This window comes from Brassica napus, chromosome C1 (assembly GCF_020379485.1).
Source record: "Brassica napus cultivar Da-Ae chromosome C1, Da-Ae, whole genome shotgun sequence".
Taxonomy (NCBI): domain Eukaryota; kingdom Viridiplantae; phylum Streptophyta; class Magnoliopsida; order Brassicales; family Brassicaceae; genus Brassica; species Brassica napus.
Window position 1 is genome coordinate 41,319,752 of NC_063444.1, and position 62,505 is coordinate 41,382,256.

Below are 62,505 nucleotides of genomic sequence, written 5' to 3' on the forward strand. Positions count from 1 at the left end.
TCTAACAAATTCGGTGTAGTTGATGTCAACGGTGGACGAAGGTACAACAAATTCGAGCCTTTCATCTTAGCTTCACAAGAAGACCAAGTTAGCTTCCTTCCATACCCTCGGATGAGAGATTCAGGTATAAATTGGTTAGCAGTGATCAAAGTTACACCTCGAGGACGAATTATCAGTGGAGAAGAACCACCATTGCAAGAAGAACAAATAAATGAAGTCGAGGAACCTGAACAAGAAATTGATGACATCCTTCTCATTGATCCGCATAATCACGAGTACGAATATCTTACCGATGATGCCACAGACAAAGCTGTTGAAGACGAGTTTAATGAAAATGATGATGTTTCTAGTGATGACGAGAATGTCGATGTATCCGATTGATGTATTTGATTTTGTGTAGTGAGTTTTATGAATAAGATGTGGGAGTTTGTTTTATGAATAAGGTAATGTGGGGTTTGTTTTATGAATAAGGTAATGTGGGAGTTTGTTTTATGAATAAGCAAATGTGGGAATTGTGGTTTGGAATGGAAATAAAGATGGGGTTTGGAATATATGAAGTAGAAAATAAGGAATATGGGGTTTGGGGTTTGGGGTTTCGGATTCTAGGGATTTAAACATAACACTCGTTAATTCCACGTAAGTAAATATCGTCGTAAAGGACTCGTAAGCCAACGAGGAAATAACGACGAAATATAAAAATAAAGAACGCGGGCTCGTTAATTCCACGTACGCGCAAATCGTCGTAAACACCACGTAGGATGAAATCGTCGTAAATACCACGTATGCGAAATCGTCGTAAACACCACGTAAGCCAACAAGGAAATAACGATGAAATTTAAAAATAAAGATGGGGTTTGGAATATATGAAGTAGAAAATAAGGAATATGGGGTTTGGGGTTTGGGGTCTCGGATTTGGGGTTTGGGGTTTGGGGTTTGGGGTTTGGGGTTTGGGGTTTCGGATTTGGGGTTTGGGGTTTTGGGTTTGGGGTTTGGGATTTTAGGGATTTAAACATATTACTCGTTAATTCCACGTAAGCAGAAATCGTCGTAAACACCACGTAAAAGGATTTAAACAAAACACTCGTTAATTCCACGTAAGCAGAAATCGTCGTAAACACCACGTAAGCAGAAATCGTCGTAAATACCTTGTATTGTAAAAACTAGAAAAAAAGGAAAAGGAGAAAAATACCAGATTAACATGTGGCAAGACTTCCAGCAATTATAATACGTAAGTCTCGCCCACATGAATTCTAGTATCTTCTCATTTTCCTTTTTTTCAAATATTTATAATTTGAATAGGATTTTGCTGAGGAATGTGATTTGAGATAGGGTGTGATTTGGGAGTTTGTGTGTGGTTTGAAAATGAGAGTTGTGGGTATATTTATATGAAAGCAAGGCTCGTTATTTCCACGTAAGCAAAATCGTCGTTAATACCTCGTATATAAAAACAAGGGCCTTTGTAATTCCTCGCAATTTCCTCGTACAAAAAAACACGGGCCTTTGTAACTGCTCGCTATTTCGTCGTAACCTTACGAGGAATTTGCGGCGATATGTAATCTTATATATACTCCCGAGCGCTCACTCTTTCTTTCCTCTCCACTTCCTCTCCATTTCGTAGCAATGGTAAGCCTCTCTAATTCCTCTCTAATTTGGTTAGTTTAGGATAGATTAGGTGGTTAGTATAGGGAATTTAGATAGGTTTACGGATTTTATGTTATTTAGTGTTGATTAGGGGGATAATGTTGAGAAATATACTGTTGATGTTAATTTTAAAAATTAAATTTATTTCCCAGGTTCGAAAAGGAAGACTTACTGCCCATTACAGAGAGATGTTCGGTGAGCCGGGTAGTCGTTTAGACCCGGCCTTTTCTTCAGCTCCCGGTTCTTCGGGTCAGGAGACTGTCCCCGAGACTCAGTACACTCAGAGAGTCTCTGGGTCTACTTCTTCTAGTGCACCATCGGCTCCTCATGTGCCTTCCCCGATGGCTCATCCGACAATACCTGCTCCTGTGCCTCCTCCGATGGCACCTCTGATGGCCGCCGATATTCATCCCGATTTGATGGTGCCTCCGAGTGCTCCTTACTCGTAGTACACTGTAGAGGCATTCTCCGTCTGCCAGGCAGAGAAGGTTTACCAGTCATCGACCCCGACCGACCGGACAGAACTTTGTGGTATGTTGCATTAATTTTTTTTTAATTCGTTTAAAATTTTTTTATAACATTAAAAAATAATTTATATTTTAAATTTTTATTTTCCAGGTGGGGGTTTGACAACTGTCTTGCATCGGACGTAACCGACACGATCAAAGGTTACTTCTCCATGGCACATCCGAACTGGAGTAAGACGCTTCACTACGTCAGAAAGACGTGGTTCAAAATTTACGCTGTAAGTTTTTATTAATTAATTATATATACTTTAATTTTTTCATGATTTATATATATACTTTCTAAAAAACTAATTGCTAATTTATTTTTTCCAACAGCAAAAATATAATTGGGCATTGGGGATCACTGAGAGGGTGAGGAAGAGGTTTAACGCGAAGGCGAAAGTTCGCTTGTTGGACACGGTCTCCAACTGGAAGGGTGACTGGATCGTGAAGGGGTATGAGCGTGGCAAACCCGCTGAACTCACCACGGATGTGTGGGATGGCCTCATCCGTTATTGGCGTCTTCCTGATTCCATTAGAATCGCTCAGTCTTGCTCTAACTCCCGTAACACGGTCGATGAGCACGGAAACGGGCCGATGCTTCACACTACGGGCCAAAAACCCCACACCGGTGTCCGTTTGGAAATGGTAATTAAATATTTTATTAAATAAATTTTTTAATATATACATTTTTATTCTAACTTTCTTAAATGTTTTTTAGACCAAAGAGACGGGACATCTCCCGTCTCTTATGGAACTTTACGAGAGGACCCACAAGAACAAGGCGGGCGTATTTGTAGATGGCAAGTCCGAGCAAATCTACAACTACGTGGTTGCTCGGGTTGAAGATCGCCAGACCCAGCTGACCCAGCAGTCTACCGACGGATTACCCGTCACCTTATCCACACTTGAAGTGGATAAGATTTACGAGTAGGTAAATTTTCAAAAATTTTAATTTTTTATTATTCATTTAATATAACTTTAAATTTTTACTAAGAATATTTATTTTTTGTTTTTAAGGTTGTCCCTAAAAAAAGGGACGGACGTTGGGGATTGGTTCCGTCAACGATGTTCCGAGAGCGACATCGTCTTATGGTCAGCGACGGGATGATGAAGTCACTGAGCTGCGTAACGAGTTGGCCGCGACAAAATCTCGTATGGGTGGAGTCGAGGGCTTCTTGGACGTTATAGCGGCCACAAATCTGGAATGGGAGTCCATGTTGAGGAACATGCGACAACAACATCCCATTCGAGGCGAGTCATCCGACGTACATAACGAGGCGGATGTTACGAGGATGAGTGATGAATTCTACCAGGCGATGAACGACCCTTAGTTTTTTTTCCGGTTGTTGTATTATAAATTCAAAACTTATTTATATATAAAATATTTTCGTATTGATTTATTTTTATTTTAAATTATAATTTTATTAATAAATTAAATAATTTTAATTATTTTTTAATTATATTTTTAAATTCTGTAAAATAATAAAAACAAAGTAAATTCGTAGCTAATGTACGACCTATTTACGTGGAAACCTTATGAGGAAATGACGAGAAATTATAAACGAGTATTTTACAAGGAAATACTTTCGTGGTAGTTACGTTTATTTTGCGAGGATACACTTTCAAGGTATTTACATGTAGTTTACGAGGAACTCGTTTCGAGGTATTTACGAGGAAATATAGCGACCTCCTTACGTGGAATATTTACGTGGTCTTTACGACGAAATGATGTGCTTCGTCTTTACGATGAAATATTGTCCTCGATAAGTTACGACGAATTGGCGAGGAAATATCTGTTACGACGGATGAGTAACGAGCAAACGTGTTTCCTCGCTAATTCGTCATAAAGCCTCTTTTACGACGAAGTCACGAGGAAAACCGCTCTCGTTAAGATTATGTTTTCTTGTAGTGTGTTAATTGTTACTTCGTATATGTGGCATGCATTAACATTAACATCGTGTAGTTGTTCACACATTCTTGTACTTTGGATGGTTTTCACCATATTATCGTAAACATCGTGTAACTGGCAAACTTTTTTCCTATTTTTTTTGTTATATCAATGGTTTACTTTTTAAATGTCACCGGTTTAAATTGATGGTTCACCTTAAAATGTTAACCGGTTTAAATTGATTGATTTTCTTCTATAGATGTCAGTCCTCAGACTTTTTTTTATGGTGGGAACTGAATAAACGTGCCCCACAATCACTGGTTGTACGCAAAACCAAACACTTAGGTTTCTTGGCTGGTTTTAATTTCTTGTCCCCGACTGGTTTTTGTTTGGACCGGTTTAAACTGATCAGTTCACAAATCCCACAGACCAGGAAGAAAATTGTTAATTTGATTCAGTTAACAATATCAGCTAAAGAGAAATCAATCATTTTGATTTCAAATCAGACAGTAAAATGAAGAAATGTGACAAAACATGAATGATAAATAAACAAAACTGTGCTTTTATTCTTTCTTAATATATGCCTCCAATCCCAATAGAAGAACATAGAAACCCCTCCAGCGGGTTATCTGTTCTGTCTGAAAAGGAAATAAAACGGCAATGGATTTGGTCTCTATTGAATGATAAAAGCCAAAAAAAAAAGTAAAATGATGATGAAATTCAAAACTGGAGATGGCAGAGACTGGCTGGCATCTCTGAGACATGATGAGTAATCCAGAGTCGACCAGCCTCTACTAGATAAGCCTCTCTACTCATGCTTCAAGGACTGGAACTCATGAAGAAATCAGGAAGCAACTTTTGTGGAATATTGCTTCTCAAAGTTTGCTCTTTTAAAATCTCATCTCTGTGAAAGTCATCCATATTGTCATCATCTTCATCTTCTGCCTTTGCAGCTTCTGTTATACATGTTCATAGAGGAATATCAGCGAAGTTCTGTAACAAGAAAAATTATAGACAGTGAAAAATGCACTGACCAGCATCATTGTATTGTAAGCCAAATGTCAAAGGGAGGGTTGGCATTGTAGTAAAAAGGCATTGGCAATCTGCCAAAAGGGTGTCAGAGCAATACATTTAGCGGTTATTGCCAATCAGGAAATAAAACAAACATTTACTCTATGAAGCACAACTTTAACTACGGCTACTCTGCTTACCACGTCAACCAGAAAACATTTGAAGGACCAGCATAAAAAAGGTTCTTGGGTAGCTAAGTAATCGATCCTGTAATATCATCAGGGCCGGTTTACAAGGGGGGACAAGCGGTGAGACCGACTTGGTCTCAAGCTCGTGTCCCCTCCGTATAATAATAAAAAGGATCCAATTTTTTATAAATCTATATTTTTATATAAATATAATTATAAATATAATAAATAAAATTGAAAAGGATCCAAAATTATTTGATATATCTATAGTTTTATTTTCATTACAAAATATACAAAATATTACTAATTAAAATTTTAAAATATTTTAAACATTATCTTCACGTAAAGCTAATAGTATTGAGCGGGCCCGGATATCAGAGACTTCTTTCTCCAAGTCACATTCCACTAGGGCTGTTCAATATGGCAAAACTGAACCGTACCGAACCGAACCGAACCGAAATAGATAATATGGTTTGGATTTGGTATATACCATACAGACCGAATGGATATGATTTTAAAAAAACCATAGGATTTGGATATGGTTCGGTATATAACCGATAAAACCGAATAAACCGAATAAAACCGATCAAAAAATAGAAACATGTAAATATGTATATATTTTATAACAACGTATGAAAATCATAAGTTAATTTTTTTGCTAATAACTATTACCATATTTTTTACAGTAATAAAATAGTACTGATTTGTAAAACACTTGAACTATAATTAAATAACAATTCATCGCAAACATGCTTCTTATTTTCTTAGTCTTCTTTTGATTTTTTTGCTTTAATTTAGCATTGACTAAATTGAAATAAAGATTATAAATTTGATGATAACAATTAGTGGAAATTCTTCACAATTTTTTTATTATCTATAGACGAATAGAGTTTCGTGTTTAATAGAAGAAACATGACTTTGATGAACGCTAAATATGAAAGAATATAATAACTTATTTTTTGTGCTTCGTGTTTCTATTTTATTTTTTGTTTTTTATTTTTATTATCAAAATTTTGAGATTTGATTTTAATTATAGATTTGATTATTTTATTAGATGATAGAAACATTTTTTATTTTTGTTCTTTTATTTAAACTTATAATATTTTTTAATAAATGAATGTGTTGACAACAAGACTCTAAAATTCATATAATATGATCCCAAAATAAAGAATTATGTTTTTTTGGTATAAAACCGAATAAACCGAAAACCGACGGTATATAAACCGAACTGAACCGAAGTAAATATGGATTTAGAATGGTAGTTATATTTTACTAACCGAAATACCGAAAAACCGAAAAAACCGAACCGAAACCGAACCGATATCCGGATTGAACACCCCTACATTCCACAGTTTCAAGCGTTTCTACAGCTCAACTAAAGACACAGACTGCACACTAGACATTAGCTTATAACTGGTGCACACTACCCGAAGCTCTGAGGCTAAAATCGAAGAAAATGCTGAAACATTACAGAATTCGATTGGTTCTTGAAACCTGACGAAACTATAGTTATTACATTTAGAGGTTGTCCTCAGAAACTAGTTCCTTCCATTGTTACAGAAGAAGGTGATTTTTTTTTTATCTTGGAAGAAAAACGAAACAGAATTTCATCAGTCAAATTAACAAGACACAAACTACAAACCCACTGCACTCAGCACACCTGATACAGACAAGGATTATCTAATAGCTTCCTATTTTCCATTTTTCCTCATCCTCTTTCCCCTCACTTGTCCTCTTTCTCTTCCCCCACCTGTCCTTTTCCAGGCACCCACGGAACCACAACCTCTTCATCGACCCCTTGCCCCTTCCACTCACCCGGCCGCACCTTGTACAACTTACCACCTCCACACAGCATAAGCTCCCAGTTAAACGTGACACTCACCCCTGATGCCGCAAAGCTCTTGGGAAAAATGGTCCCATCCAAATTTGGTTTCTTAGCCACAAACACTGTGAAACCACCACCGTCTCCTAAACACTGAGTCGCCATGTTGAGATCCGAGTTACCTGAAAGCAAAAGGACTCTCCTCGGGAAATCCTGAAACCTCGTCTCAGTCAACATCAGCTCGATCAACCTCGCAGCGGCAAGGTCAGACTTCCTCTCGTAAGGAATGTCTTCTCTGGGCGGGACAGCTGTGTGGATGCGGACACCGCAGACCTTCCCGTTCTCGTCGACAAAGCTGCAGTCTTGGTTCCTCTCCTCGGTGTCGAAGAAACGGAAGCCGTTTTCCTCGAGGAAGGCTCGATCAGACGCCGTGAACAGATCCGGAGGGCCGCAGACGTACATGTAATTAGCGGAGAGCTGGTTGTCAGGATGCTCCTGCTTCAAGGCTTGGTTGATACGACCAACCAAATCCTGGATCGGGTAAGGACGGCTCGGGTGGTGACTGAAAGTGGCGGCGACATTACTCATTCCAGTCACAGCACAAACCATAAAGAATTTAGAACTAGGCCTCAGACTCCGGATTTGATCCGAAAATCCGGATATATATATACGGAAGGGCCGAATCCGGATATCCGGAGGGGCCGAATCCGGATCCGAATAGTAAAATGTTGGATTCGTCAAAGTCGGATCCGGATCCGGATATCTTAATTTTTTAGTCCGGATATCCGGATCCGTAAGTTTTATTAATAACTATTTCAAAAATATTAATATCTATATATAAAAATTAAATTTATTTAATATGTTTTTATTTTATAATAGTATATATAAATTTTATGTAAATTTTGTAACATTATACATAAAAATAATTAAAAACATTAGATATATTTTTATTTTTAAATTATTGTTAATATTTTATATATATTAATATTATTATATATTTATTTTAAGGATCCAAATCCGGATCCGGATATCCGCCGGATAATACAATTTTTAGAAGGATATCCGACATCCAGATATCCGAGAACCCCGGATCCGGATAAGGATAGTAATATTATGGATCCGCCGGATAAGAATCCGGATCTGGATACCTTAAAATTGTCCGGATACCCGATCTGTCTCAGGCCTACTTAGAACAACTTGGACAACATTTAAAAAAAAAAACGAGACTCTTAATATTTTAAAAATATATAAGTAACCAATCAATAACCACTCTCTCATTTAACAAATCAATAACCATTTTCTGTCTCATTCTGTAAACTGAAGTTAGATAAACCAAAACGCTTCAGTAAAACAAAGAGTGCGCAGAGACATACCACAGAGACCGGTGATCTTCTTGGCGACCTCCTTGATTTCTTTCTCTAACGCCCAAAACCCTGCAAAGGACGAAACATCAAACCTCAAGCTCGAGACAATACTACTACTCTCATCAAGACATGAACTTGAACTAAATATCTAAGCACGAAACATCAAACATCAAGCTAAGCTCGAGACCCTAGATGACTAGAACCCTAAATACGCGCCAAATCAGCTGAAATCGAAACTGGATGGGTAAAGGATGAAACATGTCACTTACCTTGCAGCAAAGCAAAAGAAACCGAACTGGGACTGTGATTTTGGCGGAGGAGAGCGATAACAACGACAGACTTGTCTGAATTAGGGGAGGGTATAGAGAGTGTGTCCGTCTGTTTGTGGGCATTTAATATTGGGCTGGGCCGGTAAGTTATCAGACAAGCTTAGTTGTGTTTGTCGACTAACAATGGGCTTTTATTTAGCCCAAAATACTCTGGTTCATGGATATGTGAAAGCAGAGACTTTACGGAGGTAAAGAGGTAAAACTTTCTTATTTCATAAACTCTCTTTCATTGTTCTTTGTTTACAATTGCTTATATAGAGAATTCTACTAGGGTTTAGGAGGTGAAGAGGTAAAACTTTCTTATTTCATAAACTCTCTTTCATTGTTCTTTGTTTACAATTGCTTATATAGAGAATTCTACTAGGGTTTAGGAGGTCTCTGCCAGCTCATCACATAGAGCTTCGAATCTATTAGCCGTTGCAATCACATGAGCTGTCTGTGAGCTTGTGTTTGCTTTTACGGACGCCGCCTTGGAGCTTTAATGTCTTCTTTGTCTTGTTTGCAGGTACGGCTTGTGGCAGAGACTGATGCTGCAGCGTTGTTTTGTTTAGTCGCGCTCTTGGGCTTCAGCTTCCACACTTGCTGTGGTTTTGGAGTGGGCTTCCGCCTGTCACTAATAGGCCCCCTCAAACTTTGTGTGGGGGAAGACACACGCCAAGTTTGCCTCGAAGGCGTCGAAACGGTTCCAGAGCAAGCGACTTCGTGAAGATGTCGGCGACCTGAAGTTTGTTTGAGATGTGCCGGACTTCAACAGCTTTCAGAGCCACACGTTCTATGATGTAATGATGGTCCCTAATGAAGTGTTTGGTTTTGGAGTGGAACGAAGGATTTGCGGCAAGCATCACGGCGGAGAGATTGTCGCAGAGCATCCGAGGGGTAGAAGGAAGAGGAATTCTGAGGTCCTTGAGCACGAGACACAGCCAGGTAACCTCTGATGCTGTCTCTGATAGAGATCTATATTCAGCTTCTGTAGAGCTCTTAGAGATCGTAGATTACTTCTTAGATGACCACGAAACAATATTAGATCCTAAGTAAGTAGAGAATCCTCCAGTTGATCGGCTCGTAGAGGGACAGCCTCCCCAATCACTGTCGCTGAAGGCGGTGACGCTGAAATCAGTGTGTCGTGAGAAGGACACACCCATCGTGACAGTCCCCTTTATATACCTTAGGATCCTCTTAAGGTGATTGAAGTCAGTGATCGAAGGAGAGTGCATCTTCTGACATACATAATTCACCGCGAATTGTATGTCTGGTCTGGTCTGGTCAAGGTTAAGTATTGTAACTTACCAGCCAGACTACGAAAGTAGGTGGGATTTGAGAAGAGTTCCTCTTTTTGAGTTCCTCGATTTAGATCAATAGGTAGAGGCTTAGGCATAGGGCTGCAGTCTGCCATTTGGGCCACTGCTAGTAGGTCTTCGGCATATTTTTGCTGAGACATGAACAACCCATCTGAATGGTGTTGAATTTGAATTCCTAGAAAGTAGCTTAGCTGACCCAGATCTTTCATTTTGAACTGAGTGTTGAGAGCATCGTGTAGATCTTGAAGTAGCTTAGAGTTGTTGCATGTCACTAACATGTCATCCACATAAAGCAAGAGAATAATGATGTTCTTGTCTTTGATGCAGATGAACATGGAAGGGTCAGAGAAGCTGCAAGTGAAGCCAAACTCCAGGAGAAACGTGCTAAATTTATCAAACCAGGCCCGAAGAGCCTGTTTCAGACCATAGATAGCTTTGCGAAGGAGGCACACATGATCTGGATTATCCTTGTCCACAAAACCTGCAGACTGCCTCATGTAGACTGTCTCACTCAATTCACTGTGGAGGAATGCGTGCTGAACATCAAACTGGCGAATCTCCCATTGCATCACTGTGGCAGTGTGAAGAACCAGTCGTATCGTTGCAGTTCTCACCACCGGACTATAAGTATCAAGGTAATCTATTCACTCAGATTGTTCATAGCCTTTTGCAACTAGTCTAGATCTCCTCTTCTTTAAAGTTCCGTCTGCATTGAGTTGAGTTCTAAACACCCAACGACAGTCGAGGACATGCATTCCTTCTTTGTAAGGAACAAGAACCCAAGTTCATGTTTCATGACAATTGTTGATCTCATCAGACATAGGATCATGCCACCGTTTGTATTTCAATGCTTCTATGACTGTCTTAGGCTTTGGATAGGTAACTTTAGAAGTCATGAGGCATAGTGTGGATTTAGATCGTGTAGTCATAGGATGGCATGAAGTAGATGCAGCTTGATCACTAACTGTTGGTGGTTGAACTGGAACAGGTGGCACAGGAGCTGGGACTGGCTGTGGGAGAGGAGCTGGAGCACTAGAAGCTGAAGCTTCACCACTTGGTTGAAGAGGAGGAAAATCTCTCTCATTAAACAGAGGTATGATTTGCTCTGTTGTAACTGTAGGTTCAGGAGTTGATGGTGACTGACTTTGATTGTTTTCGTTGCTTGCAGGCTGGGGCTGGCTTGCTGGAGGAAAGCTTCGATGCCAAGCAGACATGAGTGGAGTTGACAGTTGAAGTTGAAGATGCTTGTACTTCTCAGCAAACGGATAGCTTCCTTCGTCAAATACTACATGTCTTGAGATGTATACTCTCCCAGTGGGAGGGTAGAGGCATCGATAGCCCTTAGCAAGCATTGTAGCCCAAGAAAACATAAGGTAAGGATCTTGGGTCAAATTTGTTTGTTGTGTAGTCACGTAGAGTTGGGAAACACGCACAGCCAAAGATGCGTAAGGCTGAGTACTCTGGTGTTTTCCCGTGCAGCTTCTGGTGAGGACTCTTGTCTGTTGCATCAAGAGAGGAGCTTGGCAGCAGATTGATGAGATAATTGGCAGTGAAGTAGGCTTCAATCCAGTACTTATGAGGGAGTTTGCTTTCAAACAGCATCGAGAGAGCTAGTTCTGTGACATGTATGTGCTTTCTCTCAGCCATACCGTTTTGTTGAGGCGTGTGAGGGCAACATGCTGAGCAATGCCATGTTGTTGAAGATGAGTAAGAAATGTCGAGCTCATGAACTCTCCTCCTCCATCACATTGAAAGGTACCTATCTTGCAACTTAGTTGATTTTCGACAAGAGTTTGAAATTTGCAGAAGATAGGAAAAAAGTCTGATTTATTCTTTAGAGGGTAAAGCCAACTGTATCTAGACCAGTAATCTATGAAGATTACATAATATTTGAAACCCTGACCAGACATAATTGGTGCATGACCCCACAGATCACAGTGGACACGCTCTAAAGGTCTTGAAGCAGAGAAACTAGAAGCTAAAAAAGGTAATCTACTGCTTTTCCCAAGTTGACAACTCTCACAAATCTTCTTGGTACTTCGACTTATTGAAATTGACTTTGATGCAGAAAGCTGTTGGAGCACTTGATGATTTGGATGCTCCAGCCTCCTATGCCAAACCTCATCAGAAACTGAATGCTGTCTAGAGGAGATCAAGGTGTAAGCGGCTACAGACGGCTCCAACAGGTAAAGACCTTTAATGTTTCTTCCCTTTATCAACAACCTCTTTGTGCGCTTGTCCTTAAAGACGTACCCCATTGTCATCAAATTTAAAAGAGCAAGGATAATCTGCTGTAGCTTTTGAAACAGAAAGCAAGGATTTTGCAATACCAGGACAGACAAGCACATCAGTAAGTGAAAGGTTACCTGAGGTTGTGGCAATAGAAGCTGATCCGGTATGTGTAATGGGGAGGAAGTTTCTGTCTCCTACCATCACTGTGTCTGAGCCGTAGTATGGTTGAGACTGTTGAAGATGCTGAGGAGAGCTGGTGACATGAGCTGTGGCTCCACTGTCTGAGTACCAGTCTGCTCCTTCAGATTCGGTGACATGTGTGATTCGCATCACAGCCATGGCTTGAGGAACTTTCTCCTGGTAGCTGAAGTCAAAACGATGATAGCAGCGAAGAGCAGGATGGCCAGGCTTACCACAAATCTGACAAATTGGACGAGAGTCTGAGTCTGAGTTACGAGAGGAAGAGATCTGCTGGTGAAAGCCACGACCACGCGTGGAAAAGGAGGAGACCATTCCACGATAACCTCCGCGACGGCCTCTGTAGTTTCTCCCACAAGATGAGTAAAAGGCTTTTTCTTGACTCATTTGAACAGAAGAGAAGGCAAGATGAGGAAAGACTTCAGAGTTTGAAGCATAGCTCTGAAGACGTTCATCGAAGCTGACAAGCTTAGGAGTAATGTCTTCAAACGTAGAAGAAGGAACATTATCCATAGTATTCTCAATGGTCGTCTTGATAGGCTCATACTCTCTCCTGAGACCTCGTAGGGCTGAAAAGATCTTCATGGTCTCCGAGATAGGGTTTTCAATGGACGCCAGTTGGTCGCTGAGATTATTTATCTATGTGAGATAATCTACCATCTTCTTGGTGGACTTGTTTAAAGTTTGGATCTTGAGTTGCAGTTCGAACATCCGAGAGTTAGATGGTCTGTTGAAGTGCTTCTCAAGAGCTTGCCAGATCTCACAAGAAGTTAAGCAGTTCAGAACGACCCCTTGCAGCTGTTCAGACAGGGAACCAAGCAGCCAAGATTGAACAACTTGGTCTGTCTAAACCCAGAGTTCGTGGTCCGGGTTTGGAACGGGAGTAGCAAAGCCTGTGATGGAAGGAGCCATGATGGTGGGAACAGGTTGAGCCATAGATCCAGTGATGAAGCCATAGAGACGCTGTCCGCTCAGAAAAGATTGAAACTGTCGTTTCCAAAAGATGAAGTTTGTTCGGTGAGTTTAACCGTGACACAGTGTATCACGTTAAGAGAAGATGGTGTGTAAGGCTCAATAATCATGGTGCTTTGATACCATGAAAGTAGATGCTTTACAGAGGTGAAGAGGTAAAACTTTCTTATTTCATAAACTCTCTTTCATTATTCTTTGTTTACAATTGCTTATATAGAGAATTCTACTAGGTTTAGGATGTCTCTGCCAGCTCATCACATAGAGTTTGGAATCTATTAGCCGTTGCAATCACATGAGCTGTCTGTGAGCTTGTGTTTGCTTTTATAGACGCCGCCTTCAGTCCTTTAGCATTGGGAGCTTTAATGTCTTCTTTGTCATGTTTGCAGGTACGGCTTGTGGCAGAGACTGATGCTGTAGCGTCGTTTTGTTTAGTTGCGCTCTTGGGCTTCGGCTTCCACACTTGGTGTGGTTTTGGAGTGGGCTTGGCCTGTCACTAATAATATGAACCGGTTTCAAACTGAATCGGTTCAAAACTAATTTCTATAACTGAATCGGTTCAAAACTAATTTCTATTTAAAATTCGTACCGGGATGAGGATATAAAGAGGCGATTTCCGAAACCTGTGCTTCACTTCATCTTCAACCTCTATCTTCATCCTTCTTCTCCTACTCCTCCAAGTTCTCAAGTTCCGTGAAAGCTTAAGACTTTCCTCGCCTCGTCTATCTCTGCCCCCATCTCTTCTCTCCAGCTTTCAACATCTCCAAAACCGACCCCGTCTTCCACTTTTTCACTGCCGAGGCTGAAGCTTCCCCGGAGGAGTCCAAATGATTGATCTTGAACTGCCCAAACATACTACTCTCCTACGCTGGCTGGTTGCAGAATCTGAACAGAGGGAGCAAGAAGAACGCGCACGAGGGCTCAACACGAGTGTTGAGAAGCTGAGCGCTAAGATGAGAGATTCTTAGAGAGCATAGGGTTTGAACACGAGGAATCGGCTTGGGTTTTAATTTGGGAGAGTCCCGGCAATATTCGGGTCAAGCTTGGAGGATAACTTGAGGCCCAAGTTTGAGTTACTGGTTTACGATATGGAAAGAGAGTTGAAGAAGTTTCAACAGTATTTTGGGTTTAGCTTGGCGAAGAGGATAAAGCCAAGGATCACAAGTTCTATTCAAAGTGGAAACCTTGAAAACAGAGTAATTAGGGTTTCTCCTTTAGGTTTTCCATGTCTCCTTAGTTCCCAACTTGTTGATATTTTCAATCTGACTTGCGTTTCGAGTAAAACAAATCAGTCGTCTATCCCATACATTTTAACTTGTGATCTCTGATTGTTTGTTAAGGTTTTGTTTCATTATGTGATACATACTAATTAAATAAATGAAATTATATGTTATAGTAGAGTAGTAGTAGTAGTAGTGGAAGGAGAGAAGAACGCTTGTCTTGATCGCTCTAAGGTACCTCTTCATGCTATTCAACACAACATCACGACTCACGAGTCATGATCAAGATAACTTTCTTACCCTTTTCTCTGGTCGCTTTCACAACCCCTCCCCTTGATAGCTAGGTGTGTACGGTCTTCTCTTGTGTGGATCATTGTCTGTGTGTGTGTGTATGCGTGTGTTTTCTGTATGTGTCTGTTGGTTCATTTTTGCAGCTTTGTTTTTTCAAAAGATGAACATAAAATCTAAAGATGAACATGATTCAATTTAAACCAATATATGTAGTCACGGAATATTGGACGTACTTTCAAAGATACCTATAAGGTACCTCCTAGTGGCGCCTTTCTTTCATCTCATACAAGTTCAAGGAGAAAGAACAAGATTAAATAGTCATCAACATCGGGTCATTTCAAATACATTGACTTATACATATCACCACCGACTGGTGGTGAGAACGACCCTAATTATAAGCTCTACCTAATAGCCTTACACTAAATGTTATTTATACTTGGCAAAGCAAAAGATAAATGGAGGAAAAAACAAAATGAATCTCAAGTTCTTTTTATTAATAGCTTCACTTTTACTTGTATGCATTGCATCTTCATGTTCGGCAGTCATTCCTGTTTTCAGAAACCGGAAACTTAGTAAGTCATTTGCTTAATGTATACCCATATATATAGTATTATTATGTTGTTAGAATCTGCTCTACCTCTCTATATTTTTGTTGTTGTATGCGATTTATGTGAAAGTTAATTAGTTTTGAGTGTTTTACAAGTCAATGAAGGAGAAGATGGAGAGATTCACACTCGCAAGGAAAAACAGATCAGTGTAAACTTCAGCCGTTCACCTCCTGCCAAAGGCTGGATTTGTTGCGATGATTGAAGAAGCTCTGAAAAAATTTACTAAGATCACATCATCCCAACATTATCATTATCAGAGAGCGATTGAATATGTAAGAGCATTAATTTGCAAATTTGTAAATTTCGGGGTTAAAGTGTTATTTTTTGAGACTTCAGCTTGTTTTCAACCTTCCAGTTTCCACTTTTTGTTTTACTAGTCAATTGTTGGTAACGTTTCTGCTGCATGTACGTGTGTATTGTATGTTCATTTTGTTTATAACAAATTTAATTTGAATTTACTTCAAATAATATCATTTGTATTGATTTTTTTTTGAAGTAACATACTTCTGATTTTAACAAAGTTAATTAAAAAGATATAAAAAATTAGTATAGTAATATATAGAAGTAATATATTCATAATAGGTTTGCAGTCTCAAACTCGTATGTTATTCGTAAATTCTACAGGATGCCTACAAGGTCTCTCTCTTCGACTAATGAGTTTTCAGCTGAGTTAAGATAATATACACTGCTAACAAAGTATCCTTCTCCGTTTGCTGGCGTGTTGCGTGGTGAAAATTCACTTCCAAATTCCAACACATTCTAATAAGGTTGGTCTTAATTATGAAAGTTAGTTGATTCAACGAACAAATGCTCTTAATTAAGAAAATGGTGGTTTACTTTCTTTTGAAAGACCGACAAACAAATTTCCATGTGATAAATGAGCATCATGTTTATATATTGAACATGACACGCTATCAGTCTTATCTGACGTATAATTAAATCAAACAAATCTCAATTACAAGTTCATCATCAAAAGACAAAAGTCAAAATGATTACTAAAATTTCTCGTATAGTGCTATTATCCCTAGTTTTTAATAATTTTTCAATAATAATTATAACCTAAAAACTTTTGTTAAGAAACTTCTATTTTTGAGTGGTCCAATGAGAATTTTTTAATTAAGGATTCTTAAAAAAAATATTAAATAATTTTTTAAGATAAAATTTATTTATTAAATAAAACATATTACAAGATAACATTTAAAACAAAGATTTAAAAAAAGAACATAAAAACAATAATCGAGAATAATTCGAAAAAAACATCCGAGCTCAGTAATCTCCATCACGTCCAAATTTACCCAATATATGTTCAATCAAATCATCATTCAGTTGTAGATGCATTTGTCTATTATCACGAATTCTAGTTCAAACACCCATCATATTGGCGATATTTGTAGGGATATCTGTAGAATACGTGAGATCAACATGTGAACTTCCGGTGTCTTCTCCTTGTTGGAACTCTGAAACATCAAATTGAGTGTATCCATCTCGTTCGTCTTCTACTATCATATTATGGAGTATGATACATGCTCTCATAATCTTCCCAATTTTGACTTTATCCTAAAAAAAGTGCTGGATTTTTAACAATGACAAAGCGAGCTTGCAAGACTCCAAAAGCACGCTCGACATCTTTTCGGACAGCCTCTTGACGTTGAGCAAATAAAACTGCTTTCGGCCCTTGTGGTATTGGAATAGATTGGATAAAAATTGCTCATTTCGGATAAATATCATCGGTGAAATAGTAAGCCAAATTATACTCTATTCCATTGACAGAGTAAGTGACTTGCGGAGTTTGACCATTTATTATGTCATCAAAAACAGGTGGGCGATCAAGAACATTGATATCATTTAATGTACCTGGAGGTCCAAAAAATGCATGCCATATCCAGAGATCATATGAAGTAACCGCCTCTAAAACGATTGTTGGTTTACCCGAACCACGAGAATATTGTCCTTTCCAAGCGGTGGGACAATTCTTCCACTCCCAATGCATACAATCGATGCTTCTTATCATCCCAGAAAATCCACGATGCTCTCCAATATCAAGTAGACGTTGAAGATCAGCCGGTGTTGGTCTTCTTAGGTACTCATCGCTGAACAAATAAATTATGCCTTCCACAAAATTCTCCAAACATTTACGAGTTGTCGTTTCACCGAGCCGGAAGTATTCGTCGACCGCATCAGCCGCAGAACCATATGCCAAGACACGAATGGCTGCTGTACACTTTTGAAGTGGAGAGAGACCAAGCCTTCCAAGACTATCTTTCTTTTGGCAAAAGAATTGAACTTCGTTGGAGAGTCGATCAATAATGTGCATGAACAATGGCTTGTTCATTCTAAAACGTCGTTGGAATAAATTTTCAGGATACGTTGGAGTTTCACTGAAATATTCATTCCATAAACGTACATGGCATTCTTCGTGATTTCTTTCGATATAAATTCTTTTTTTTCCTTTCCTTCCTCTCATCTTCTTCACCACCGTAATGAATGGAAAAAATTTCAAAGGTTTGATCAAAATGTTGATCAAAATTTTCATCAAGTGATCCCTCAAAAGTGTTTTGAGAAGAATAAGCCATAATGAAATTTTTTTATAAAACTTGTTTACAAGTCGAAGGAAACTTGTTTTTGGAACTTGCTTACAAACTTGTTTATAATACTTAGTTACAAACTTGTTTTCAAGAAAGAACTTGAGAAGGAACTTGAGAAAGAAGAAAGAAATTGAGAAGGAAGAAGTAAACGAGAAGAAAGAAGTAACTTGACAAAGAAGAAAGAAGTTAAGATGTAAGAATTAATAACATGAGATGGAATGTGTGATGAAGTGAATACACTGAACTTGAGATGTAAGAAAGAACGTGAGATGGAATGTGTGATGAAGTGAATACACTTTCATTTATACAAGTTTCTCAATACCATCGGTGAGACTAAAACATACAAAGTCCGTGCCATTACACAAACATACAAAGTCTATGACATGAGCATACAAGAGAGTACAACACATGTGATATGAGAATACAAGAGAGTACAAGAGAGCACAAGAGAGTCCGTGACATTAGAATACAAGAGAGTACATTGTCTTGTGACATTAGAATACAAGTGACTCCAATGCTCCACTCTTTAACGACTACACGAGAGTACAGAGCCGCCTGAAACAAACAAGAACCCCTGGAAACAAAGAACAACCACCTGAAACAAAGAAGAACATGAGTCAATAAGCAGAATCAATAACACGACATTGACATAGAACAACAAACAAGAACATGAAACAGAACATATCATTCTCATTACTGAACAAGAACATGAACATGAAACAGACAACAAACAAGAACATGAAACAACAACAGAACTAGCACAAGAACATCCGAGAGAGAAACAGAAACATACAACTCGAAGCATTGAAAATAAGTAACAAGAAACAGAGAGCTACACTTACACTTAAACTAATTAAACATTAAGTCACTGATGAGCTTCTTCTTGAGGGCTTCTTCATACTCCGCTAGAGGTTCTTTTTTTGCAATAAGAGAGTCAAGTAGACTCATCTCCGACAACATTTCCTTCATTGCCAAGTCCTGCTGTTTAATGTCCCACATTCTCTGAAACTCATTCAGCACATTCTCCTCTGCCATAGTCTTCTTACCACGGCCTTAGCTGCCTTCACACCCGCGGGACGCTTGGCTTCAGTTGCTTGAGAGCTTGGAGAATCTGCACCATCATCACACTTCCTCTTCTTAGAGCCTCCATCGTTTTTAGCACTGTAAGGGTCACACCACTTCTGGTCGTTCCGCAACTCCTTCCAAGCATGCTCAAGAGTGAATTTATTCTTATGGTTGTTGTAGAATATTTCATGAGCTCTTTTGAGGACATCATTCTCATTGCAACCGCTACTTTTCTCCTTAGTTGTAGTTGCAATGGTGGTGGTGGAAACCAGCTACCTATTACCCTAACTTATGATTGACAGTGGAAGGCATTATGAAGGGCGTTAGTTTAAGTGTTCAGAAATGTAAAGGTCTGCTAGAAATATTTGCATTGCGATCGCAAGGAAGAGCGAATGCAAATTATTCGGCATAATCATGAATACTCTCGCGATTTAGCAGACCAATTTAATTATTTAATTATTTTTAAATTAAAGATAAATTATATTATAGAAATTTGAATACTGATTCAATTTTTGGTTTGATTTAGTTTGGTTCTAAATCTATCAATATTAATTAAACTATATTAAATATTAATTTTGTCAATTGTCGTTTAGTGATCGTCACTGACTACTGTTAATGGTTCTATGGCATGTTCGTTTACGTATCGCGCGACCTCCGACTTACGATCCGCGACTAAGATTACGTTCGTTTACATGTCGTGCGACCTGCGATTTGCGACGTACGACTAAACCTGCGACATACAATTAAAATTATGCATGTTGACGTGTCGCGCGACCTGCAATCTGCGACCAGTCACGCGATCAAAATTTTCTTAATTTTTAGTCGCTGTTTTTTCGGGCGACTTGAATGAGAACCTGCAACTACGCGCGATCAGTCGCGCAGTATCAAAACGAATAACAAAACCTGCGACATGCGACCAATTGCATATTGCATGTTATACACCAGCAAAACGAACAACAACCTGCGATCTACGATCAGTCGTAGGTCGCAAGATAGGTAAACAAACATGCCCATGTGTTTTGGAAACATGGAAAATACATAAAACATTAAAACCTTCAAATTTAAAATCTAAATCCCTAATCCACCAAAAGTTCCTACGAAGAGATTCTACTCTGCATTTAAACTTATGGGCTTTATAAGCCCGGCCTAATGTAGAATCTGATCTGTTTACTTTTTAGTTTCTTAAAAATATTTAATGAGGGTGAACAAATAATAGTGACATGAAGCCAATTTAATATTTAACGAAAAAGGAGGAGAGGGGACAGTGGTTTAAATTTCCGCACCATCCATGTTGAGTACTTTCTACGAGAACCGGTGGCATAAACCGTGATTACCAACCACCTCCGAGCCCTTTTTCGAACAAGTCGTAGTCCTTTTGACTTGCTTGGTGATCTTTTTTTCTCGGCCATTAAGTCTTTCTTTCTGCACTGTTTATAATAAGCACGGTAAGCTGTCTTCTTCTTCTATCTTATTTCCAGAACTAAATAAAACAAAAAAAATCTGATAGTACATCTGCATTGTATTCTGATTCTTTCTGTAAGTTTGCAATGCTCTTTTTTCTTATTGTATTATTTGGATTCCTTACTCAGATTTGACCTTGAATCTTGATTATTATGGTCGGCTGTTCATTTTTTCTTGACAATGTATATGTCTGCGAACAAAGGTTATTCTTTATTTTAAATCCAAATATTAGTCAGATCCTTAGATTCTTAGTTTGATTTTTTTCTATTTAAAAACCTGTTTATCTTTGAACATGTGCAGTGTTTAGTAATTAAATATGAAAGCTTTCACATGAACCTTTTATGATTTTCTCATCTTCTTCAATTTTTTTTAATTAAATTCCAGACATTTGTTTTCATTATTAGTTTTCTATATTCTGTTGATTAATATATTTTAGGTTATGTCAGGTTCTTTAAGTCTTTGATCATATCAAAGCAGGTGAAGTTAAGAACTCTTATGATGATGTTGAACCATACGAACCTCTGATGGTACCAATTCTTGAATCAAGAGCAGACACAACATAGGAGGGTAAATAGATTATCTTAAGGTGTTCACAACATGGAAAATAAAGTTACAAAGAGTGAAGGAAACATACCGAACTCTAACAACAAGTTGTCTCTGATAAGAGTGTTGAGAGGTATAACATGTCTGATGGTGTTGGTTTCAACAGCTTTTATGATGTTGATATTCTGGGGGTTCCTATCAGGTGTAGTGTTGAGACTCTTCAGCATACACTATAGCCGTAAATGTGTTTCTTTCTTCTTCGGCTCCTGGCTCGCCTTGTGGCCTTTCCTCTTTGAGAAGATAAACGGAACCAAAGTTGTCTTCTCTGGGGATAAAGTTCCTTGCGAGGAACGAGTATTGCTCATTGCGAATCACCGAACAGAAGTTGATTGGATGTACTTCTGGGATCTTGCACTGCGCAAAGGCCAGATTGGGAACATGAAGTATGTGCTTAAGAGCAGCTTGATGAAACTACCTCTGTTTGGTTGGGCGTTTCACCTCTTTGAGTTTATTCCCGTTGAGCGGAGATGGGAAGTGGATGAAGCGAACTTGAGGCAGATAGTTTCAAGTTTTAAGGATCCTAGAGACGCTTTATGGCTTGCTCTTTTCCCTGAAGGCACAGATTACACGTAAGTTGCCGCTTATCATTCTTGTTTAAAAAACCCTTTTGGTTTAAAGCATTTTCACCATGCAGAGAGGCTAAATGCGAAAGGAGCAAGAAGTTTGCAGCCGAACATGGCTTACCAGTACTGAGCAACGTGCTGCTTCCAAGGACTAAAGGTTTCGTCTCTTGCTTGCAAGAACTGAGTTCCTCACTTGATGCAGTTTATGACGTGACCATCGGCTATAAAACCCGTTGTCCGTCTTTCTTAGACAACGTCTATGGTATCGAACCATCAGAAGTTCACATCCACATCCGTCGAATCAACCAAAGCAAAATCCCAAATCAAGAAAAGGAGATCAATGATTGGTTAATGAACGCGTTTCAGCTCAAAGACCAGCTTCTCAGTGACTTCTACTCCAGTGGCCATTTCCCTAACGAAGGAACAGAAAAAGAGTTCAACACACTGAAGCACCTCATAAACTGCATGGCAGTGATTTTCTTCACGACCATCTGCACGTATCTCACCTTCTTTTCGTCAATGATCTGGTTCAAGGTCTCTGTCTCTTTGGTCTGTGCCTACTTGGCCTCCGCTACACATTTCAATCTTCGTTCTGTTCCACTTGTTGGGACTGCAAAAAAAGCCTTCAAATGATTAAACAAATAAACTTTCATATTTTACGTTTACAATTATATATTTTTGAGGTTAAGACTCAATCCAAATTCTATTTATGAAATGTGAGCTCAAGCTCAATAAATGATGACCGCTTATATAATTATATGGTTTCATACATTCATCTACACATGTAAACTCATAGTAAATGCCAATGTGCCACACGGGTCTTCTACTCTTCTTACATTATAGTTTCAAGAAAAGAATATAAATTAAACAACTTGCATAGTGTAGACCATATCAGACATTGGAGATACGCCTACACATGCTCTTCAATGAATATGGATATTGATGAATAATATGCACATGGGATTAGCTGAGACTAATCACAAAATTATTGTGTTATATGATGCTAGGGGGCACCCATGTTTTCATTTTAATATCATAAAATTTGTAGATCTAAGCTCAGCGGTAATGTGCCCATCCTCTCTATATAAACCCTATGAAGCTGGTAGCCTAGCCTATCCTAAGCTAAGAGGAGAGAAAACCCATCAAGTAGTTGCAAAAACAATTAGTGAAAAACTCTCTTAAAGTAATCAAAGCCATGGAGCCAAACAAGCTTGTTGTTATTACCTTGGTTCTTGCCTTGACACTCACGGCAGCAAGCGGACAGCCAGGTCTCTGCGGCATGTCTTTAAATGGTTTGAACGCTTGCAAGCGGTATGTGGAGACTACGAACCCATCGCTCATCGCGACTGATCTCAAAGGCCCTTGCTGTGCTGCCCTGTCTAAGGCGAACTTACAGTGTCTCTGCACGCAGAAAACCAATCCCTTTCTCGGTGGGATCTACCTTGACCTCGCTACTAAACTCCCGGACAAGTGTGGCTTATTTAAGGAAACTTGCTAAGAGAGGTTTTCTTTTGGAAGGTTGCGCTTTGCGCTTTGATTTTCTTCATGAGTCCATTGTTCTTGTGCTGGTTTCTGTTACTGTTTTGTGTTGATATGATGTTGTTGTCTTGACTGCATTGTACTTGTGTTGCTTGGTTTCTTCAACAGAATAAAACAAAAATAAATATTAGTAAGAGTGACTGCAGAATGGAAACATACAGTGAACAGTTCACTTCAACTCTAAAACATGTTAAAGACACCATGAAAGAATGAAATGAATAGTTGTCCAAAAAAAAAAGAGAGAATGAAATGAATAAAGACCAGAGATTCCATTGGTACTCACATGACTTTGTCGTCTGGTTTGACCAAAGTTAAAACGTAAGAGGCCCTTCCATCAATGGAGGACGTTTTATAAACAACTGTGTCTCTCTCAAAGCTACTATTAAAGACCTTTTCAGCATACACAACAACGTTCCCACATTTTGAATACATGTCAACAAATGCAGTAGCAAGTTTCTTATTCATTTAGTACAGCCGCGATAGTGTGCTCGTCCCATTTCAATTCACACCAGCAACAAAGTCAACACACGACCCGTTAAAGACATTACAAACTTCTTTAACAACTCCCACATTTTGAAAACATGTGAATGAGAGAACTCACGGCAAACCTAGTTGCATCATTCACTGTTTTCACCGTGAACCACATTGGATAAGCACTGCAGTGATTCTCACCAAACATCTCAAGGGCTTCACTCTCACATCCATCAGTTTTGGCAAAACCCTGAAAGCAAAGTGTTATACTTCAATCAAATCTCCTTCAGTCTAGGGATGTCAACTGGTTGGGTGCTCATGGGTGTGGCCCAGTCCAGACTGTTTTGGGCGGATTATAATTAAGTCCGAATATTTTATGGTCCAGTTGGGCTAAAAACCCAGTTTATCTATGGACAATTTGGTCCAATCCAATTGGACATTGGGTTAGCCTAATTAGATTTTCTAATTTTAGGGAAAAATTAGATCTACGTTCTTTTGCGATGAAAAATGGTTCTCTCCTTGTGATTCATCTTCTCCAGCATTGATACTCTAAACCCTAACAAAATTTCTCCATTTTTCTACTTGTGACTTTTTCTTCTCGCGATTTTAGGTATGATTCTTGATTTTTAGCTTCTGTAACTTTGAGTTTAAGCTTTGATCTTATTCTCGACGCCGTGAGTTTGTGGGTTTTGTGTGTTCATGTTTCTGGGTTTCATATTTTCGTAATAAGAGGATTGACCGATGAGTGTGATCGTTTTAAGTTTGTGGGTTTAGCAAAAATCTAATTGATAACAATCGAAGATTCTACAAATTGTATGCGTGTGTTTGATAGTTGACGTGAACGTTAGGCCCTCCTGAGTAAAATGTGCGCTTGATTACTAATAGAATTGAATCCATATAAACTGTTATTCTCTTGTTTCAGAAAAGGTTGGGTTTATTACGGTTTGATCTAGCTTTGATTTTCTCGTGAACGTTTATATTTATTCTCGTGATTTGCTTAGTTAAAATCGTGATGAACCAGTTGGTTAAAATCACAGCAAAGGACTCCTTTTATTTGTTTAGTTGTTTTCTCTTCTCTGCTCAATCCATATAAACGTTTAGTTATAAAAATTTTTTCTACATAAAAGTATAAAACAGAGAGTTATAATTTTTTTCTTATATAAAACAGAGAGTTATAATTTTTTTTTACATAAAACACGGTTATTGAAGTCTATTGAATTTATGTTACAACACATTTGTATTCAGAATTTTTCAATAACATTAAAATTGGATTTAGATTAAGTTTAAACAGATTTGCTTATAAATGGGTGGGCTTGGGTTGTCCAGCTGGGTGATGGGTAAAGTTGGATTTGGGTGTTATTGGGTGTTATTGGGTGTGGGCTAAATATGGGTGTTGGTGTTTTGGGTCTAGAAAAATATATGCACAACTAAACACACCCATTTGGGTGTTGGGCCGCCCAGTTGACAGCCTTACCTTCAGAAAATGCACTTCTAACTTTACAATGGCCGAGATCACAGCGTTCCACGAGTAAACGTTTCTCTCAGGCATTTTGTCGAACATATTCCGAGCAGTAATATATTTTTGGAGTAGAGATTATCGAAGAGGTTCCAGATGATTCGTCGTCGAGGTTAAACCAACTTTAATGGAGCGCATGTGATGCAAAAAAAAGAAGAAGCAATTCATGTCAAGCTTCAGACAAGTTTAAGATTCAGCTAACCAAGGCTTAGCTACAATCAACCTGTAAAATAATGGCTTTTCGCTTTGATTCTGTAAAATTACGAACACAAGAAGCTCATGATCAACTTCAAATATGGCTTTTACAAAACACTGAACCGAAACTACTCCAAACTAGGCGCCACTTCAGTTGGATTAGACTCAAAAACATCTTCGGAGTTTGAACCCTCTACCTCTGCCTCATCAAGAAGGTCACGAGACTCCATCGCCTCCTTATAAACTGGCGTCTCCTTGATATCCGTCGCACCTTCGTTATACGTCCCCGCCGCAATTCCACTGGAGATTAACTGTAACAAAATTAAAAAGTTATAACCGCTTGCTTTAAACGAAATTTCAATTTGGATTTGATTTAAAACTTACCGCAAAAACGATTCCAAAAGCCCACAAGTAGTGAACGAAGAACCCTAAACCATCCCACTGAGAACCTTCGAATGGATCAGGTTCGAGCCCAGGAAGATCCTTTATTGAAGAAAGAGAGAGACAGAATCGACCAAGAGAGAGACATAATCGGAGAAAAGAGAGATAGAATCGATCAACAATAAAACGGATCAAACTTCATCTATGAAGTAGTTGAAAGAGAACCCATCAAGAGACTTCGACAATATCGAAGAAGAGAACGACGAAAAAAGACACAAATTTTTTTCCTTCATGTGAAAGGAACAAGCCAATACCAAGCCACCATGTATGGGGTTTTTACCAACTCTAAATTTTCTTAATTAGGCACCGATTCTATCTAATTATTGCATTTTTCATTTACTTTTTTTCTTGGTTTTAGAAACTTTACCCTAAAGGAGGATATATTTTTTATAAGCTCAATTTCTTTCATATTTCATACATACAGTCGCATGAAAATCGTGCTTTTACTTCTAACATATTCAACGTATGAATGTAGATATACCCACTTTATAATACATTACTTATATTTATATATCTAAAAAGATTTTTTTTGTGAACAATACATCTACAAAAGTTTACAATCTAACTTTTTAATTAGTGCGTCCTCAATCGTGACAATTGACAAAGATCTAAACTTTGTTAGTTTGGGCTTATCTTCCAATGAATTTTAACAAAATTAATAACCGGATGATTTTTTATTCACTTCCTGATAGTACGTATAGACCGATCTTATTGATAAACTCACCGCTATGTTACTTTTATAGGGTAAGTAGTCTATATATTATAAACAATATAGTCTTGAAACTGTTACAAACAATATAGATATAATGACTCATCAATTTAGAAATGATCTGTAGCCACTTAGCATACAATAAAAAAAGAGCTAAAGATATAATGACTCTTAAATATGTTTGTCCACATATATATTGGACAAACCACAACGTACTTTATAACTGGTCCACAAATCCACCCATCTCTAGTTTATGACCTTTCCACGTACAGCACATGCCACATGCCACATGCCTGCTTATGTAATCATGTTTATTTGGACTGAAAGAATATTTCCATATATATTCACATTTCACGTAAACAGCTCTGTGATTTTCAGCTTCAAAAAAATGATTTTCACTAGCTCGTTAAATCAGTCAAAATGTTGGTAAACCCTATAAAGCATTCTGTCTGACAATATTGCATTATACACAACCACTAAAATCAGCTTCATCACTGAGCAAACCCATCAACAAGGATGTACCAAACAAGTTGTTGCAGATACTATTAGAGGAAATAGAGATAAAAACGCTGGAAAATTCAAAAAGAAAAGTCTTTGTGGTAATCTTAGAGTATTGAGGCTTACCTCAATCTGAACCACAGAGTACCCTTTAGGATTGTGTGATATATATCAAATGATTGTAACATTTCTTTTTTTTTTTTGATTTAAGCCGTGGCCCAACGGATGGATCCCCTATTGTTATAGATTACCGACGTGACACCATTTGCTTTATTCAACGTAAACCATTACTCCTTTCATTCGTGTCCATTTGGTCAAAATTTAGGTTAATAAGTGTATTATTATTATATATACTAAAGAAAATATGTATTTAAGAGTATCTAGTTTCTTAAAAGTCACATCCATAACAATAACGAAGAAAATAAGTTACAAGTTTGATGGATGTAGTGTATTTGCTAAAAAATATATGTTGTTAATATTGTAGGTCATCCTCTCCAGCTAGTTACATCAACCCATGATACTATACAAGCAAAATAAAACATAAATTAAAATCCTGTGAATTATATGTTACTAACTTATTACTGGTTTTGGGAGCATCTTAAGCTGTCAGAAGCTGCATTCACGTATAGATACAGCTGTGGAAGCCATATAGTTTGCATCTATTTATAGATTTTCTCCTTATCTTTCAGTTTGAATTCCCACTTAATTCATATAATCATAATAATCAAGTAGTAGTTTTTTTTTCCCAACAGACTCAAGATTCGTAAAAAGATATGTTGTATATTCTATATTATTTTCCTTTGACTAACTAGTATATTTTCTTCTCTTTTACAAATATTTTGGATTATATTTGGTTAATAAACATAGGCTCTGATCGTTTGTTTGTATGTCGATGTAATGCGATCAAGTAGTGTCACTCCGCATGTCACAGAAATTTTCAATTCTCTTTGGATGTCTCATAATCATAACAACATATTCAAAAACGTATAATATACACATATGCCTCTGAAATAAAGAGGAAGCAGAAGCGTAGAAATTCAACAGCACGTGGTGGACTTTTGGTACAGCATAGAAGATTGTGTGGACTCTCCACACCGAGTCTTAAAGAATAAAGACCATACCTGTAGTCCGTAGAAGTCTACACTCAAAATAACATAAATATCAGTGATATCGTGATGAGCTAATTTAATATTATTCTCTTCTGGCAAAATGTTAATATATGTTCTTAATTTTTTTTGCTGCTCATTTTAGTTTATTACTGTTTCATTATAAAATCATATACATACGTAATAGTACCAACCGTTCAATGTATGATTCTTGTACAACAAAAAAACAATAATTTTTAGATTACGTCTTAAACAAATCATTATTTGTCTTATAGCCTCACGGTCCAACTGTCAACTTTCAAGTCAACGAATTTTGAGTACCGACACTTGCAAATTAATAGATTAGATGCGATGCATTAGATGATAAATCAGATATATGATGTCTATGTGTTGAATTAATTGATATATTGTTGTTTGGCTTTAAATTTTTTTTAGCAATAGATGTTCTTAAAATAGTTCATATTTTTGAGTTTACGAACATATACGTGTGTAAAATTAAAATCACACTGAAAATGCGAAAGTAGAAGTCAAATCATATCATATAAGAGTCCAAAGATCTGAGCTGCCTAATGTTATGGTCGCTTATGATGGCTGCCTTTTCTGCTAAAATTTGGCCCACTTCACCATTTACTGTTTCCTCAATAATTGGATTCTTTTTCTAACATGATATGTTGAGGTGGTAATATCGACTATTAATGAGTCCTTTTAACAAAACACACACACTAAAATTAGGTAATGCTGAAAATGTACATCTTCTTATTCCTAAATTAAAAAACTTATTTCCATAGTGATATTATTATATTACCCATAACATGGTACTTCATCATGATTCATACTAGACGCATCATAGTCAGAACCACATTTTTTTTAAGGAGAGCAATATTTTGAGTAGTGAATTAAAGTAATACTAGATTTTGATCCGCGCTTTCAAAGCGCGGATTTATTTTCTTTTTTTTTCAATTGACAAATATTTAGCGTCATATTTCATATATTTGTGTTTTATTTTATAAAAGACTTAAATTTTTTATCTTTCTTTATCGTGTTTCATTTTAAATGATTATTTATGTTTAAAAAATTAAAATTTATTTTTTTAATGAATTAATTTGGTATAACTCTGATGAATTAATTTTATTATGTGGTTAATATTTTTAATAAAAATAATTATATACTTTTAATAAAGATTTATACTTTACAATGAAAAAATTAATTTTTTTTTATGAATGCTTAAATTATATTAAGAAAAAAAAAATTAATTAAGAATGGTTGAAAAAAAAATTATTTGAATTTGGACTCAATGGCCCAAAGGAAAAAAATGTGAGAATTGGATCTGATTTCTTAATCGGCTCAAATGGCCCAAGAGAGATTTGATGTGGATAGTGGGCTGGATCCGAAAATAATGGCCCAATATAGATGTGTTATTAATATTACTTGATTGCCTTTAATGAAATATGCAATGTTAATAAAGAAAGGGCAGGCTAAAGTAAAAAAGACAATAGGATCCTGCTTTAGTAGTATAGATTAGGCATGATAGAAGAAAGCTTATGACTAAACATAGTATTAAAAGCTAAGAAACTGATGTGATCCGGAAGAAATCAAAGAGCTTTCTCAAGTACTTGCCCTCTAAAATAAAGTATCTTAGGTAGTTTGTAACTTTAAGATTGCCACGCATAATGTATTTCATATGGTACTCATAAAGTGTAAGAACCAAGAATTTATATATTTTTTTTGCCAGACCTACAGGTCACTGGACCATATTTTTAATCCCATTAGGGAAAACTAGAGTCGAATTCCATATGGCAAGTAGCAAAGCTGAACGGGCCATAACCACAACCAAAACGCTCCAAGAAATTTAGAAATAGATTAAACGGATATTTGACTGCTCAAGAAGACAAAATGGTTTTGATAATTACTTGGGTTTTTGTTGTTGTTGTTAGACTAATATAGTCTACAAGTAGAAGCAAGTTGTTTGACAATTCTTAGTCTTCATAACAGCGACTGCTCTTGTATGCCAACGACTTCTCGACTGATAGTTTCTTGCAAGTATCCATAAATAGCATATATGAACAGCATCTTACAACATTTGCAGGATTAATCTTTTAGTATTATTGTTAGAGTGATAATTTACATCTTATTATCTTCAAGAATCAAGACATGTGGCCTTGGACTGTTGGGTGCTTTGACCCGGCTTCTCTAGGGAACCTTAATACTTAATATATACATTATAGGAAGACTTATTCTTGGGTTCACCCTATGGGCTGAACCTCTAGGTTCACCAACCAATAGGATTATGTTATTTCATATTCGATATCTTTTAAAAAAGAAAACAAAATATTGTCAAATTATATTATCTTTTTAAAATTAAAAGGTAAAAAGAAATAAATAAAAAATAGTAGTAATTACAAAAAAAAATATTTTTAACGTCATCAGCAAAACATTAAACCCTAAATTCTAATCCCTAAATCCTAAACCCTAAACCCTTGGGTAAACCCTAAACTCTAGGATAAATCTTAAACTCTAGGATAAATCTTAAACTCTAAATCAAAATCAATAAACACTAAAACACTCAAGGGTTTAGGGTTTAGGATTTAGGGTTTAGTGTTTTTATTTAAAGTTTAGGATTTACCCAAGGATTTAGGGTTTATCCAAGGGTTTAGGTTTACCCTAGGGTTTAGGGTTTAGGATTTAGGGTTTAGGGATTAGGATTTAGGGTTTATTGTTTTGCTGATGACGTTAAAAAGATTTTTTTAATTTTTTTTTTCTGTAGCTGCTATTTTTTTCACTTTTTTATTTTAAAAACATTATATAACTTGATAATATTTTGTTTCCTTTTTTAAAAGATAATGAATTTGAAATAATGAAATCATATTCGCTGGTGAAGAGGTTCACCCTAGGGGGTGAACCCAAGAATAACACTTATAGTAATACACACAATTTTTTATCAGAAGACTAGAAATTATTTCGTTACATTAAACCTATTCATTTCAGTTAAGACAAAAATACATTTATTAATCAACTTTAGTTTAGTTAGAAGTTAGAACTAGGCCTAGACAAAAAAACATAGAATCCGAGATTTAAACTGACTCGAACCAAAAAACTCGGATCTATATATGACCAAAGATGTAAATATTTGAATGGATCTTATATAGTAGTATAAATATATCCAAATTTGACATGTTAAGCAGAATCCGAAGTGGTAATTCAAAAAAAAAAAAAAATCCAGAAGACCCTGATCCAAAAATTCAAATTAGTATTCAAAATAAATATTTGTAACCTAAATAAGTATTTCAAATATTAAATTTTATATTTTTTAATATAATATATAAAATAAATTTTATATTTTAAATAAGTAACTCAAATACTAATTTCATGATTATTTGATATAATAAATAAAAATATTTGACCACAAACTGAGAATCTGAAATAAGTATATTCACAAAATGAGTTTGACATAATTTACTAATTATATCCAACTCCGAAATTTAATTAATTAAAATTGATTCATATTAAAATAATACTCAAATGGGAACTGGAAAGCTATAATCCTGAAAAATCCCCAAAAAACTGTACTCCATTCCGAACACGGTTAACCAACCGAAAGCTCCTAGTTAAAATCTTCAAATTATGCATATAATATACGTATTTCATTTTCAAACAATACTTGGGTTCACCTTTACGGTGAATTTAAATTCATATCACCTTTTATAGCCAACCAAAGCGTCATGTAAGATTAGCTAAAAAAAGGTAACAAAATCAAAAAACAAATCTGAGAAAAAACAATACCGACATTAACGACTATAAAACCCGAAACTAAAAAAATATAAAATTTAAATCCAAAACTCTAAATCCTAAATTCTAAAACCTAAACCCAAAAATCTAAACCATAAACCTAAACCATCAATCTTAAACTCTAAACTCTAAACATTAAATCCTAAACCCAACCCTTAATCAAGTGATGGGTTTAAGGTTTAGGATTTAGGATAGTATTTAGGGTTTAAGGTTTAGGATTTAGGGTTAGAGTTTAAGATTTAGGATTTATGGTTTAGAGTTTTGGATTTAGGGTTTACGATTTGGGTTTAGAATTTAAGATTTAGAGTTTATGATTTAGGATTTGGGGTTTAAAGTTTAGGTTTTTGGGTTGGAGTTTAAATTTTAGATTTTTAGAGTTTTGGTTTTTACTGACGGCGTTAACATTGTGTTGTTTTTTCAACCATTTTTTTTTCGAATTTTATTACATTTTTAATTAGTCTTACATGGTATTTTGGTTGGTTATAAAAGTTGAAGTGAATTTAATAACCTAAATTTTGTTCTTCTTTTTCTCATGTTATAGGTGAAAACATGCACTCGTATTTTAGACCCAAAAAAACAGGCACACGTACGTGAATCTAATGCATTTGAATCGGCGAATATGCCTTATTATTCTTTGTTTTTTATTAAAACAAATTTACATGCGTAATGAGTTTCTTTCCGCCCTCATCAACTAAATTAAAGTGGAAGGACGTACTCTCATAAGTCTCATTGTTGGGTAATTAAGCTCTGTCTTAATCTTAAAGCAAGCACTACAAGAAAACACGGGAAGAAATCCTCGCAATTCCCTTGCAAATCGCAATTCGCAAAGAAATTGCGAGGGAAACATATTCCTCGCAAATCTGTCTTCGCAAATGAAAAACGCTCGCAATTTCCTCGCAAATTTGCAACGGAAAATATTTCCTCGCAAATTTGCGATGGAATATGATTCTTCACAAATTTGCGACGAAAAATAGATAATCACAAATTTGCAATATGGTTAGTCGCAAATTTGCGATGCTGATATCTTGCATATTTACATTATTTTATTCATTCATCCATGCGCATTTTGATCATATAGACTAGGATTTAGCCATGTTTAGGTTGCATTTTGCATACATGAGTCTTTATCAGGTATTGGAGTACCACATGAAGTTCTTGGGTGCGTTTGGAGCTCAAAAGAGGTGATTAAGGTGATCATTGGACGAGCAATGCATGGGAGCGACCTACCGGAGTGATGCCATGAACTCGCTCGCCATTTACGCTTCGGAGCGACCTCCTAGAGTGACAAGGCGAAGTCGCTCCAGCTCCTAGAGCGACCTCACCACAGCGACACCCAGAGGTCGCTCGGGTTGTGTCGATTTGAGAGCGACGAACAAGCCGGGAGCGACCTCCTAGAGCGACACCCTAAGGTCGCTCGCGTCTATGGTTTCTGAGCAAGCCCGGAGCGACGTCTTCAGAGCGACACAGCCAGGTCGCTCGCGAAGAAACGACCCGGGAGCGACGTCTTCGGAGCGACACAGCCAGGTCGCTCGTGAAGAAACGACCCGGGAGCGACTTCTCGCAGCGACGAGCCGAGGTCGCTCCGCGTCTATTTGTTTGGCCGAATTCATGTTTTCTCAAGGGCCTTTTGGTCATTTCATTATGCACGTTTTTACTTTTCAAAACCTATGTTTTTAAGTACCTTTTTGTAGCCACCAAAAGGACAATCTCTTTTTTGAAGAACAACTAGTAAAACTTCTTTTGGATTCAGATTTCACTGCTTTCATCTTGTGTTCTTGTTGATTTCTTATCTATTTCTCTACATGATTAATCTGAAATCCACCATGGGTTTAAGAGGAATCATGGAGATTAGTGAGTAATCACCTTTTGAATTCATGGGTTATGGAGATCAAGGGTGATTAGGGTAGTTCTAGGATATTTTAGTGTAGATCATTCTTGTTCCTTGCTAGTAGAGTATTCACAATGTATCTTCTGAGTTGGCCACTCAAAAGTTGATCAATAGGCATTTCCCACCCAAAAGGTGTTTGATGAAATGCCTGAAACAACTCTCCTAGGCTTTTAGTATACTTTGCCAAAGACATTTGTTGTTAAAGGTGCTAAGATAGCTAATAGACTTGTTAGCAATGATTGCTTTCACATTATTCAACCAAAGACATTTGATGTTTGAGATATGTTAGCAAATGAGCATTCATCTAGACATAGAGCTTGCTTAGAATTGTGTTTAGGCTTAAGGTCGATAGTTTGATTGATCATTTGCCATCCTTAGTTCGATACTTGATCACCCAAGGTCTAATCCCTATGCCCATGAGTTCTCTTTTACCTTAGTCAAGAAAGTATCATTCTGTAATTGCTTTTTAGTATTAGTAGTAGTTTAAAACCCATCTAAATCATTGGTTGCACTTAGATTAAGTGAGTACTTATATTCTCGGTGCTTTTATATCCCTCAGAACTGGTTCGACATTCACTATATTACAACATTTGTCTTAGGAGCCTTGAAAACTCCTAACATCAAATTGGCGCCGTTGCCAAATTCTGAGTAGATTTAAACATTGAGATTTAGTCACTTGCTTGAGACTAAGTCATTTTAATTTTGTTTTGTTACTGAATCTTCTTCTTCACCTACCTTTCACTTTCAGGTGTATGAACTTGAGGAGCAGGGGTCCATCAAACCTAGTTCCAATAGTAGCAGACATCAGAGCTTTCGAGAGGGAGTGTGCAAGAGCTAGAAGAGAAGAAGAACAACAAGCCCCACTTGCAGAGATTGGATATTGATATGGCAGATCCATCGCAGGGGGCTGAACACCAACCGCGGGTAGCTCGACCCATTGGTGCTTATGACCGGCCCAACATTCATGGTCATAGACTGGGAATCCGAGCACCGGCTGTGGCAGCCAACAACTTTGAGGTCAAGTCAGGACTCCTCAACGTGATCGAGAACAACAAATATCATGGCTTGGCTTTAGAGGACCCATTCGATCACTTGGACAGGTTCGACAGCTACTGTGGATTATCAAAAACCAATGGTGTGTCAGAGGATGCCTTAAAGCTGAAGTTATTCCCTTTCTCTTTGGGGGATAAGGCGCGTCAGTGGGAGAAGTCCCTACCCAGCGACTCTATCACCACTTGGGATGCCTGCAAGAAAGCATTCTTGGAGAAGTTCTTCTCTACTTCAAGAACTGCTAAGATGAGAAATGAGATCTCCAGCTTTCAACAGAAGGGCTTGGAAGGATTCAGTGAAGCCTGGGAGAGATTCAAGGGCTACTAAGCTCAATGCCCTCACCATGGTTTCTCTAAAGGAAGCCTGTTGAGCACATTCTACAGGGGAGCTCTTCCTAAATACATAGCCGGTTTGGATACAGCTAGTAATGGGTTCTTCTTGGGAAGAACTGAGGAAGATGCAGAGGAGCTGGTTGACAACATGGTGAAGAGTGATGCAGACTACAGTGCAGACCACGACAGAGGCAGTAGGGGTGATGATAAGCAGACGAGGAAAGAGATCAAAGCTTTGGAAGACAAGATCGACCTACTCATAGCTGAAAAAGCCACCCAAGAGCAGCTGAAGTTTGTTGGTAACTCCAAGCAGGATGATCCACCTGCTGTCAATGAGGTTGAGGGTTTGGAAGGTCAAGAGGAGTTGTGTTTCATTAACAACAATGGTAGCTGGTACAAAAAAGAGCCCAACTTTCAGTACAACAACTACCAACAGAAATTCTATCCCAACAACCAACAGAGTGGTTATCCGCCTAGAAACAACCAGCAAGGCAGCTATCAGCCTCACCAAAACCTCTCATCTGGTTCCTCTGCTCCTCAAGAGAGCAGCACTGACACCTTACTGAAACAAATCTTGGAGTCTCAGACTAGAAGTGAGAAGCATATTGGTTATGAGTTGAAGAACCTTCATTCCAAGATTGATGGAAGCTACAATGAGCTCAACAACAAATTCTCACATCTTGCTTCTACGGTCAAGAATTTAGAGAATCAGTTTGCTTCCATGAACACTCACCAGAATCACCAGCAATGATCTCTACCTGGAAAATCTGACCAAAACCCCAAGGAGGCCAAAGCTATCACCCTTAGGAGTGGTAAGCAGTTACCTCCTACAACCCTCACCAGGGATGCTGAGAAACTAGGTGAGGAGGTGGCCATCAACTTAGATGATGAAGTGGTGATTGTTCATGAGAAAACCAATGATGAAATCTTGGAGAAGATAGTGGAAGCCAAAGGTAAAGGAAAGGTTGGGGAAGAGAAGAAAACAGTGAAAGATGGTGAAGTTCTTGCTCCAGCAAGTGATAATTCTTTTGTTCCTCCTCCCTATGAACCCAAACTACCATTCCCTGGTAGATTCAAGAGGCAGCTGCTAGAGAAGTACAAGGCTTTGTTTGAGAAGCAAATGAGTGAAGCTCAGGTTGCAATGCCCATCATCGATGCTTTCATGTTGATTCCTCAAAACAACAAGTTCCTGAAAGATGTTGTAGCTGCAAAGAAGAAGGAAATGGAAAGCATGATGATTCTTACCCATGAGTGCAGTGCCATCATCCAGAGGCTTGATGTTCCAGAGAAGTTAGAGGATCCAGGATGCTTCACACTACCTTGTGCTCTTGGACCTATGGTATTTGAGAAATGTCTCTGCGATTTGGGAGCTAGTGTAAGCGTGATGCCTTTGTCTGTTGCAAAGAAGCTTGGATTCACTCAGTACAAGAAGTGTAGACTCTCTCTGGTGTTAGCTGATCGTTCAGTGAAGTACCATGTGGGTATCTTAGAGGACCTACCTGTGAAGATTGGAAGGTATGAGATACCTACAGATTTTGTGGTGCTTAAGATGGGTGAGAAGGCTCAAGACCCATTGATTCTTGGAAGGCCATTCTTAGCTACAGCAGGAGCAATTGTTAAGGTGAAAGAGGGCACGATTGATCTCCATTTGGGTAAAGGGCATGTTCTCCACTTTGACATCAAGGAGAAAATGAAGAAACCAACTGTGTTCGGGAAAGCCTTCTACATTGAAGAGATGGGCACTCTTGCTGATGAGCACCTTGAAGAGTTACCACCTGAGGACGACGAGGAGGGAGCATCTCCCTCTACTCATTCCCCATAGAAGGTAACCCACTACTTTCCCTTGTATATACCATTTCGTTTTTGCATATTAGTTTTCTCTTTTTGGGTATCTCCCTCTCCTTGACAACACAGAGACTGTGTCATTTAAGTTTGGAGGAGGTACCAAGTATTTGATCACGTTTGCTTTGATGATTTTGAGTCTCATGCATTGCATTATACATATATATTTGCATAAAAAAAAATTCATTTAGTTTGCATCATTTGCATTTCTAGGAGAATCTAGAGCATATAGGTTGCATTTACTTGCATTGGGAGCAATGATTTGAAATGCCTTGTAACGAACATTACTTTGCACCTGAGTAGCTTATGCACCTCTCAAAAACACTTGTATGCTTCGAGCCTTGAAGACTCTTCCTGAAACTTGTTGATTTCTGAAACTCAGTCTTTGAAGCCAACTACAACCTTATTTGAACTGAACGAACTTAATGCATCTTGCTCATGGTCCCTTGTGTACTGAATCATGAATATACACACTTGAGCTGTCACATCCTTTATGCCAATCTTTTTTGACAAACTCTAGTGGTACACCATTCCCAAAATCCCTTCCTCCTTTTAAGCTTTCATTATTTGATGAGTGAGACATTTTTCGGAAAGCCTTACATGTGCATAATGTTGAGAGTATCGGGAACGACAATGCTTGGTCTTCATTCTTGCTAGATTAGGCACTCTATTGTCTAGCTATAGGTGGGGGTGAGTGTGGTGACTATGGTTTGGAAGCATGAAAAGTTCAAAGGAAAAGAATAGACTCTTTGTGTTTAAATGGATAATCTTATTGGAATTAATAGATAAACGTCTAGCTCGAGTTTATGAAAAGTCTTGGCCTCCGAAAAAAAAAAAATTATATATATATATATATATATAAAAAAAAGAGAAGATAAAAAGAAAGAAAAAGGGGGCTAGCAAAGTTGTTTAGAGCTAAGATTTGTTTAGAAGTTAAGAAAATCCTTTATAGATTTCAAAGAAAAAGAGTTTTATGTGCAAAGTATTCTTAGGATCTTTTGGTGAGAGATGAGAGTTGGGTTTGACATTGGAAAGTGATTGTGTAACCTGTATGTTTGGGAAAAGGGTAGAACAATGGAGATTGAGCATTGTATGCATGAGTTGGTCTCTTTCTTAGATATATTATGTGCAATGTCAAGGCTACTTGTTTTGATAGTAAACCACTTTAAAAGATCATGGATTTTGAACCTCTTGACCCACTTCAATAAAAGCATTCCCTTACTCAACCAAATGATTTGGACCAATTGACCATTTGCAAGAATTCACTTAATGCTATGCTTAATGAACTTGAGAGTTGGCTGATTTGCATGTGTGAATGCATGATGATGAGTGTAAGGATGAAAATAGTTGAGATAGGCCTAGAGAAGCTAGAGTATAATGAGAGAGGATGTACTAATACTGAATTTAGATGTTGATTTGAGTGCTTTGTGTGTTCCTTTTGGCTATGAGCTCCCACCTTCAAACCTCTCTCCCTATGAGTTCTAGAAAGTTCACTTGAGGACAAGTAAAAGAATAAGTTTGGGGGAGTTGATATCTTGCATATTTACATTATTTTATCCATTCATCCATGCGCATTTTGATCGTATAGACTAGGATTTAGCCATGTTTAGGTTGCATTTTGCATACATGAGTCTTTATCATGTATTGGAGTACCACATGGAGTTCTTGGGTGCGTTTGGAGCTCAAAAGAGGTGATTAAGGTGATCATTAGACGAGCAATGCATGGGAGCGACCTACCGGAGCGACGCCATGAACTCGCTCGCCATTTACGCTTCGGAGCGACCTCCTAGAGCGACAAGGCGAAGTCGCTCCAGCTCCTAGAGCGACCTCACCACAGCGACACCCAGAGGTCGCTCGGGTTGTGTCAATTTGAGAGCGACGAACAAGCCGGGAGCGACCTCCTAGAGCGACACCCTAAGGTCGCTCGCGTCTATGGTTTCTGAGCAAGCCCGGAGCGACGTCTTCAGAGCGACACAGCCAGGCCGCTCGCGAAGAAACGACCCGGGAGCGACGTCTTCGGAGCAACACAGCCAGGTCGCTCGCGAAGAAATGACCCGGGAGCGACCTCTCACAGCGACAAGCCGAGGTCGCTCCGCGTCTATTTGTTTGGCCGAATTCATGTTTTCTCAAGGGCCTTTTGGTCATTTCATTATGCACGTTTTTACTTTTCAAAACCTATGTTTTTAAGTACCTTTTTGTAGCCACCAAAAGGACAATCTCTTTTCTGAAGAACAACTAGTAAAACTTCTTTTGGATTCAGATTTCATTGCTTTCATCTTGTGTTCTTGTTGATTTCTTATCTATTTCTCTACATGATTAATCTGAAATCCACCATGGGTTTAAAAGGAATCATGGAGATTAGTGAGTAATCACCTTTTGAATTCATGGGTTAGGGAGATCAAGGGTGATTAGGGTAGTTCTATGATGTTTTAGTGTAGATCATTCTTGTTCCTTGCTAGTAGAGTATTCATAATGCATCTTCTGAGTTGGCCACTCAAAAGTTGATCAATAGGCATTTCCCACCCAAAAGGTGTTTGATGAAATGCCTGAGACAACTCTCCTAGGCTTTTAGTATACTTTGCCAAAGACATTTGTTGTTAAAGGTGCTAAGATAGTTAATAGACTTGTTAGCAATGATTGCTTTCACATTATTCAACCAAAGACATTTGATGTTTGAGATATGTTAGCAAATGAGCATTCATCTAGACATAGAGCTTGATTAGAATTGTGTCTAGGCTTAAGGTCGATAGTTTGATTGATCATTTGCCATCCTTAGTTCGATACTTGATCACCCAAGGTCTAATCCCTATGCCCATGAGTTTTCTTTTCCCTTAGTCAAGAAAGTATCATTCTGTAATTGCTTTCTAGTATTAGTAGTAGTTTAAAATCCATCTAAATCATTGGTAGCACTTAGATTAAGTGAGTACATATATTCTCGGTGCTTTGATATCCTTCAGAACTGGTTCGACATTCACTATACTACAAAATTTGTCTTAGGAGCCTTAAAAACTCCTAACATCAGATGCATCAACCAGACACAGTTTCCTCGCAAATTTTTTGAAAAAAAAACAAAAAAAAATTAAATAAAAAATTGCAATAATTATTAAATATAAATTTTATTAAAATAAAAATGTATACGTACAAATACAAATCTAAATACATGTGTATATACAAATATTATACAAAACCACCACCGGCGTGACTTTGACGACATCGGCGAACCACCACCGGGGTAACTTTGGTCAGGTCTCCGCCTCATCTCGTTCCACTCCGGTCAAGTCTCTGCTTTGTCTCCTTCCACTCTGGTCACATCTCCTCGTCGCCTCTTTCCAGTCCGGTTATGTATGTGTCTCATCTCCTTCCACTCCGTTCACATCTCCTCCTCTACAACTTCCTCTTCTTCTTCTTCTTCTTCTTCTCTCTCTTCCTCTTCTTAAATCTACACAAATATCAATATACAGTTGTTAAAGAAACTATATCTAAAGGGATTAGGGTTAAAGAATCTGAATCCATATCTGGCTTGAAAGCTCACCACCTTCACATAACTCCATCGCCACCTCGATTTCTTCATGCCTCCTCTCTCCGCCGCTGTTTCAGAAGAAATCATCCACATAAGACTTGTTCAAGGTGGTGGTGGTTCCTCTTCCCGCCGTCCTCCTCTTTACTGTCTTCTCCGTCACACTACCACTCATCCTTCATGTTTCATCACTGTTTTTCTCAGTTCTGTAAACAAAACAAAAAAATTACTACTAGAAATAGCTAGAGGTGAAGCCAGAGAAGAGAAAGACGAAGAGAGATACCAGTGATGGTGGTGGTGAAACCCGGTGAGGGAGGTGAAGCCATCAACTGTTGCAGAAAGAGATAATGGATGAAAACGAATAAACGACGAAGAGAGGAGAGGAAAAGAGAGAAAGGCAAGAAGCACAAATAATTTATGTCCATTAGATGGATGATACAATCAACAGTTAAGATTAGTTTGAGTCAATCCTTGCCACATATTTATTCAACCAATCATATTTTACCTTCTTTTTTATTCTTTACCATCCAATCAAACACAATAGTTGTATGTAAAGGGCTAATGGTCGTGGGGAAGAATGTGACTACCGGAGTGATTGTGTTTTTGGTGATTGTGTCTAAGAACATTTTAATTAAGTTTTTTGGCATTTTAACTAACGATTCATTTAATAAAATTTTAGGATTAATATTTGAAATAAATAGATTTATAAATGAAACTTAGAGTTCGGTGATTTTTTTTTATAATGTTTGAAGGTTAAGTATTATGTTTATGATTTAGGGGTTTGAATTTTGAGAGTATAAGGGTTGGAGTTTGTATATGAAGGTTTGTGATTAAGATTTAGTTTTAAACGTTTAGATTTGAAGTTTATATTCAGTCTATGTATGATTTATGTTTGAAATTTCAAGGGTTTAGGGTATAGAGTTTTTTCAATGATTTAAGGTTAGTGTATTTGGAAGTTATAGATTAAGATTAAAAGAGAAAAAAATTAGTTTATTTTAAGATTTTAGGTTATAGTATGTAAAGATTACAGCTTTGGATTTATTTTAGGGTTTCGTTTGGGAGTTTTGTTATGTTTCGACTATATATATTAAGTGATTCGGTTCAAAACAAATAATTAACGTGAAAATATGTTTAACATTTTCGGGAAATTTAGTTGACATATATGAGTTATATAAGTTATAAGGGTTTGATGTTAATTACTTGTAATAACAAATCAAGTGTTGGGACTTAAGTTCATAACTATAATTAATTAAATTTCTGAAAATATTTTCCGACGTACATTTTGTACATTAAATGATTCAATAAAATGTGTTATCCGACACCAAAATCCTTGATGAAACCCAAACCGTTCAAGTTTGGAAACATGGTTTGCAAGGAAATTGCAACAAGTCGCTCGCAAGTCGCTCGCAAATCCCTTGCAAATGTGCAAGGGAAATTGTATCCCTCGCAAATTTGCAAGGAATTTGCGAGAGATCCATTGCAAATCCCTTGTTAATTTGCGAGCGTTTAGATTCTCTCGCAGACTTCCAAGGGAATTGCGAGGGTCCCTTGCAAATTCCTTGCAAATTCATAAGTCAGTGACTTTAGGATTTCGTTTGGGGTTTTGGTATATTTTGGTCGACTAATATATATTTTTATTTGCTGTTTGAAAAAATAATTAACATGATTTTAAGTTTTTTTATAGAAATTTGACAGGTATTTATTATATAAATTATAGAATTTTGATGTTTAGTACTTCGTAATATTAGTTCAAGTGTCTGAAAATACTTTTCGGTGAATATTTAGTTGACTGATATTGATTAAACACTAAATATTTTAATTAAAATTTTTATTTATTAACTTTATTTGATTTTATGAAAAAAAGTGAAAATGTATATATCATTCTTGTTCTTTGCAAATTTGCGAGAGAAATGGAAGGAAACAAGATAGACATATAAAATCCTCACAAATCTCTCGCACATTTGCGACGAAAACATCCCCTCGCAAATTTGCAAAGGATATGCGAGGACTTTGTTACTTCTCTCGCAAATCTCTTGCAAATTTATGAGGGAAAGTTTTCGTTGCAAATGTGCGAGAAATTTGCGAGGATTTTACTTTTTCTTGCTATTCCGTTGCAAATTTGCATGGAAAAGTTTCTCTCGTAAATTTCCGTCGCAACCAGCGTGTTTTCTCGTAGTGAAGGTACGCATAAAAATATCCGAATCTGGTTTGCTGATTAGAAAATATTATATCCAATGTTATTGATCGAATCTGTAAACTAGATGTAAACTTCTCGTCTATTGGTAAATTTTATTTATTTATTTAGACAGAAGGGTTACAGATTGAACACGATTTTTAATTCAAACATATAACATTAATTGAGATAAGCCCATCTTCAATCATACTTCATTTTTTAGTCTAAACATCATTTTAGATTAAAATATGCTAACTCCAAAATAAAATAATAGCTAAGGTTACTCCATTTATTGAGTAATTTTACAAATTACTCTATTTTGGAGCTAAACTTTTTTTATTTATAGAATTGTTATTAAATTTTAAATTTTTTTATTTCATACATTTTTATTTATTTTTATTTAATACTTTAATATTTTAAAATAATACAATAACACGAAAATATGATTTCCATAAGAGAATATTTAATAATTTTAAATAATGATGCATAAACTAATAAAAATACCAAAACTAAACATAAAAATAAAAAATAAATAAAATAAGTGATTTAATAATTCGGTAAATCATTTCTAGAACCACCTAGATATGTAAAGTATTGTCTAAACAATAAAAATGACTGATTTTTTTTTTTAATTACTCGATTTAGGAAAGTCAAAGATAAAGAAACCATTATTCATTATAAAAATACATTAGTTGACCATTTGTGAAAAAATATTATAATGTTCATTATAAAACCAAAATATGCTATCTTACATATATATATATATATATATGATTATTGTACTTTTAACAATAAATGATTAATTTGAACAAATTAAATTTTATGGAAGTTTTCTAAACATAAATAAGTTGGGGTTCATTTGTATTTTTTATAAATAGAAGGTATTAATAACTATTATTAATTAAATAAAATAAAATTATTTGAAAATATTGCTAGATTAATACATTTGAGTAAAACTCAACTTCATTTCGATGTTGCGCCATTTTTTTATAGTAAAAAATGAATTAATACATTTGGGTGTTGCACCACTTTTAAGTGTATAATCTTCGATGCCAAGAGCCAACAAGCTCACATGGGCAACAAGTAGCCTTTACGAGGTTGCCTTTTTGATTGTGGTCATTCTGTTTTGGTAGAGTAAAATTAGAAAAAGTTATAATATAATTGTACTAAAGAATTACATATAAAATGAAAGTTATTATTTATTTCCGTTCCTCTAGTGATATTTGTGTTCTCTAACCAAACATGCAAATGTAAATGTTATAACATTCACATTGGTTGAAAAATTCCCTAAATTTTTAACACACGTTTTTATAATTTTATTAACTTGACAAGTGGCAAGAGAGTATCTCCAACAATTACAAGAATCTTTCTTTCTTTTCCTATTTATTCTTTTTATTATTTATTCACTATAAATTTTTTTGAGACTCATTACTTTACCTGTATATTTGGGCAGTGTTCCCATTGTCTCGGACGATTTTGCCCTGTCCATCGAACTCTGAATACACACCGTCTATTTAAGACATAGCTAGCTCTCATTACCACGAGTTATTGTTAGTATACTCAGTCCTCACGTCTCTCCAACTCGAAGATAACTCTCTCTTTTTTTCACTATCTCTCACTAAATGACAGGTTTGACGCCGGAAACTCAAACAGTCCCGACGACGGCACCGGCAACAAAACATGTACCGGAGTTAGGTCCACCGTTGAAACCAAAGAGGAACAAGTATGCATTCGCGTGTGCAATCTTAGCTTCCATGACTTCCATCCTCCTTGGTTATGGTTAGCTTTCTTGTTAACCTCTTTTTCCGGTCAACGTAAACAAATATTAATCCACCGCTAATTATACAAACACTGAAACACACACATTCATTAGTTTTCATTAATATTTTTTTTGTTAATATGCAGATATAGGAGTGATGAGTGGAGCACTGATCTATATCAAGAGAGATTTCAAGATCACTGATCTTCAAGTCAGTATTCTCGCCGGAATACTTAACATTTTTTCACTCATCGGTTCTTGTGCCGCCGGTAAAACGTCCGACTGGATTGGTCGGCGTAACACAATCGTGTTTGCCGGAGCTATATTCTTCGCCGGAGCAATCCTCATGGGATTGGCTCCTAACTACGATTTCCTCATGTTCGGGAGGTTTGTCGCCGGAGTAGGAGTCGGTTATGCTCTCATGATTGCACCTGTCTATACCGCCGAAGTCGCTCCGGCATCTTCTCGTGGCTTTCTCACCTCCTTCCCTGAGGTATATATATATATATATATATATATATAAATGCTAACGCGTAACCAAACTAATTAATTACATCAGTGTAGACTAAATCTTCGTATTTTTTTATAGATAACTATAATAATGATATTATTATATACTCAGTGTTTGCAAAATGACAGAGTAAGCCATCATCCATTGAAAGAAATACACACAGCTTATTTATATTTGTGTATAATTTATGTTAATTTAGCACATGATGTATTTTGCAGTAGAGGACAAAAATGATTTGAAATATATGGTTGCAAATGGTTATTTTTGTTTATAATATGGAAGAAAGGAAATAAGTTTTTACAAAAGATTTATATTTTTGTTTCATTCCAAAAATGGGATATATTTTAAAACTGATAAATATTTTATGGATGATATTTAGTGATGCTTTCCAAACAAATTTGTCCCACAAAAAAACATTTCAGTTGCAACTTGCAACCGATGTTTTCTGTAAGAAAATGTAAGTAGATGATTATTAAGAAATGGTTGACTTCAAAAAGAAGCCGTTGACTTTTCATTCATCATCTTTATAACGATGCATGGTTTTTAAACGAGATGATGACGTCGTGTACAGGTGTTCATCAACGCAGGAATAATGCTCGGGTATGTATCAAACCTCGCCTTCTCCAAGTTTCCTCTGAAGCTTGGATGGAGATTCATGCTCGGCGTCGGTTCTGTTCCTTCCGTCTTACTAGCGATCGGCGTTCTCGCCATGCCGGAATCTCCACGGTGGCTCGTTATACAAGGCCGTCTAGGAGAAGCCAAACGCGTCCTCGACAAAACCTCTGATTCTCCCTCTGAAGCCGCTCTTCGCCTCGAAGAAATCAAAGAAGCCGCCGGAATCCCCGCCGATTGCCATGACGACGTCGTTCAGGTATATAAACACAACAGTCTCTAATAGACTCTTGCTCCCAAGTTTTGTCTCTAACTAACCAAGAAGTGGTAGTCAAATTATACTGGTTAATGACTTATTAAAGATATATTGGATAACAACATGTGTATTTTGTGGACCAACTAGTATACACCGTTAAAATATGATTATGAAGTGAAGCCAAGTTTGTAAATCCAAAACGAAAAATATTATATAAAGACTGTAACTTGTTACTAGTTAAAGGAATAAATAGAATGATACGAATAATTAGTTATGAAATTTAATGGAATGAAATCAACATTTCATTTATTCCAGAATTTACTTGGTCTGGAATGATTTTTCAATTGAATGTTAATTTTTTTCTGGAATAATATGGAATGAAATGAAATATATTTTCTATTTTAACTGGTGAACTAATTTAAGGAATACAAAGAACTGAAAAATTCATGAAAATTTTACTCCAAAAATTTCTACACTAACTCGACACATTAGATCAAATTTTTATTACATGTTTATCGTCAATATCCACTTATAGTAACTGGTTTGTTGTAAACTCATGATAAACTGAATTTAACAATTCTGATCACATTTACAGGTTTCGAGGAAGACCAGCCACGGCAGCGGAGTATGGAAAGAGCTTCTAATCCGTCCGACTCCAGCCGTCCGCCGCGTCATGATCGCCGCGATGGGAATCCATTTCTTCCAGCAAGCCACCGGGATCGACGCGGTGGTCCTCTTCTCACCACGAATCTTCAAAACCGCCGGACTCAAAACAGATCACCAGCAGCTTCTAGCGACCGTAGCAGTAGGAGTAGTGAAAACATCATTCATACTAGTGGCCACTTTCCTCATCGACCGAGTCGGAAGACGGCCACTGCTTCTCACCAGCGTGGGAGGCATGATCCTGTCTCTCGCGGCGTTGGGAACATCTCTAACGATAATAGACCACACAGAGAAGAAAGTGACGTGGGCTTTGGTGCTAAGCATCACTACGGTGATGACTTACGTAGCTACGTTCTCGATAGGAGCTGGACCTATCACATGGGTTTACACCTCTGAGATATTCCCGTTGAGGTTGAGGTCACAGGGGTCGAGTATGGCCGTGGTGGTGAACAGAGTGACGAGCGGTGTGATCTCCATGACGTTTCTTTTGCTGTCGAAGGCGATGACGACGGGAGGAGCGTTTTACTTGTTTGGAGGGATTGCGACGGTGGCTTGGGTGTTTTTCTACACTTTCTTGCCGGAGACGCAAGGGAGGTCGCTTGAGGATATGGATGAGCTTTTTAGTGGCTTCAGGTGGAGAGACTCCAAGAGTAAGCCTAAGAACAACAAGAACTCCAGTTCGAACCCGCAGGTTGAGATTGGACCAAACAAACTGAGAGCATAATAATGTAAAAGATTCAAAGATGCATAATAACTTATTAAACAAGTGGAATCGTTTTGAAACACAAAATGACAGATTTACAGCACGTAGTAAAATATCTTTAGAGATAACTGGTGAGAAAAAACACAGAAACAAGTAACCTCTGTTCAAGCAAACAGGGTGGCTCCCACAAATGTGAAAGCTTGACCACTGTGGAGTAAGACACAATAACAGTTTGGAGCTATCCTTATTTATTTTCTAAGGGTGATAGTTTAGTCTCATTCAAGTAATATACATTACATACATCCTCGTGATTTCTTACAAACAAATGTAAAATAATTGCCTGACACGAGCATATAACTAATTCAATATGGGTAGGCAGGTAGCATGACTCACCAACAATGTAAGCTTAATCATCATTCCCTGTTTTTCATCAACATTATATACATTTAGACTGTCTCACTAAAATTCCAACAACAAAAAAAAAACAGAAAAAACCTCAGAGCTAACTGCTCCAAGAAGCTACGAATGTGATTCTTGAAAGGCAAAGGAAATGTAATACCTTTTTGTAACTGGATACGGTTGCTGAGAAAGAGTAGTATCAGTTGAAGATGCAGAAGGCGGTAAACCGGACTGACATAAACGATAAAATAAAATCGATGTTAAGGAAATTAGACGAATGTAAAAACGAATACAAGAACAATAAGAAATCGTATTCGCTAAGAGACATGGAGTCGAGATATGATCTATTTCCTTAACTCAAAATATTCGCTCCGTTAGTGAGACGAGGCTGTACGAATATAGAGTCCCAGGATACAACCATGGCAGACGAATCACGCCTCACTCGTGATCGCCCTATCGAACTATAAACTCTACGAAACACTCTCGTATTTATGACTTACGGTAAGGGATTTTTTCTGCTGGTTTCGATCTGAAAAAAGTTGAGAAATAAAGGAAGAGGAGAGGCGATATTTAAAGAGACGGAGAAGACCCACTTCCCGCAACAGCTGCTGCACGTGGCCGAGAATCTCACGGAGATCGAGGGAAGTTGAGTTCCGAAACTTCTTACTCAAGACTCTCTCTTATCTCGTTTAAAACTTTCGAGAGGATAAACTGCATGACATTTTTATTTTCTAGACAAACTACTTGTCGTTTTAAATAAAATTGCATGCTGTTTTTTCTCAAAATAAATGGCAAAACGTTGAGCTTAACTTGGTCCAAAAAGAATAGTCTTATTGGGCCGGAGGCCCTGACCCAAGACCCAAGACCCAAGCCGAGCCGAGCCGAGCTGGCCGGCGGCGGCGGCGCGCGCGTGGGGAGCTCTCTCTTCCCCTGAGCCGTTTAATCTAGTGTAAGTGTGTACACTTATATATACTGCTCGTTTTCTCCTCATGTAACCGATGTGGGATGTCTATAAACTTCTTCATTAAAGTCATTAAAGGCTTCTTTAGTTGACACCCGCATGCCCATTTCTTTTCATCATTACCAATTTTTATTAAAGCCTTTGTGCTTAATAGATTGGTCCAACAGAAGATGATAGCAATGAATCTCTTCAAAGCTTTAGAACTGAAAATAAGAACACGATACTTTTTTGGGCAATTGATATTGCCTCTTTTTGGCTTTTCATTGATTTATAAAGAAATGAAACAAAGGTTGGAATCATTTATTTCCTACAATACTGGAAGTGGAAAGGTGGGAGTTAAGGTTCCTGATATCTTGCATATTTGCATTGTTTTAAACTTCCATTTTGTACATAATGATCATATAGATTAGGAGTTTAGCATCTTTAGGATCCATTTTGCATTCATATGTCTTAATCAGGTAATGGAGTATCCTATGGTGTAATCAGAGGTGTTTAGAAGCATTGTGATCCAAAAAGAGATGAAGAATGGAGATTGATCAATCATAAGGCGAGCCACCCCGAGTCCACTTACCCGCGTCACCGAAAGACCAACTCAGAGGGGCCACGCGGGAAGAAGCAGCGTGGGATCACTCACCCGCTCGCACAAAGAAGGAGTATCGCCGAAGGTCCAACGCGGGGAGGATGACGCGGGTTGGTGCCGATCGTCTCAACCCGCGTCGACGTGTTATCTTAGTCGAAATTTTAATGTTTTTAAGGGCTTTTAAGACTTTTTAATGGAAACCATTTGGTTTTCCAAAGACATATAAATACTCTTGTAATCCTAAAGTTAGGATCTTATCTTGTTTTCTATCTAATACCAAAGAACTTTTAGGTGAAAGATCTTATCTTGATCATTTTCTCTTGTGATTTGCTGGATTAATCTGATCACTAATCATGATTAGCACCAAATCATCATTGATTCTTGGGCTCATCATGAAGAGTAGTGAGTAGTCATCTTTGGATTCATGGGTGAGGGAGACTAAGGGTGATTAAGCTAGATCTAAGGTGTTTTAGTATAGATCCATCTTGTTCCTTGCTAGTAGAGTACTTTTAATGCAATTTTAGAGTTGGCCTCTCTAAAGTTGAGCTTTAGGCATTTCACACCTGAAAGGTGTTTGATGAAATGCCTGAACCAACTCTCCTAAGCTTTTAACATTATTTACCAAAGAGATTTGTTGTTAAAGGTGTTAAGATGGCTAGTAGACTTGAGATTAATGGTTACTTAGATAACATTCAACCAAAGAGATTTGATGCTTGAGTTATCTTAGTAAATGAGCATTCATCTAGAGATAGAGTTTGTTTAGGATGGTGTCTAGGTCTAAAGTAGAAAGATTGGTTGAAAGTTAACACCTTTAGATTGAAACTTGATCACTCAAGATCAATTCCTTTAGCCCATGAGTTCTCTTATCTCATAAGAAAGAAAGCTTTGTCCTTTATTGCATTTCAGTAGCATTCTGGTTCAAAAATCATCTCATCAATTGATAGCACTTAGATCAAGCATGGTATTGCATTCCCTTTGCTTTAGAATCACTTAGAACTGGTTTGACATCCTTTATTCTACAACATTTGATTGGGAGCCTTGAAACTCCTATCATGAGTTCCTAAACTATAAGATGACTTAGTCTCCCATGTTAACAAAATGAAACGACAACAAGTATGAACAAATACTTAAATTACTTCCATTCCAAGGCACCAGATCAAACCAATAATTGATTATTGCGGATATTTCCGGTTGGTATTGTTGCTCGGTTTGACTTCCTGCAAACTGGTTCTATGTGTCCATCAGAATAGACTCATAAAAGGAAACACAAGTTTTCACAAGAATATGTTCTAATTATATTTTCACAAGAATATGTTCTAATTTTAACAATGTTAAGCAGCATAGATCTATCGCATCAAAACTATACAATAGAAATAGTATAATATGCTCATAATATATATGATCATAATATATATTTACAGAAAATAGTATATTGATTCGATAACATTGGTGAAATATAAACCAGAGGATAATCCATGTCAAAAGACAAAACACCTCCCATCATTACTGAAGCAGATAGTTTGAGAAAATGAACCCTCGAGAGGAAAACGAAGAGCGTCAATAATCTGTCTGCTTCAGTATGTTTGCACTGTTAGTTTGAAGAGCTAGCAAGGACTGGTTTGGATTTGAAAACAATATATTATGGGCTAAGATTAGTTCATTAAATGAAAATGCTACTGAAAACTATAAGGGGGGGGGGGGGATTCTTATTAGGTGATTTTAGTTTTTCTTTAAAATATCACTAGGTTGCGCGGGTTTGTTTTCATTTATTTTTTTATAAACATTTTGTTTTCAATTCTAAATTGATATATAGTATAATATATATGTGTGATACACTAAATATGAATCTTTGCTACTACCAAGTTAACAGTTGTGATTAAGAAGAAAATGGTTTTCAATTCAATTGGTGACGCGGAAAACAAGTAAACTAGAGTTTGATTCAATTTAACAAGAAGCTAGCCTAGGGTATTTCATTGGGTGTTGAGCGAGAGCCAAACAATTATTCAAGCGCGATGCAATGCTTTCTAGAACTCGGATCACTCAGCTGGAACACCCCACTGTCGTGGCGGTGATCTCTTTGCTGGTCGATCCCATCATCTAATTGTCGTTGATATGAGAAGCGACTGCAGGCCTTAGAGATCAGGTCCGATCAGTTCACTTACTACCCTAATATCTACTTTCGCTGATTAGGGATACTAAGCTCATTCAATACATGTCAAGCTATCTCCTAAGCGGTTAGCTAGGCGATAAACTTAGGATCTAACATCAAGTGATCAGATTAATGGAAGCCTTAAGAATAGTATGAATGAAGAATAATCAAGAATAACTTATCTATGTTTAGCTCATATTTCAACACCCTAAAAACCCTAGGCGAGCTAGATCACTACTCGATCATGGTGCAAGCAATCAAAGACATAGATTCTGAATGAAACTGCATAATAATAAGAGTAGTAAACAAAGGGTTCAGATGGTCTTCTCTATGCGAGAATGGATTCTTCTCCCTTACAAGTTGCAGATCGCAAAAGCTAATAGTTCTCTTGTAAAAAACTAGCGTCCCCCATTAAAATAGGATAGGTGGCGTCTTTTTATGGAGGCGCCAATAGGTAGAAAAGATATTAGGGCAACAGGGCCTTAATTTCCGAAAATAGAAGCTTCCTTATTTGTCGGGAACAACCTCGGGATCACTCCGTCTGCTTGTTCTGCTTGAGTGTTCTCCGCAAAATGCTCCAAAAGGACAGCTTCTCTTCAAGCACCCTCTCTTCATTCTTCTACCAACTCCAGACCTGAAAAGGATCAAAAAGGACTAAACTGACACGGATTAAGGACTCGAATCAATACGAAAACACCTATACAATGATGTGAAAAACACCATATATCAATGTGTCTATCAATTTTTAAAACATAATAAGTTTACGATATATTTTTTTTCATTGAATAGATTGTTTCAAACTTTCACATGTATTTGTATCTTCTTATATATATATATATTTTCAGATTATTATTTCATTATTAAAATCGTAACGATATATATAAAGATTAATAAAATATTATTTTATTGTCATATTCAAAGATATTGTAATATTTCACAAATTTAGAAATTTTTTTAAAAAATAAACTTTTCGCTTCATAGATTTATATTATCGAGTAAATAATTAAACATTTAATTTTTAAAATAAACTGTATAGTTTTAAAATTGTTTTCAGTGGTTTAAGGTAGTAAAGATTAATAATTGTTAGATAATGATTTTTGTTATTTAAAAAAAAATCTTTATAATTTTAAAAGTTAACATCAACAAATATTTAAATAATTAACATATGGAGGTATAGTATTACAACATTACATTATATCTATTTAATTTGTACTATCTATAAATCCAATGGATCATCTATTGTTTAAATCCAATTATTGATAGCACAATAAAAATTTATGTTAGGCCCAAAATTTAAATGATAAGATTAGAGATTAGATGTAACATGACTTTATAGGAATAAGTCTATTAGGTCCTTTTAAAAAAAAAATCATACATGAATCAAGGTTGTGACTTCTATTTTAATATATAAAATGATATTTAACTAACGATTTCTATGTATCAATTCAAATCATCTGTTATTGAATATTGAATTTGTATAAAACTATTAAAAGTCACTTGAAATCTTCAGTTATTCAATCAGAAGTTTGTAAAACCTATATCAAATCTAGTGTTATTCAAAATATATCAGTTTTTTCGAGAGTTTGTAAGAAAAGGGATTTGAGAAGACTTTGCACCATTATTTTACTTAAAAATAGGCATAGTGAAATCTCACCTCCACATATGTTATTTGAAGAGATTTTATGAGAACTTGAATGTTTGAAAAAGCTGCATAAATATTCTAGATCTTCTTATGATCAAATCTGATTCAGAAAAAAAAAAGAAATTCTTACTCAACTATGCAATAAGACAAATCGGATGATCACCATTTCGTTTTTATGCCCGATGAGAGGATCCCATGATTCTCATTTGCATCTGAATTTTATCATTTTAAGTAGATAATATGTAAAGGAAGTGTCTATTATAAATAAGAGAATAATGTATTAGGATATGGTTTATCCCGGTTAATGTTAAACGATGATATGGGTTTCTTTTTGCTTATGTCATCATATATATATGAACCAATGTACATACTTTCATAATCAATCAAGATACATTTTCATAATCTCAATATGGTATCAGAGACTAACAAACTTTTCCGCCTTCTTTCTTGATTTCGCGAGCGGAATATCACTAGGTGATTTTAGTTTTTCTTTAAAATATCACTAGGTTGCGCGGGTTTGTTTTCATTTATTTTTTTATAAACATTTTGTTTTCAATTCTAAATTGATATATAGTATAATATATATGTGTGATACACTAAATATGAATCTTTGCTACTGCCAAGTTAACGGTTGTGATTATAGTACTTTAGATTCAATCCAGAGGACCAGTCTACACTTTACTCTTATAAGTTTCAATGTCAAGTTAAGAAGAAAATGGTTTTCAATTCAATTGGTGACGCGGAAAACAAGTAAACTAGAGTTTGATTCAATTTAACAAGAAGCTAGCCTAGGGTATTTCATTGGGTGTTGAGCGAGAGCCAAACAATTATTCAAGCGCGATGCAATGCTTTCTAGAACTCGGATCACTCAGCTGGAACACCCCACTGTCGTGGCGGTGATCTCTTTGCTGGTCGATCCCATCATCTAATTGTCGTTGATATGAGAAGCGACTGCAGGCCTTAGAGATCAGGTCCGATCAGTTCACTTACTACCCTAATATCTACTTTCGCTGATTAGGGATACTAAGCTCATTCAATACATGTCAAGCTATCTCCTAAGCGGTTAGCTAGGCGATAAACTTAGGATCTAACATCAAGTGATCAGATTAATGGAAGCCTTAAGAATAGTATGAATGAAGAATAATCAAGAATAACTTATCTATGTTTAGCTCATATTTCAACACCCTAAAAACCCTAGGCGAGCTAGATCACTACTCGATCATGGTGCAAGCAATCAAAGACATAGATTCTGAATGAAACTGCATAATAATAAGAGTAGTAAACAAAGGGTTCAGATGGTCTTCTCTATGCGAGAATGGATTCTTCTCCCTTACAAGTTGCAGATCGCAAAAGCTAATAGTTCTCTTGTAAAAAACTAGCGTCCCCCATTAAAATAGGATAGGTGGCGTCTTTTTATGGAGGCGCCAATAGGTAGAAAAGATATTAGGGCAACAGGGCCTTAATTTCCGAAAATAGAAGCTTCCTTATTTGTCGGGAACAACCTCGGGATCACTCCGTCTGCTTGTTCTGCTTGAGTGTTCTCCGCAAAATGCTCCAAAAGGACAGCTTCTCTTCAAGCACCCTCTCTTCATTCTTCTACCAACTCCAGACCTGAAAAGGATCAAAAAGGACTAAACTGACACGGATTAAGGACTCGAATCAATACGAAAACACCTATACAATGATGTGAAAAACACCATATATCAATGTGTCTATCAATTTTTAAAACATAATAAGTTTACGATATATTTTTTTCATTGAATAGATTGTTTCAAACTTTCACATGTATTTGTATCTTCTTATATATATATATATTTTCAGATTATTATTTCATTATTAAAATCGTAACGATATATATAAAGATTAATAAAATATTATTTTATTGTCATATTCAAAGATATTGTAATATTTCACAAATTTAGAAATTTTTTTAAAAAATAAACTTTTCGCTTCATAGATTTATATTATCGAGTAAATAATTAAACATTTAATTTTTAAAATAAACTGTATAGTTTTAAAATTGTTTTCAGTGGTTTAAGGTAGTAAAGATTAATAATTGTTAGATAATGATTTTTGTTATTTAAAAAAAAATCTTTATAATTTTAAAAGTTAACATCAACAAATATTTAAATAATTAACATATGGAGGTATAGTATTACAACATTACATTATATCTATTTAATTTATACTATCTATAAATCCAATGGATCATCTATTGTTTAAATCCAATTATTGATAGCACAATAAAAATTTATGTTAGGCCCAAAATTTAAATGATAAGATTAGAGATTAGATGTAACATGACTTTATAGGAATAAGTCTATTAGGTCCTTTTAAAAAAAAATCATACATGAATCAAGGTTGTGACTTCTATTTTAATATATAAAATGATATTTAACTAACGATTTCTATGTATCAATTCAAATCATCTGTTATTGAATATTGAATTTGTATAAAACTATTAAAAGTCACTTGAAATCTTCAGTTATTCAATCAGAAGTTTGTAAAACCTATATCAAATCTAGTGTTATTCAAAATATATCAGTTTTTTCGAGAGTTTGTAAGAAAAGGGATTTGAGAAGACTTTGCACCATTATTTTACTTAAAAATAGGCATAGTGAAATCTCACCTCCACATATGTTATTTGAAGAGATTTTTTGAGAACTTGAATGTTTGAAAAAGCTGCATAAATATTCTAGATCTTCTTATGATCAAATCTGATTCAGAAAAAAAAAAGAAATTCTTACTCAACTATGCAATAACACAAATCGGATGATCACCATTTCGTTTTTATGCCCGATGAGAGGATCCCATGATTCTCATTTGCATCTGAATTTTATCATTTTAAGTAGATAATATGTAAAGGAAGTGTCTATTATAAATAAGAGAATAATGTATTAGGATATGGTTTATCCCGGTTAATGTTAAACGATGATATGGGTTTCTTTTTGCTTATGTAATCATATATATATGAACCAATGTACATACTTTCATAATCAATCAAGATACATTTTCATAATCTCAATATGGTATCAGAGACTAACAAACTTTTCCGCCTTCTTTCTTGATTTCGCGAGCTCCAATTCACCATGAGTGCTCCGATCTCTCCTTTCCTCATTGATTCCTTCGTGTTTCTCTTGATTCAACTTCTCGATTTTATCACTTTCGTATCGTTTTTCGTCTTTGTCATCTTGTATGAGCTTTGATCTCATCTTCAGTGAGATTCGAGCTTTCAATCTTTCGTTTCTGGTGTTTCTTAGCTCCGATCTTGCGTATTTCGCGAATCTGAGCTTCTTTTCTTGTTCGATTTCACCTCGATTGAACATCTTCTTTCTCATTGCCGATGGAAGTGAATCTATCCTCTGCGACCTCGAATCGTCTGGCTGTTGATCATTATGACAATCCGTTCTTCCTCCACAACTCAGATCATGCTGGACTTGCTCTCGTCACTGATCGTCTTGCTTCAGGTGCTGATTTTCATGCTTGGCGTCGTTTGGTGTGTATGGCTCTCAATGTCAGAAACAAACTCGGATTCATCGATGGTACTAACTTGAAACCTCCTGATAATCATAGAGATTCTGGTGCTTGGTCTAGATGCAACGACATGGTCTCTACTTGGTTAATGAACTCGGTTTCTGATGCGCCTCGGATCATAGACCCTGGCCAGGATGATGCGACCATGGCTGAGCCAGATGATTCTTCAACAAAAGACAAACCAGGATGGATTAATGGTGAGGATACTGATCTAAAACCAGCTGATGAGACTGAGGACGAGCTGGAACCAGCTGAAGAGAGTATGCTTGAGCTGAAACCAGCTGAAGTGATAGTAGATGAGCTAGATGAGCTGAGTGAGCTAAGTGATACTAGCTTGGAGCTGAATGAGCTAAGTGACACTGAAGATGGAGCTGGTTTAGTTGCTGGGCGAAATGAGCATTTTTCAGCCCAAAGAAAAATTCATAACAAATTCAATTTGGGTCGGTTTTACACCAAATTCGACCAGACCTTTCCTCAGTCCATTTCAAGCCCATTCTCATCAAGAATGCCAAGAGGGAGTCAGCAAGGAAGTCTTGGTCGTGCATGGGAAAAAGAATTCAACAAAAATCATTAATTTCGGTCTTTAGTCAAAGTCTTCATTTCTAGTTTCCATGTCTTGTTTTTAGCACATTCTTCTTTGGATTTCTACAACTTGTAATCCTATATATAGGGCCTAAGAGCCACGAAATAACACAAGCTTTTTCCCCTTTTATTTGAGTTTATCTCTTTGTTCTTTGTAGAACACTTCTTTGTTTCTTGGTGAGGTTATCTCCGAGTAAACAGCCTCTAATTCGTTGGACCTGTGCGTCATATCAGGCAACGTTTAGAAATCCTTCTTTTGGTGGACTTGTGAGTCATATCAAGCACCAACTGAAGTCTGGTAGTATCATTGGGCCATCCGCAACCCATTGTGTCACCGTTCAATCCATCAGTTCTCCCTTTTGGCGAGTTCATATCCCTTTAGTCCGGTCGAGTGATCCTTCCCTATTTTAGGGCGTATCAAGTGGTATCAGAGCCACTCAACCGGTACTATCTATCCATCTTTCTCATCTTTCATTTCTAAACACTTCTTCTTCATCTTTCTATCTCAAATCCGGGCCACTACCTTACCTATCGCCATTCTTCTATAAAAAAAAAAAAAGAGAAAGAAAAAAAAAAAAAAAAAAAAAGATCTATCAAAAAAAAAAAGAGAAAAGAAAAAAAAAAGTTTGATTTATTTGGCTAGGTGGTGGAAGAGAAATCCTGCTGGCTGAAGAGAAATCCAGCCTTGGAGTGGTTAATACGGATTTCAAAACAATTCTCTTTATCTTTCTATCTTGTGTTCATCTCTTGCTTGCTTGGAGAAATCCATTGGGTTATTTGATTTGTTCTCTTAGAACTTTGAGAGGAGACTCTTGAGTGACCATAAAATCTGAGAGAAACACTTGTGTGGGTGAGATCAAACACTTGAGAATGTGAGGATTATTTTTATCTGTTAACCTTTTGTGTTGAGAACTTTCAGGTTAAGATGTTTGAAGCTGATCAAAGAAGGCTTTTCAGTCAGTTTGAAGTCTCGGAGTTTTGTGACAACCTTGTGGAGGGTGTGGTGAAAGCCCTCAAGGACGTCAGCAAGATCCAAAAGAAGAGCACAACCACACGTGCATCTGTAGCTAAGCCTTCCTTATTCATCAATGAAAAACCCAAAGGTAAATCTGAAAACAACCTTGAAGATCAAAAAGATTTTTCAGATTCTTTACCAATTTTTGATGAGTATGATGAAGAGATGATTGAAAGTTTGATCATTTGTGAGGATGAATGTGATCTTCCATCTCCAAAATCTGATTTTATGTTTGATGATGAAGAGACTAATGGACTAACCTGTTTTGAACCGGAGCATCCGAGTAGTCTTGTTCTATTTTCACAGGATTTTAAGGAAGAACCATTCGACTACTCACATCAAGGACTGCTTCTTGGCACCAGGAGACCCATGGACGATGATCTAGGTCCCATATTTGATGAGGAAGGCGAACCTGGTCCAACCTTTGAAGCGGAAGCACCAAGCATAACATCCATCATCATGGAGAACCAACTTTGCTTTGATCCCGGCACAACTCCTACGCCTTTGACCACATACATTCAAGAGCACTGTGAGAAACTTGATTTGATTAATTTTCTGTCTGATCTGTTAGATAAAGTCAGTTCCAATGACATAAAACTTTCTGGTCTTGATCATCTTGAAAAGTCATCTGAGCTTGATTTGCAACAACTAGTTTTCTGCTCTAGAAAATCGTTTGATTCATTTGTCTTCAAAGAAAATAGTTTTAGTCTGAGATCTTATGGACATGAACTGATCACTGGAATTTTGTTTGCATCCTCATATGCTTTGGAAGATTTTATGGTTAGCACATTGCTGGAACAGAATTCACATAAAGCTGAAACAGATTTTTGTGGTGATTCTGTTTTGAAACCTGTCCATTCTTATTCTGAATCTGATCTTGAACTAAAACTTTTGTGTTCTGAATCTGATCAAGTTAGGCACGTTTTGGAAATGTTCTATGGTAGTTCATGCCTCGAAGACATTCTGATTTACAACACCTTCTTTGATAAACATGCTGAGCCTTGGATAAGAAATTCTCAATTTGAACTTAATCTTTTGTGTTCTAAATCTGAGAAACTTGCGCATGATTTGAATTTGTTCTTTAGGAACTGTGCTATCACGTGCCCTGACACCATTCTGGTGTACAAGACTTACTTTGATAGGCTTCATGATGATCTGAAACGTGTGCTACATGTTCTAGGGAAAGAAACTGTGGTTTATGATCTGAACAAGTACTTGTCTTGTACATATGATCCTGGTATTTTAATGTTTGTTTTGAGTGTCCAGGATAAACAGGATCAGTCTCCAAGAGGTGTCAGGAACAGAAGCAGAGATCGTGCTTATCAGTTTAAGACTTGGAGATGCATGTACTCGAGGAAACCAACTTCAAAACTCCAAGGAAGTTTCTTTCCAAAATTTTCCTTCACTAAATTTTACATGATTTTTAAATTCTTTTTGTCTGATTCATTTCCTTTTGATACAGGTAAAATGGATTTGAGGTCAAATCCTTTTCAAGAGGGAGGGAATGATGCGCCTCGGATCATAGACCCTGGCCAGGATGATGCGACCATGGCTGAGCCAGATGATTCTTCAACAAAAGACAAACCAGGATGGATTAATGGTGAGGATACTGATCTAAAACCAGCTGATGAGACTGAGGACGAGCTGGAACCAGCTGAAGAGAGTATGCTTGAGCTGAAACCAGCTGAAGTGATAGTAGATGAGCTAGATGAGCTGAGTGAGCTAAGTGATACTAGCTTGGAGCTGAATGAGCTAAGTGACACTGAAGATGGAGCTGGTTTAGTTGCTGGGCGAAATGAGCATTTTTCAGCCCAAAGAAAAATTCATAACAAATTCAATTTGGGTCGGTTTTACACCAAATTCGACCAGACCTTTCCTCAGTCCATTTCAAGCCCATTCTCATCAAGAATGCCAAGAGGGAGTCAGCAAGGAAGTCTTGGTCGTGCATGGGAAAAAGAATTCAACAAAAATCATTAATTTCGGTCTTTAGTCAAAGTCTTCATTTCTAGTTTCCATGTCTTGTTTTTAGCACATTCTTCTTTGGATTTCTACAACTTGTAATCCTATATATAGGGCCTAAGAGCCACGAAATAACACAAGCTTTTTCCCCTTTTATTTGAGTTTATCTCTTTGTTCTTTGTAGAACACTTCTTTGTTTCTTGGTGAGGTTATCTCCGAGTAAACAGCCTCTAATTCGTTGGACCTGTGCGTCATATCAGGCAACGTTTAGAAATCCTTCTTTTGGTGGACTTGTGAGTCATATCAAGCACCAACTGAAGTCTGGTAGTATCATTGGGCCATCCGCAACCCATTGTGTCACCGTTCAATCCATCAGTTCTCCCTTTTGGCGAGTTCATATCCCTTTAGTCCGGTCGAGTGATCCTTCCCTATTTTAGGGCGTATCAGTTTCGAAGAAGATAGGTCAGAGTTTGCTATTGGTGAATAACGCTGAAGGGATGTGGAAGAATCTTATGTCTAGATTTAAGCAAGATGATGCTCCAAGAATCTATGAGATTGAACAGAAGTTGAGTAACATTCAGCAAGGCTCTCTTGACATTAGTACATACTACACGGAATTGATCACTTTGTGGGAAGAATATCAAAACTATGTGGATCTTCCGGTTTGTACGTGTGGGAAATGTGAATGTCATGTTGCAGTCTCTTGGGAATAGCTTCAGAAATGGAGTCGTGTCATGAAGTTTTTGATGGGGTTGAATGAAGCGTATGAAGAAACTCGTCGTCACATACTAATGCTGAAACCAATTCCATCCCTAGAAGAAGTCTTCAACATGGTCACTCAAGATGAATGATAGAAGAGCATTAAACCAACGACTAAGGTTGATAATGTGGTTTTTCAGAACTCTATTTCTGATTCTGAGGCTTCTGTGTATGCTGGTCCTACTGAGAATATGGCATATGCTACTATGAATAACAACTACCGAGGCAAGCCACGTCCTATATGCACTCATTGTGGATTAGCAGGTCATATAGTCCAAAAAAGCTTCAAGCTTCATGGCTATCCTCCTGGCCATCGTTATCATAATGCTACTTCTCAGTGGGCATCATCTCAAGCATCTCAGACTGGCTCTTATTCTCAGAGACCACCTCAGAACAAACCAAATCAGTCTTCCTCTGGTTTGTTTATGAAGACCAACAGTGTTGCTCATGTTGCTTCTCCAAATCCATCCTCGCAGTCTCAGCTGGATTTGAGCTCTTTCCATCCTAATCAAGTTCAACATTTGATCCAACAGTTACAGTCTCATGCGAGAGCTTCTGCATCTACATCTCATTCATCTCATTCATCATCATCACTGGGTGATACGGTTCCGGAGACAGAGACTGTGGCTGCTGAGACAGAGGTTCCTGTTCAAAACACAACCAGAACACGACGACATGGTAAAGCTCCTAGCTATCTTTTAGACTGCCATTGTTCTCTTATCTACATGGACAAAGCCCTTTCATATCATTTTGTTTCAAATATCACCACTTCCTTTCCTTCTCTTGAGACCTGTTCCACTCCTTGTCATCCCATTTCTTCAGTCCTCTCTTATGATAATATCAAACCATCTTTTAAAAATGTCATTCTCACTTGTTCCTTAGAAACTGCTCCTAATTCTTTTAAACAAGCCATAAAATCTGTGATATGGACGAAAACAATGAATGTGGAGTTCCAAGGTATGGCTCTTAATAAGACTTTCTCTGTTGTTTCACTTCCTCCGGGAAAGAATGTTGTGGGATGTCGTTGGATTTACACCATCAAGTATAATGCTGATGGTTCAGTTGAGCGTCCCAAAGCTCGTTTGGTTGCTAAGGGGTATACTGAACTAGAGGGTCTTGACTATACCGATACCTTCTCCCCATTGGCAAAGATGACTAGTGTGAAGCTTCTCGTGGCATTAGCGGCTAATCATGGCTGGTCTATTTCTCAAATGGATATTACCAATGCCTTCCTGCATAGTGACCTCGACGAGGAGATATATATGAGTCTACCTCTAGATATACACCTGCTCCGGGTGAAGTGTTACCACCAAATCCAGTCTGTAAACTTCATAAGTCCATCTATGGACTCAAGCAGGCGTCTCGTCAGTGGTACAATTGCTTCTTCTTTGTTCTTCTTGCAGATGGCTTCACACCTTCTCCGAGTGATCATTCACTATTTGTCAAGATTACTGGAACTCCATTCATTGCCTTACTGGTATATGTTGATGATATCCTCATTGTAAGCAATGAT

General features: G+C 37.0%; 3 protein-coding genes, 1 long non-coding RNA gene and 1 other non-coding gene across 7 annotated transcripts; 2 read left to right on the plus strand and 3 right to left on the minus strand.

The window, feature by feature from the left end:
* Positions 1 to 20,466: 20,466 nt before the first annotated feature.
* LOC111211718 (probable 1-acyl-sn-glycerol-3-phosphate acyltransferase 5) lies at positions 20,467 to 22,616 on the plus strand. Of its 3 annotated transcripts, none has more exons than XM_048744533.1 (3): positions 20,467 to 20,663; positions 21,126 to 21,851; positions 21,917 to 22,616. In XM_048744533.1, exons 2-3 carry the CDS (start codon positions 21,277 to 21,279, stop codon positions 22,476 to 22,478), a joined length of 1,137 nt encoding a protein of 378 aa, XP_048600490.1. In that variant the 5' UTR covers positions 20,467 to 20,663; positions 21,126 to 21,276; the 3' UTR covers positions 22,479 to 22,616. The 3 variants fall into 3 exon arrangements, with proteins under 3 accessions (XP_048600490.1, XP_022568705.1, XP_048600491.1); XM_022712984.2 differs by having other exon boundaries at positions 20,477 to 20,754; XM_048744534.1 differs by lacking the exon at positions 20,467 to 20,663 and adding an exon at positions 20,684 to 20,881.
* Positions 22,617 to 25,510: 2,894 nt separating this feature from the next.
* Positions 25,511 to 26,145, minus strand: LOC106416956 (the record flags this gene model as incomplete). The annotated part of the gene is made up of 2 exons (XM_022695166.2): positions 25,511 to 25,877; positions 25,951 to 26,145. Coding segments are annotated over 2 exons (378 nt in total), but the record flags the coding sequence as incomplete, so codon positions are not given.
* A 9,142-nt stretch (positions 26,146 to 35,287) lies between these two features.
* On the minus strand, positions 35,288 to 35,394 carry LOC125581070. Its single transcript, XR_007318781.1, has one exon. It is a non-coding gene; the product is annotated as a small nucleolar RNA R71 (small nucleolar RNA).
* Positions 35,395 to 40,315: 4,921 nt separating this feature from the next.
* On the minus strand, positions 40,316 to 41,534 carry LOC111211717. Its single transcript, XR_002662674.2, has 3 exons — positions 41,019 to 41,534; positions 40,754 to 40,941; positions 40,316 to 40,657 (listed from the first exon to the last, which is right to left on the minus strand). It is a non-coding gene; the product is annotated as an uncharacterized LOC111211717 (long non-coding RNA).
* Positions 41,535 to 44,433: 2,899 nt separating this feature from the next.
* On the plus strand, positions 44,434 to 47,499 carry LOC111211722 (polyol transporter 5). Its single transcript, XM_048744535.1, has 4 exons — positions 44,434 to 44,687; positions 44,814 to 45,160; positions 45,750 to 46,049; positions 46,642 to 47,499. Exons 1-4 carry the CDS (start codon positions 44,531 to 44,533, stop codon positions 47,431 to 47,433), a joined length of 1,596 nt encoding a protein of 531 aa, XP_048600492.1. The 5' UTR covers positions 44,434 to 44,530; the 3' UTR covers positions 47,434 to 47,499.
* Positions 47,500 to 62,505: the final 15,006 nt, after the last annotated feature.

What these genes read in the sequence shown, in the direction of transcription:
- LOC111211718 (XM_048744533.1), top strand. Translation starts at nt 21,277, where the DNA reads ATGGAAAATAAAGTTACAAAGAGTGAAGGAAACATACCGAACTCTAAC. An exon ending in CCTGAAGGCACAGATTACAC is followed by an intron (nt 21,852 to 21,916) that starts GTAAGTTGCCGC and finishes TTCACCATGCAG; the next exon opens with AGAGGCTAAATGCGAAAGGA.
- LOC111211722 (XM_048744535.1), top strand. Translation starts at nt 44,531, where the DNA reads ATGACAGGTTTGACGCCGGAAACTCAAACAGTCCCGACGACGGCACCG. An exon ending in TTCCATCCTCCTTGGTTATG is followed by an intron (nt 44,688 to 44,813) that starts GTTAGCTTTCTT and finishes GTTAATATGCAG; the next exon opens with ATATAGGAGTGATGAGTGGA. An exon ending in TTCTCACCTCCTTCCCTGAG is followed by an intron (nt 45,161 to 45,749) that starts GTATATATATAT and finishes CGTCGTGTACAG; the next exon opens with GTGTTCATCAACGCAGGAAT.